This window comes from Opisthorchis viverrini (assembly GCF_000715545.1).
Source record: "Opisthorchis viverrini unplaced genomic scaffold opera_v5_226, whole genome shotgun sequence".
Taxonomy (NCBI): domain Eukaryota; kingdom Metazoa; phylum Platyhelminthes; class Trematoda; order Opisthorchiida; family Opisthorchiidae; genus Opisthorchis; species Opisthorchis viverrini.
Genome location: NW_008751881.1, coordinates 806851 through 869277, shown reverse-complemented (window position 1 = coordinate 869277; position 62427 = coordinate 806851). Strand labels below are relative to the sequence as shown.

The window sequence follows — 62427 nt, the reverse complement described above, 5'->3', positions numbered from 1 at the left end:
CAGCTTTCAGATCAAGAAAAACAACCATTGCTGGTTGCTGGAAGCAGTGTCGCTGTTCCAGAATCTGTCGGAGGGTGAAGATGTGGTCGATGCAACCTCTTGCAAGACGGAACCCAGCTTGGTTTTCACGGATCTGTCTCTCTTTGTGTTCAGTCAACCTTCAAAGGATAAGGCCAGAGAGCACCTTCGATGCCACAGCTAACAGGCTCTCCAAATGCTTCCGTACATAAAGTGGTGTCCGTGAGTTCCGCCCACTCTATCCATTCTCGCTTAATTTCATGATCGACGAGATAATGAGACGAACGCTGGAAGGTCTTCGAAACCCCAGTGTCCAAATGGCCTGACAAAAACCTTGTCGATCTGGAATTTTCAGACAATATCGTCCTCGTTTTTGAAGAGGAAGCGAGGGCGCAGGGTTTTTTGGATGAACTGACCAAACTTATCCCGTCGTTTGGTATGCACTTTGCACCCACAAAGTATAAGGTCATGGTTGTTTTGCGAACAGTGCTGTTTTCGGTGCCCAAATTGGTGTGGTGAAAGCAGAGAGGTGGCCAATACTTGATCTGACAGAGGGGTTTGCCTTTCAGAATTGGAACCGCGTGATCCCCACTGCACCTGGCTGGAGGCGCTGCAAGATATAACTGCTAATTGATGTCAATGGCGTTCGTGGTGTAAGTTTCTATCCAGGTCACCTGGATGAGTGTCTGGAGGTGTAGGTCCCATTCACTTTCATTTTTCTTCACGTTAAGGGCTTCAAGTGAATCATATTTACACGGCTTCCAAGCACCGTTGTTGAACACTGGTGTGGTGAAGGTGATGCTGACGAAGCACCCCCGCATTTTGGATAACATTGAAGTTGGACTAATGGTGATGTAAGATGACGCCTTTTCCGCCAATCTAATGTCAACTGTTCCTGAACCTTCGGCTTCCTGGTTTGACGCCAACCGCCACCTTTGAGGTTTTTGAGTGGATACGTTCAAACCCAGTGACCCTACATTCAGACATACTTAGATGTGGGACACAGGAATAGTCTAATGGCACAGGGTAACACAGCGACCCCACTCCAAATTTCGCAACACAGTAGATGTGTTTTGAGCCGCATAGGGTCCTGGTTTATAAAGGTGTTCCGGCTGTTTTGCCCAATGTGTGGCTGCCAACCACCAGATCGTTGATTTTGCCGATTTTTAGGATCGACTTTTTAAATTTGTGTCTCATTGGGCAGTAGGACCGCTGCTCCCACCTTTCTATCCTCACACTCTTGGGCTACGCACTGTACACCGAGGGTGGTATATATACAGGTTAGTGACACTTCATGCCCTGTCACCTTCTTTGGCCTTAAGTTACCGTTAAGTAAGATTATTATTTTTTGAGCGACCGGCCGGTTCTTCTGCACTAGTCGTCTATCATGTTCTTACTGACTGTGGCAATCTATCCGTTCGTATATTTGAATAGTTTTAGACAGAAAGACGAGTATCGCTCTACCAGACGTTACGTCTTGAAACTTTTTAATCGGGATCAGTATGTTGTATAGGTGTGTAAAATGAACACTAGCTTTTGAATGGAATCGACGCCCCGTTATTCTCGTTGATACCTTTATCCATTGTCTTCTTCCTCGGCGTATCGGTATGGTTGTCAATTTGTCGTTTGTGGTTTTCAGGTCGTCCTACGAAATGCTGTCATCAGGAGGACTTATTCTTTTATGTTTGTTTTAGCCTGTGACTTCAATCGACCCATTCCAGCAAGAACATGCGAAAACTTTTCTTACATACCTTTCGTCGATATGCTGCAACACTTGCGGAATTTAACCAGTGTGCCCCTCGTACTTCAATCACTGCTCACACTGAACAACTGAGAAATATGTCGTCTGTGCTGCACAAATTCGTTTCGTATCCGGTGGGAGATTTCGACCGTTTCATCAGCCCCTTTCTCAAAACCGAATTGGTCGAGGAGTTGGCCACATTTGGGGATTATTCGCTTCTCTTACGTCGACCTAGTTTAAGTATAGTGAAGGATTTACTGCGTATTCGCGAGCTTCAAACGCAGCCGTCGGGTGACACTTCGGTTTCAGGTGATCTCAACCTTCAGAGTCACGCGGTTCCTCGGTTTGTTACCTACGGACAACCGGGGACTGGTATTTCGGTGACCTTGGCGCAAATTTCACACTTTGCTGCTACAAATAATTGGCTCGTCTTTCCCTTTCCGGATGCTGAGAGATGGCTGTATCGATGTGTTGATTTGACTCCCAGCAACGAATATCACCAGGATCAGCATAAGCCGAATTTAGTCGGTGATGCTTTTGATTACCCTAGTAGATCAGCTAACTGGCTCCAAGGTTTTGTGAAGATGAATGAAGGTTTCCTCGAAAAGGTAGGACTTCTGTCGACACGAACATTACTTAGCTGTTGGTTGTTGTATCACAGACGTTTCGTCACCAATCATGTTGAGTGGTTTCGAGTGGGTAACTTCCTCTTCTGCATGTGCTTTTGAATTACCTACACTGTATCTAATGGCTCCGGCATGGTTTGTCGCGAGGTGGTTTTCGCGCAACTTAATTGTTTAACGTGGAGTCTGAGTTGCTGTGTGGTCTTAGTTATTTGCATCTGATTGGTTCATTTGATTGTTTAATGTCCTATTCCTCCGTTGTTATTGGTCAATACCCTTCTTGCTTGTCGTACGGTTTCCCTCTACTCGATTGGTTGTATGAATAACCTGATTTTAGTAGTTTTTTTCATTTTAAGAGAGCTATGGAAGCGGATAAAACATTCCACCAGTAGATTTAAAAAATTCAGTACACAATGAAGAACAATTTTTGGAAAAAAAACTAAGGAACGTGAAGATCGAGGAAGTTGAGCTGCTGGTGTCTTTCGACGTAACTCCATTGTTCACATCCGTTGATTTAAATGCGGCATGGATGACGGCTGCTGAAGTTTGAACAGTCGGGAAACCCAAAGGCGAGCGCGTGTGAGGGGAGAAATCTACGAACCGGTGCGCTTGGCAGCGGCTAACTGCAAATCGAAGTATATGTGAGATAGACGCACACGGATCAGGTTTTGAGCTACTTTAGCAACCATCCAAACTGCCACAAACGAAGTTGCGTTTGAACAGTCCTCCAGCGGATCGAGACGGAATGTCATAACATCAAAACCAGACTACCTTGTCGGCACGCTTCCGTATATAAAAGAATCGCTGAGATGACCGCAATACGTTTGCGACAACATGGAATAACACTCGCCTCCAAGCTTCTAAAAATAGGATCAGGTTTGAGCTACTTTAGCAACCATCCAAACTGCCACAAACGAAGTTGCGTTTGAACAGTACTCCAGCGGATCGAGACGGAATGTCATAACATCAAAACCAGACTACCTTGTCGGCACGCTTCCGTATATAAAAGAATCGCTGAGATGACCGCAATACGTTTGCGACAACATGGAATAACAATCGCCTCCAAGCTTCTAAAAATATTCAAGAGAACCCTGCAGAAATCAAAAGGAAGAGTGGATGCGATCTACAAAATTTATTGTAGCGACTGGGGTAAACACTGTGTTGTTCAGGTTAGGAGAAAATTTGTCACCACAATACGTGAACACAATTCTGCCAGCACAAGGCATAACTCAATATCACCTGTTTCAGTTCGCAATAACAGAAGAGGTCATTAGTCCGATTTGGACAATGTCCAAATACTTGCTGATGTAAGGGCAAAATGGAGACGGGCGCTTAATACTTCGCGGAGTAGTCAATCAATAAGTAGCTCAACGTCGACCGAGGTTATCAGCCACTAAGAACAAAAGAACTGCAAATCCATTGGACTCTAAACCACCTGAGGAGTAAAAATCTAACAATAAGCAGCAAACCGATCAGTTGGGACATAAAACTAAGAAAAATAACAGGTTATCTAATCAACCAATTGAGCTGAAGGAAGCTGCACCACAACGCAGGAAACGAACGGACCGGTTGGAACGGGGTAACAGAAACTTCGAATTGAAGACATTGGATCAATCAACTAGATGCAGAGTAATAAGACTACGTCGCAACTCAGATTCCAAGTTGACTAATCAGACTATCCGAAAACCATCTGGGGATCAGCCAATAATAATAATAAGTACTCAGGAACTCGAGATGGCTCAATGGTCAAGGCCTGAACTTACCGTGGTTCCAACAAACCCAGCAACCCGACTGCTGCTGTCTAGGCTTGAGCAACGTAGCAGTATCTCATCCCTCATGCTTCGCTCAGGTGGCGTAACTGCTAGGCCCCGGAAGGACGTTACATCTAACCGACTGTTATTATCTTTTCTTATTGGATACTCTTTAGAAAGCACATAAGCACATGCAGGAGGTGAAGAATTTAGCCATTAAATCCTGAACTGACGCTGTGACCTCGATTGGTGACGAAGCGTTTGAAATCCAACTACCTTTCTCGACGAATACACTAACAACCAACCATCGCCCCCCGAGCTACCTATATTTTCACATTTCCAACGAATATTTCTTTTTATTGGTTCAAGTATAAACCTCTAACGACGCGAGATGTTCACTGGACACGTGTGGATTCAACACCAGCTGGCACCCCATGGGCTGAACTCATCAAATTCTGTATCGCAAGGACAAAGTATTCCACTGACTGCATCGGGATTCTTCTGCGTGAGGTGAGTGCACAGTTTGCTGGAATGCATACAGTGTTGTATCTCTTGGTATTTGGAATACTTTTTCCATGGTTAGCTAGGGTCCGATTCCGTTTCGCGATACCAAAGCCACTCTCACTCAATTATTATCTTGAGTTTCATTTTTCAACCTGAATTTCTGCAGCTAGTTTCATTGATAATTTCTAACCCGTTGTGAGGTGGCCAACTATTTTCCATCCATCATAAAGCCTCTCAATCCATACAGATAGGTCGGTTTCTGTTTTAAGGTGATTATAGTTAATGTACTCCATGTTCAATTCGTTCGAGTTGTTGGCCACTGGACAGAAGTCTTTCCTCCTGAGAATCGGACGTTTCTGATCCTCTAGCTAACTGTTCATTGTCAAGACAAACGTGAGTGCGCCGTGCCCATTCATTTCGAGGAACTGAAGATAACCAATTCAGTAGTTTTGATGAGTTGACAACAGAATCGCATTTTTAGGCTTCATTTGTTCACCCAGGTTAGAAGAAATCCACTCTTGCATGAGTGCGTAGCTTATCAGAGTTCGGATACTCAAGAGAGCATAATTTCTTTTGGTGAAGGTTTCGTCCTGTAAGTGAAGCCGGTCTATGCTGAAAAGCCGAGGAGCACGACGAATACACTAACAACCAACCATCGCCCCCCGAGCTACCTATATTTTAACATTTCCAACGAATATTTCTTTTTATTGGTTCAAGTATAAGCCTCTAACGACGCGAGATGTTCACTGGACACGTGTGGATTCAACACCAGCTGGCACCCCATGGGCTGAACTCATCAAATTCTGTATCGCAAGGACAAAGTATTCCACTGACTGCATCGGGATTCTTCTGCGTGAGGTGAGTGCACAGTTTGCTGGAATGCATACAGTGTTGTATCTCTTGGTATTTGGAATACTTTTTCCATGGTTAGCTAGGGTCCGATTCCGTTTCGCGATACCAAAGCCACTCTCACTCAATTATTATCTTGGGTTTCATTTTTCAACCTGAATTTCTGCAGCTAGTTTCATTGATAATTTCTAACCCGTTGTGAGGTGGCCAACTATTTTCCATCCATCATAAAGCCTCTCAATCCATACAGATAGGTCGGTTTCTGTTTTAAGGTGATTATAGTTAATGTACTCCATGTTCAATTCGTTCGAGTTGTTGGCCACTGGACAGAAGTCTTTCCTCCTGAGAATCGGACGTTTCTGATCCTCTAGCTAACTGTTCATTGTCAAGACAAACGTGAGTGCGCCGTGCCCATTCATTTCGAGGAACTGAAGATAACCAATTCAGTAGTTTTGATGAGTTGACATCAGAATCGCATTCTCAGGCTTCATTTGTTCACCCAGGTTAGAAGAAATTCACTCTTGCGTGAGTGCGTAGCTTATCAGAGTTCGGATACTCAAGAGAGCACAATTTCTTTTGGTGAAGATTTCGTCCTGTAAGTGAAGCCGGTCTATGCTGAAAAGCCGAGGAGCACTGGACAGCTGTTTCATCCTTACTAGGGACCGTCAGCAGCGTGCCCACGAAAATCCACAGTCTCGAAGCCGTGCTACTAGTTTGAACTTTTCTAAACTTTTAAGCATAAATTAACTTCACTTCCTGGACGAAATCTCCACCAAAATTCCAAGATCTTCTCACAATAACAGAATCATATCTCTCGAGCTTGAGGTCGATATGAATGGTGGTGTTTGTCACATGGTACTCGGCCATGATATTTGGTTTCGGAACTGTCATAATGTGGCAGGTGGAAAGTGAAATCAAATGATTTGTAAGACCTCTGAAAGTCACTTAAAGTGGTGAAAAAAGGTTTGGGAAGATTTCAGTGGGGAAAAACGATGATAGGTTGAGTTTCGGTCAAACTGAACCGCCTTGCTCTTCTTTTTCTAAATTTGTGTTTCTATCCTGTCTGCAGTCTTGGACAACCATCGCCTCGTGTTATGACCATCCTTACTTCCTGTGTTAATTCGTCTTCAGTAATTCGCTTTTTCGATCTGTCACGTCCACATTCCGCAACACTTCGGAAGTTGACTACATTTAGTTGCAATTACGTATGGTTTAACAGACGCCGACATTCAAGCCAATTGCATTCTTAGTCTTTGACAGTGGCTTAGTCCACTTCCGTTAGTCACCTGAGATGGTCCCACTTAGTTGATCAGGGGCCTCAACTGGGGTGTTACATTTCTGCTCGCTGTGGAGTCTGTAGGAGATACGTATATCCCATATCGAAAGAGATGTCGGAAACTCACTGGAACTGTTAGGTGATGCCGGCGACGATCAGTGAATACTGCTTTTGGCATTCTTTGTTTATTTATGCTTTTCCGATTGGTCTTTCATATACATGCATTAAGTTCTCTTCACTAATTTTAGTAAGACAAGGAAATGAAAGTAACGTGAATTATGCCATTTCGCTTGCTTTACTACCCTTGCTTAAATTCTGTGCGCCAATCTGTCGTCCTGTGACAACCTAAATCGTCTTCTATTTTAATTTGCTGAACGCGCAGTTATTGGATGGTTTAAGCGATGTCTGCTGAATACTCGGACAGTGGTCCCTCTAGTCTTGTCCTGACGTATCTTCATTACTGCCCCGGTTTTATTTTTTTAGCGTGAATTTTGGCTGCTTTTCAGCGTTATCATGATTTATTCGAGCGTTGTGTTTTTGTGTCTTAACATATTCAAATGTCTTGCCTGTTCAAGCTCAGACGGGAGAACGTAAATGAATTCACTTTATTTTACTGGAGTGTTGCTTCTTATATTACAATTTGTGCACAAATGAAATAAGATGGTTTTATTAAACACTAAATCGCGTTTTCCAACTCACCAAGTTAAGTTATTTTGTGCATTGTCCAACTTCGTCTCAGGTCGCATAATTGACGTCGACACGAGTTGAGGATCTACCATTCACGATCCCCCTTTGCAAAGTCATGGTCAGATTGTGGAAAGCTTAGCTATTGAGACTCACTTGAACCTATCAGGCGCGTATACAGAGGTCGAGATGGCTCAGTGGTTAGAGAGCGAATTTACTTACCGGAAGGTCCGTGGTTCGGACCCCACCTGTGCATCTGTACTTCCCCTGTCTAGGCTTGGGCAACCTGGCAGTATCCCAGACCTCGTGCTTCCTTCTGGTGGCGTGGCTGCTAGACACCGAAAGGGTGCTACAGCTGAACGTACTACTACTACTACTACACTATCATTTATTTGTGAAGAGCATGGTCACAAACATAAAAAGTGAGTGCAAGCGATGAATGCGAAAGGGTAACAGGAGAATATGGGAGAAAAGAGGGAAACGTCTCATTCGAGATCATGCCAAGGGCAGTGCCAGTCTGATGAGGTGAATCCCAAAGTATGTAAAGATATTTGTATGGGAACACGCGTCTAAAGACCAACAACCAAAGAAAGGACAGACAATGGTGAATGCTCTTCCAGGCGCAGTGTGCGCTACGACTTTGGTAACCCGTTCGTATTCCTCTCATGTTTCAGTGGACGTGTTACTCTCGGATGAGTGTGACCATAGTGTGTCATAGAACTTCACAAAGATCGTTTAGCTGACATGATCTTCATCGTAGTTAGTGACACGGTTGATGCTTTACTACCATAAAACTAGGCCATAATCAGCAGTGGATGGAAAGAGAAGAGATTATGGATTACTGTAAAAACCTCTGTCTCTAGAGACTAGGGCCTAGAGCAAGGTACTTTCCAAAACAGTTGAAACAAACACTTCGGAGCATCGCGTTGGGCCAACACGCCATCAGTTGAAAAGTAATTAATCGTTCAGCTGTAATACCGAGGACTGGAGATACTGTCAGGTCTCTCAAGCCTAAACAGGGACACTCAAGATGCTGAGGTTGGGTTCGCACACCGTCCTTCTGGTCAGTAGGTTTGCGCCCTACCTATTAAGCTATCTCGAATTCCACCAGCTAAATTGACCTAGAATCCTTCACGAACTTCGCCTAACACGATTCCAGCACAGTGACAAACAAGAGTTAGCTGCAGCCGCCAAAATAAGTAAACTTACCAATGATCTGGAAATTCTTTCTCTGGAGTTTCAAAGGTCAGTGAGAAACTCTGAGGTTTGGTGTTGGGCTTTGAAGTTTCATGGCATATGCCGAAACAGGGGGCCAGTTACGGTACTCTATTTAGAATATTTTATTTGGACACATGGTTGTCAACCAACGTCCGCATAACTCAGGTTTACTTATTTTTCCCTAGATGTGATTTCAACACCTAGATTTATGGTATCAATATTAAGTTGAAAAAGTTGAGGAAGTCAACCCTGTTAAACCCTACTGGTTGTGGGCAAGCTTTTGTGTACCTCGTTGTAACTTGTAGCACGACCGGAATCATAAAAACCCCGTACGTTCATGCCAGAATTTCCAGCTAGTCCAGTTACAATCGGAAGATTGCGGTAGAGCAGTTTCACTCTTTGTTTCTGAAGTGACTACAAAACGGACAAGCTAGGAGTTTCTTTATCATGGCAAATCGTGAAGTTCAACCAGACAAATGTGAACTTACTGTAACCCCCAGAATTGTATATAGACTGACTATCTTTCGAAAGCAGTAAACCTCGTTACTATTCTTCGGTGTGAACTTGGACGCCTGCCGTGAACTGACCGTTAAACAATACGGGCTTGGGATTCAGTTGTTCTAGTTGGTTGTGGTTGTTCCTGTTTGTGCTCACATCACTGAACGTATAAATATCCGGCCCCTGTTTTTTTAGATGCGTTCCCTGTGTTCCCAGCCAGACGGACCACCTTGTCTAGTCATAATCGATGGCGTGAATTTTCTTTGGTGCCGTGGGACATTGTTGAAGGATAAGGCATTACAGTGCCGGGTCACTGTGGACCGCCTTGCAATTGTACACCACCTACGACGTGCTCTTCAAGCTGATTGGCGACATGGAGCGATTTTGACATCACTGAATATCAGAGCTGCCTGGCCAACGGATCGAGAGAAATACACCCCTGGGTACGCTCAATTGCCCGTTTCTCCACTTTCTCAGTTTTCTCATGATGTATCCTATTATTCATGCTCATTAGCCATCATTCGTCTCCGATGTTATGCACCTGCGTAGATCCATATATCAATACTCTCATCTTCTGAAGAATGGTTTTATCACCCAAATTACCACACTCTTGTAATATAGATGGGCCTCTCTGAGTGGGTAGTGGGAGTGGACCTTTGGTTTCGTAAACGGTACAAAAGTAATGGGAACATCGAATCAGTACTGTAAAACTGTGCTAACTAGTTATGAGGAGGAGGATCTATATCAAGTAGATGCACTGTATGGGTAACGGTGGTGAGGCTGTGTCTCACGAAACCGTCTATATTGTCATGCTCTGTAAGCCATGTACTGTAATGTAGATAATAGACTTCAACACTAGAGTTTGATTGAGCGGCTGGGGAACGGAGTCACATTGCTCGCCATCGCCTCTTTCCAGATAGGGCACAAATGTTAGATGTACCGAGTTTCATGATCCAGCCAACCTGACACTGCCAAACAATGATGAGATTCATGGAACTGTTAAAAGCTTGGGTTGGACACCATGATTATGTAGCAAGAGGACGTAGTTTGTACAAAATAGGCTTCTTGTCTTCCTTCATTATTCGATATCCAGACTGATCAGTCGCGTCGCATGCTTTCTTGGATGCCTAGGAGACCTTTGATTCACAAGTGATACGTGTGCTATTATTCTTGGCTTGTTTACGGTCCTCACCCAGGGTCTTCTGTAGGTTTGTGAATTTGAATGTGAACTTCACATTTTGGAATGGCAATGTTCTGTTCATCAAACATTTGTTAGTTCTGTTTTTCCTGATTCTAGTAACTCTAAGATCCCAGACGTTCAGTGGCCATCACACTAGATCACTTACCATGCTCAGGCCTATTCCATATGTAGGGCCCATCATAACACTATCGATTTGTCTGTGATTGGATTACAACATATGCAATAACTAAAACGTCTTGTTTTTTGTTTTCAGATATTTGCTTGGGAAAGATGGCTTTGAATACATGGACCCATTTATTCCCGTCCCGGTAGAGAACTACACTTCAACCGAAGTCGATGCATGTCTACGATTCTACGCTGAAAACCACTGGCTTACCAATCCTGCGGCTCATACACCGGCCGGCCGTGCAGAAATAGTATTTCTCGCTGACAGCAATCCGTTGGAACTAGGTCGGGTGGTTGCTGAGTGGTGATCACGGTTCTATCTTAGAACCGATTCAGCTTGAATTCTGTACATAGTAATATACTTTCAGTTCAGACTAATTGCGTTCTCTCCTCTCTTGTGGTATTTGAACATCTTAATTCATCAGAGTATGAATTTACTCTCCAGATTTGCCTCCGTTGCATTGTGGGATAATTCAGTGGACCTAGGCTGTTGGATATGCCATCTTTAGACTAAATACCGCTCGCGGAAGAAAAATAACTCCAATGCGGCGCTCCTTTTGTTGTGCTGCAAGATGTTGATAGGTTACACACATTTGAACTCCTGGAGAAAATTCCGGTGACCACTCGGACTATCTTTTTTCTGCTGGAAAACGTTAGTTGTTGGGACTGGCATGCTTAGAAGTTTTGACGACGAACAAATTCAGCTGAAGATCATTTTATTGGTTTGCGCTTGTCTACTTTGCGATGTAACCGCTACCATCATCCGCGTGATTTATGAGACCATGTATCCGTCTTGTGAAGTGACCACAGCTCGGCTTTTTCCAGGTTGGTGGTAAGTTTATTCTTTCTTGGGTCCCTCCGTCAATTATATTTTGCTGCGATCGTGAACTTTTGGATTCAGTTTAGATAGGAAGAACGCCACATGTGGGACAACTTGAAATCGGTCAGTTGAGCCGAAAACCTTTTCTTGGCTTGGCAGCCAAGGGACAACCGAACCCTGTTGCTTCAGCGTAGTTTGTCCTGAAAAATCCGTGAAATTAGTTTTTGAAACATTAAAAATTTGTGCGCACTGTCCGTGTGGTAAATGATCGGTGGATTCTTCCACATTCACTTCCAGCCTATCGATAGACATGCTGGATACTTTGTTGTTCGTTAACTCTAGTTGGCCATTCTTAAATTTTAGCAACAGCTCGTGGAGAACTGGGATTTCTCCGTCTAGGTGTTTTTGTGTCATCAGCTAACCTCAGCGAAATTGATAAGTCGTGACTGTTGTCTGCTGAGAAATAAAGCATCCTCACAAATCGCTTGAGGAGCCAGTGGAGTTGCTACTGCCTATTGTATATACTATGATTGAAGGGTGAATGGCATTATGTCCTGTCTAAGTGCGAGTGTATCGCACTACTGAACAACCGGGTCGTAGGTTTATGGGATGTGCATTACCGATACTTTCCAACCTGAACACGCAGTTGTTTTTTGCTGTCTGGTTGCCCAGTGTAGACCGGTTTCACCTGCAAGGTGGCAGTTAATCCGTTCATCGAGCTTGGTTTTGCGTTGCAAGCATTTCGTCACTATAGACAGTGCGTGATTTAGTCAATAGTCCTTGCACCTCTACTTGCGTTTAAACAGTATTTAAAGTGCATTTAATATTTTTGGCGTGATTGGTTGTTTGGGGATCGGTTACTACGTGATTTGACTTGGCTGTTTGGAGTTTTTATTGCGTTTTGGTCCAATTTTGCGGGTCTTGATCGGTTCATAAAGTACCGTGCTCTTTTCTGCAATCTCCATATTTCTTGCTAGGTCCAGTGATTTATCGGTTTGCATTCGGTTCGTATGTGCGTTTCAGTGCTCTTGGTTTTATCCGCTACATGTCGTGTTCTCCTAATGCCTTCTGTTGGGCTTGTACTTTTTTGAGCCTGGGTGTTCCGGCATTCATTGTTCCTAAGGGGTTCGTAAATCTCTGTTACAGTTTCCAGAATCATGACAGTCTGTTCTTGCTCTTTTAGGGATTTTAGTTTGCACGTTGATTGACCTTTTCAACGCCGTCTATTTTCTCGGGGAGGTGGAAACAAATTTTTTGCCCACAGGAAGATGAATACTAGCGTACCCAATTTGGATCCATATAGACGTGATTTTAGTAAAGTATTTGAACGCTCCTACTTAATGGTCCTCACTAAGCGCGAGCGTTTTGACCATATCTGTTGCCTTTAATTCCGTCCTTGTAGATGTTCCTTTCTGAACGGAAACAGCTGTACGCAAACTCTGCAATGGAATTCATCGCTTGAAAGACATCCGCTGACTGTGTGATGTCCGTGAAGCTCTCTGTGATTCCATAGATATGGGCATGTTGGTGGTCCTTTCTCTAAGGAAGTGAGGTCAGCTGTAGAATCCGACCGCCCATAATTGACCGTGATCCTTGACGGAAAATCGAATGCTGTTGAAGTACAACTAAAACCTGCCAAGAGCCCGATGTGACTCGAAACAGATTTGCAATGGGCAGTAGTATTTGGAACGAGAGAGCTATGCTTCATTCCTTGCCTTCTTGGACTAGGCTACTCACCTCCAATCCATTGGATCAGACTATTCTATCCTTCGCTCTGGGCAGGGTCATCCAAGAAAACTTACTACCCCCGCCTTACGCCTTACACACAGAACTTCAATCAAGGCAGCTAGGCAGTATCATTCCCCTTACAGTTCTTTGTCCCTTCATAAATTATTTCTGCTCTGCAAGCTACTGTGCCTTATCCAGCCGGCTGCTCATTTGTTAAGCCAAAATAACGCCCTACTTATCTCACGAGATGTTGAATTGTAGTTCTTCGCGATCGTACTCTGTCGTACTTGCAGATAGGCAAACTCGTTCGGTCCTGATGTTCTGTTCCTATTCTGTGTCTACGAAACGCATACCTGACGTGTGGCTGGACATGCCTCTTAAAGTATCCTGAACGCGCTCAGCCTTTTCACATTTTATTCCCGGGCATGTGACAATCCTAAGCCGATGGCTGGTGTTATATTTGGCTCCAGGATGGCACTCAGCCCTCGTGCTGAACGCGCTTCGTTAGACTAGGTTTTACTGTTCCGTCGTCTCTACGCCAAATTCGACAAAAACCGGTGCCTGTTTGTAGTGTCAGCGTATTGTTCGATAGACTGCAGCTGTGACGCTGGAAAGAACACTCCTTAGTAATATCTAATCGGAACAAGTAGTCAAGCAATAGGCAACTGCATTGCTGTGTCTGTAGGTGATATGAACTGCCAACTTGGTCTTCAGACTTCCGTCTTTGCGGCTGATTCGGGTCGAGTCCCGCGGCGCTCATTGTGTAATCTGGCGGTGTTTTCCCTGAAATCGTCTAGTGATCCTGCCTGTTTGTAAAATGTATGTGTAATAACGTTATCTGGAAAGCAAAGCCTGCATAATCGTATTAACCTTGGCTTCATGTTGGACTAGACCTCGAATAAAGAAAGCAGTTGGAAACAGCTCAGGCGCTTCAGAATGGTTTTTTTATTAGGATAGACTAATGCACTCAATCAGAGGCTACTAGAAGATGATGCGTGTGTTTCCAATCAGGGAGGGGATTAATTCGAGTACTAAGGTCGCAGGCTGATTGCGTGGCTGTATGTTATCCCCTGGCTAATTAAAATACAGGAATTGATTGGGCCACAGAATGCAATGTACTTCAGCCAAATGTTTTTGAGGTTCTGTTGGTTACGACTTCTGAGGTATTGGCCGTTTTTACTATATCTTCCCCAATGGTAGCTTCAATCTAACCTCTAAGATAACGGTGAATCCTGTTGGTGTTCAGTGTCAGTACTGCACTATCAACAGCTTTTAAAGCATCTTTTTTCAGTCAGAAAAGCATACATTTAAACCAGGTTCTCATCTTGCGATCGATAAAGCAAGTCGAGAGAAGAAATAAATGTCCTGTTGTGGAATTTCGCGAAAAGAATCGTTTTAGATTTACGCAGTGGTTCCTCTCGGGAACTCATTTCGAATAATGTTCACGCTTGTTAGAGAAAACACGTCATATCGGTCACCACTAAATAAACGAAAGATACTCCTATATGAATATCAGAAGTTGGTAATTTTTCATCGTCTGATCCCCAGCAGGGACTGATTCTTCTACAACGTCTGGGAAAGCCAACGCTCTCCATCCTAGGATACGATGGTAGAACATGCATAAACAAGCAGCAGTTTGTGAAGCTATAGACCTGACGTTTCACAAACCTGGTTGGTCACATGAGTCGTCTGTATTTTAGCAAAACCTGAGACGTACGTAGATGTTGCTTGGTGTAATCGTCCCAGTAAACGTTAAGCGAACTTAGTCCTATGGTGAACGCCGAAGCTATATTGACCAGACTCTGGATAACTTTGGAAAGGCACTTGACGGACTAATTGTTTTCAGGATCTCGTCCTCGGTTCAATGCTCATCTAATGGCCACATAAGATGAAAAATTAGACTTACTTTTCACTATTTTAACTGTGTAGCCATTCGACAAGTGTTATCATGAGAGCGAGACCCCGAAAATAATTCATACGAACTTTCCTTTTCCCTGAATATCACTCAAATGGCTGAGACTGGTATAGATAGTCTTATCTGAATAGTGCACAGCCAATGGGAATCGGTGAGATACTAATGAGGAAATTCAAAAATATATGAGGATAAGTATGGGCCTAGAAAACCTCTTCTTTATGCGACATCTTTTCTCGCACAAAAGTTTTGACACATTCCAATAAGGGAGAAAGCTCGTTTGTGACCCCCAATACGATAAAATCAGAATTAACCGTAGAGCATTTCCGTATTCACCGGTTATAGGTGTATTAACAAAGAGTGCTGTTCTCACGGTTAAAAATAGATAGGCGACCGGAGGGTTATTTTGGACTGTCAGACGAACTGGATGATTACTCAAGCTACCAATGATTACTGAGGTCCTGTTAATGTAAAGGCTTTTGTAGATCGCCCTTGAGTTGACTCAAACAAAATAACTGACCGTGCAGATTTTAAAGAAATCCTTGGAGTGAAGGCTCTGTTTAATCTCACTAAAGTGGACTTGGGATCTTCTCTAGCTGTCCCGTTCATTGTTGACCTCTAGTAAGCAAAGCAGTGGGATCAGGAGCTGCTATCCCTTGGATGCAATATTCATAGCAGAATAGCCGAGCGAAACGAACTTTTGCTATTTCACTAGTCTGAAGTCCAGTTGATGATATGCTGCTGATTACACAGTGTACAACGCGGAAACAAGGCATTTACATCTGTAAAAGCCCTGGGAGTTTTCCCTGTTCATCAGTGACAGCAGAATTATTTTAAGCCTTTGAATAGGAAAGAACAGGTGTGCCAATGATCGGTACGGCAGTGGCAGTCAATTTTAATTCATCCAATGGGCTCAAATCTAGGTCACTAGAATATTAATACACCCGTTTCTTCAGTTGGCCGAGTATTGGTCGCTTTCCTCGCTTTGACCATTGAGAATATATCGAAATATTGTTAGCTCGGGTGCGTCAGTTTGTTGTAGATCAAGTGGCTGTTGATCTGTATGCCGGGCTTGGTAGTTTGCCTGCAGACATTCTCTCACGATCAGACCGATAGCTACCTGACCTACAACCAATCACTGTTTTTATTGGATCGACTTATTCACAATTGCCTGCTCGATCGCACCTGTTTAATCACGCGGATTGGTCCCAGCCAATCTGATGGTGGACGATCGTGGCGCCCGAATTTTAATTTCAGTGATGGCTGCAGTCTTCGATACGTTGGTATTGACGCGAAGACAATTTTTTAGATTCATCATCAAAATATCCCACTCGGAACGAATCGACCACTCTGTTGCGTTCCGCGCTAAACTTTTCGTTTTCCCGCAATGTCGATTTGGGTAGTTTGTTTAAGACGCTATAGGTTATTGCTTTCCTGTGCCGGTTCTTACTTTCTATTTCTTATTCATATATGTTTGTTCATGGGTCAGTTTTTCACGGTTCTCTGTCCCCTCTCGTGTTAAGATAGTTTGAAAACGATTAGAATTTTCATAAGAGAAACTACTCATAAGGTAGCTGAGAACCCTTCGACAACCCAAGACCGGTTTTGCCCCTGTTGGGATGTCCAAGAGCTTTCAGCAAACTGAGTGGTTTCCTTTATGAAAATACGCTGCGATATCTCGAATATCGTACCAACTGGCCTTCGTGCAGCACATTCATTTGAAGAATACCATACACGGGAGATTCAGTTGAGTCTCCGTTGAAAACCCAGTTACTATGAAAATGAGTGTATTTGTCACAATTAGTCTTATTAAACGGGTACAGTACGCGCGACAAGTACACTCGTTTGCAAATCAATTTGGTTTTCACGGGAAACTCGAGTGAATCCCTCGTGTATAATGTTATTCAACTGGACCTGCACGAGGGTGAGTAGAATTTTCGTAATCAGTTCAATTTAGGGGACTGCGCCTACCTGATGAGCCCCAATAAGGGTAAAACCGATCGTGAGCTGTCGACGAGTTTTCAGCAGCCTTGTGGTTAGTTCCCATTAGGGTACCGTACTGCTTCTCAATCAAGATTTCACGAAACAAGCAGATTTGGTCACGTTAAACACGTCGTGTTTCATGAAAATGTTATTACTGTGTATAGCCATATCACCATGCTACGGAAAAGTTGGTTTTACACCACATGGACAGGTACACTGGGTTTTTGAAATGTGGATTTTTTTAAAATAAAAGATGCTATATGACCCTCGAAACACAGTAACCTTATTTTAGCATTGGCATGCCTGATATGGTCTCCAAATTTACTGGAGTCCTTATCAGTAAGAATATCTATATAACGCTTTAATAGCAGAATGTGAGAAATGGAGCCAGAGTTCTTTGCCACAACTTTCTACTGCACTAGTTGTCTAAACCCTTGATCCATCAAGGCGATTTGAGCAGGAGCATTCCGTCTCGTTGAACGACATCAGATACTCCAGCAGTGGTGCAATTTCTTAAAACATCTTGGAAGTATCCATGTCAGTAGCACTGTGCCCTTTAGGATTTCTGACTCTCAAACCATCTTTTCTCAGTGCTTCCTTCAGTTTATTCTCCCAGTTTTTCATCTCCGCAACCGAAGGTTTTTCGATTCCAGTAAGCTCCCTTAGACTGTAATCAAAGTAACACACTTCATCAGTAATGCACTGGTAAGCTCAGTGACAATGTGTACAGAACTGTCGTCTGATCACCCCCACCGAGTTAACTGATTGGAGGTTAGCTAACGTCACAAAATGCCATTGTCGTGGCAATCAGACCAATCATGTCAGGCGTCCTTCAGCTTGTTCTCATGGACCGCTGTGCGCACTCAGTCTGACACGGTGCGGTTACATACTGTCTGTGCTAGACAGCCGTTATCGTGCGAAGCTTACTTCACTATCTGATGTTTTTATCGTGGTTATACTCAAAGTTTAACATCGCTTGCTTCTGTGTTTCTTGTTCGACGACACTGGCTATGACCGGCTACATATTATACTAGGGATAACGCTCCCTGTTCATGATCCAATTTCCCGCCCAGTATCCTCTTTTGTATCTTTCTCTGTCCACCGTGGAATCGTCGTGCTTTTCCGGCCCTCATCATGTCTGTTGAATGTATGAATGTCTGTTCTGTGCGGACTAATTTATTATTATCTTTCTGGTGACTTGCTATGGATCATACCCGTCAAATGGGGACACATTCGTGTTTGTGACATTGTGTCACGAATTCATAGCAGGTAGGTGAGTAGGATCATTGAAGAGACTAGCACAAAGCAATCCGTTCATTTACTGAATCAGGCGGCGCCACACGTACCCAAACCTTGATATGTGGAAGGCCGCAAAGGCTTGCTGTCTAAATAGAAAATAAGGCTACGAGAGATTCCTGGACTAGCATAAGTAGGGAAAAGCTGGTGGTAGAGTGTTCAGAGTCTTCATAGGCCGCTTTAACAGTCCTGAATCCATGTTTTTTACGAAGGTTCGTTTCCTTGATTCTCCTCCGTCACTGTCCGTATTCTGGGCGGATAGAACGATTCCCATGAATAGGTAGCCAATCCTTGATCATTGGTTTGACTACAACTTCCACAAATGATGCTTCACCTCGTTTAATCTGACTTCTTGCTGGCTACATAGATAAGTGACGTAATATTCCAGCTGAAGGTGTGCCGATTTTCTTGTTTTACTAGTTGATCTGGTCAATGGATAACTCGTTCGGCTGCAGCACCCTTTCGGTGCCTAGCGGCCATGCCAAACGAAGGAGGCACGAGGGCTGAACACACGAAGGAGGCACGAGGGCTGATATACTTCCAGTTTGCCCAAGCCTAGGTCAGTCGAGAGGCAGAGGTCGGGTTCGAACCACGGACCTTCCGGTCAGTTAATTCGCGCTCTAACCACTTGGTCCATCTCGCCCACTCACGAATGAATCGCTTGATCCACTCTCACTCGTTCAGTCAGGTCGGTTCGTTGTGCACCTCTGTGAGGTGATATCATGGGGAGTGAAGGTCCAACACATAAGATACGATCAAACGTTACCGTCAACCATGATTCGTGACAAAACTAAAACCAGTGAGCCTTGCAACCAGAGTACATCTGAATCCAAAAGGCTGGCACATAAAACTAGACTGGTTAGGACAAAGCCGGTCCAATGCCACTCATCCACTTTAGACTCCACACAATAATGTAAGCAATTAGGGAAGCAAATGTGTTGCGAACAGTCAATAATTTTAGGTCCAAGATGCTCTTAATTGAGAAGCTCTTCCCAGTTTTTAAACCGACGAACTAGTGTATCGCGTGAAATTCGATGTTGTGGGGCATGTTTGATAATCAATATCATCATCACTGACAACACAAGATCAGCGTTTAAAACCAATGCGTCGCTACCACATAACGACAATTAATTTGGAAAAAACCTTACCACCAAACGAAGGAGGGATTTCTTAATAAGCTACTGCCTTGTTATCGTTTTCATACACATCTGCCGGGCCAAATGGTGACAACTTATCTGTTTTCACCACTCTGAATTAGGTGCAGAAAACAGCACTTTTCGTTAGATGATTCGATGTAGACTAATTTGACCAAAACTCTGCTTGTGATGCTGGACGTTCTCCATCCGAGGTCCCTGTTGCAACATCGAAGCTCGTTTTCCAGTGGTTTCGTTCTTGCTCCATTTGCACCAGTTAATATGAGTTATGGTCCTGAGACAACGACTATCGAGGACTTGAAGATGCCTCATTTCCGGTGATCACAGAGGCTATGTCTTAAAAGGGTATGACAAGACAGGTAGCCGGGTACAGCCGTCCTGTGAGATTCAGAGATATGACTAAATTGGGCAACATGGTCTGAGCCGTAGTGTTCCATGAATCGATCTCACCTATCACACTGCATCTGGGGATTGTACAACTTCTGAGACGCGCAAAACGGTTCACAGCCTCGACTGCCTCTTGCGTTCAAGGACTGCTTGACCTTACACCTTGTGGTTTTCGTCGCCTACACCAGGATTTTGAAGACCTAGTGTTAATCTCATTATCTCGTCGATCACGAAACTGAGTTGGGCTGGAGTTGGTAATGTGTTGAAATATTGATAGCTCGGGTCAGTTTATTGGTTGTTGATCTGTTCGCCGAGTTTGGCAATTGGCTTGCAAGCCAAGCTCAGCGATCAGATCAGCAGCCACCTGATCAACAACCAATCGGCTGGAATTAGTGGGCATGCTTCCCGGATTTGAAATTTTACAGCAGTGTTTTTGGGATCTCCCAATACACTTTCATGTACGCCAGTCTGAGAGTGCATACTTCTGGGATTTTGCTTGCTGGATTAGTTTCTTGAGAGGAGCAGATGGATCAACGAAGATTAAACATACCTTGATATTTCTTGAGCACATGGACTGAAGCTTGCCTATACATGTGACGTTATTCTAGGAAAGAGGCTCTTGGTGATTAGTTTGATGTTTGAACTTGCACCAAAAGGTCAGTATTTTCAGAAGACGCTCACTTGCTCAAAATGATGGGTTTCCTTTCGTACATCATTTTACCCTTCACTGCTTTGTCACATCGCTTACAGTCATTGAACGAAATAAGGCCTTATAGGAAGTTTGCCACAATTTTTGTACTCTACAGTCCAATCTCAACGCCTTAGCATTTCATTCCTTTTGAATAATGCTGTCTTATGTCATTTCAGCTTGCATGGAAGTTTTATCATCCAAATCTTACCAAGGCCTGCACAGTCACCATACATTTCTGCTTCATGAGTTCCGTTGCTGCGGCAACAGCACGCAGCGGTGCTTTGCACCGCCTTCGCCAGTGGCTCGAGAACACTAAGGTCCGTTTGAGGCCGGTTGAAATGGGACAGAATTTCGGCGCAAACTTCGTTAGCAGTGATCCAGCAACAGGAATGGCTTTGGTTTCTTTTCAGGAAACCAGCACAGATGAGCTGAATGGGATCATTTTGAGTGCTAAGTCAGCTCAGAGGCTTTGGTCATCAGTAACCCCACTGGAGCGCTCCAAGGTATGCGCTATTTCTTCTGCTCAACTCGTATTTTACTCATCACCCTATTTATGGTGACTGTGCAACTGGTCGATTGTTTTCCTAGATGTGGCACTACGCATGAGGTTGATGAATACCCTGGATAGTGCACTTCCGGTTTCATGCTCTTTCGGGACTATGAGACACACGCCTAGTCCCTTGATTCCCACTTATCACTCTTGAGCAGAAACAAACACTCATTCTAAAATTTAACTGAATCTGTCTTTGTGAGGAAGGTACGCTGAAAAGGAAACTAATTGCGAACAGCAGAAACTGACGGTCACTTTTTTAAAAACTGTTTAACTCTAGGGGCATTTGGTTGTTGCACAACGCAAGAAACTTTCTAAACCACACCAAATTCCGTTGGGTCTCACGGGTATTGTTTTTCTAGGGAAGTTATTGTGCACTAAATGTGTATAAAAGTACCATCTACTTTGACCGGTGTTGAGAAGCCTGCCCGACATTTTTTGCTGCGTTGCGCTGGTGTTCAACGAGAAATACAATCGATCTTACAATATCAAGCTTCATATCGCTGTCACAACGAGTAGAGGTAATTTTCCATAGAGTAAATAGACGAAAAGCCATTACATTCCTGTAAACGAGCTTCTAACGCCCCGAGTTGGCGTGCGGTTCCATTTTGAATGCTCCCTTTTCGGCTCCTTTCCTGTGCGACCGTCCAACTCGGGAATACGTACTACTCTAAAAACACTGTTATTCGTAATGCATTTGCTGGGCATACATCACAGTGTGTCCTCTAGACAGGTGGATGGACAACGATTTGGTGTTGGGAAACACACTTTCACTTGTGCCGCGTCGACATTGCAGTGAAAACCCACTCACTAATTTCTGTTTCCGTAGCCTTTTCTGATCGTGTGTCACCGTTTCCCCGCCGCTAAACCAGACCCGCTATATATAGCCATATTCAGACAATGAGCGCTCGATGCACCATTCCGTTCCAAGACTGCTTTTGTAGTGCTCTTTTTAGTTTACAACCTCCGGTTGTATTAGAGGAGGACTGTACAGTTGTGTTAGATGGGAACGCGTTATAGGGTACTTCTTGGTCAGAGAACTCCCTCATTCTATCTGTTCAAAATAATCCTGGTTTGGTTTTTTGTTGTCTTCTAACAACCCAACTTCTTCACAGCCTTTCGGTGTTCATATAAGAGTTCCATCCTTGTTGCTTTTCCTCCGTCAACCATGGATTCTCAAAAAATGTGCCAACTTACCAATCTCCATACGCTAGTAAGTAGCTGCAATTGCTTTAAATGATGACTCAAAGACACTACTGGTAGAAGAGCTTGCAAATTTTTCGATGCTGGTGGGAACAATCCGATGCCATTAAAAAGAAGCGATATTAGATTGAATATCCATCCACTGGATGATGGACTGGTATTAGATTGTTACGATACAGTAAGTGACTTTCAAGATCCAAAGTCTTGTGGACATGCAAGTGCCTACCACACTTTTCGTGGTGTTTCTTCCGTCGGTGAACCCCCCACCCCCTGTCTTTTTTTAGGTTCTGCATAACGTGGCAACACTGGTTCGGTCGGAAGCTGAATGGTTGGCCGAATTGGAAGTATTGGATACCGGGAAGCCTATATGGGAGGCACGAGCTGATGTGGATGCGTGTGCAGACTCCATCGACCTATTCGCTGGCTTTATCCCGACTTTGTCAGGATCACATGTTCCGGTGCCACCGAACCCTGGCAGGTTGGTTTCGGTTGATTTTAAGTCTTGTTTACCAATCTGTTCACAAGGTTACTTCTGTTAAGGTGTATCCTCGCTGTTTCGGACGTCGTCTTTCTCCCCTTTGGATCCTCTTTCTATGGTCTTTCCGGCGCATTATGCGAGGGTCTTCTGTTCATGGTATGCTAGGAACTCTTTTGGTGCTTCTTTAACCGCCTAACCCGAACCATAACCTACAGGGTTTACAATTTCGTAATTTCAATATTCCTTTGATAACTTATGCACAGAAATGCGCTGTTCCGATAAATTTCATCAACCACAGCTGTAAATATGCAGCCTCATTTTGAACTGAATCTCATCACAGAGTCTCCACCCATTGGCTTTCGAGGGGACCATTCAAAGTTAGTCTCAGCTAGGATTACCGGAAATAGAACCATGTCCTTGGCTGCTAAGGACGCACGGTACAGGTGACGATTATCATGCTTGGATGGTATCTTGCATCACTTTAGTTTATGTTAGTCAGTCGACGCGGGTGATCATTTAGGATAGTAAATGGACCTGCCAGTGGGACGTAGCACTTTCATGGACTCAGAGTAAAGCTGATAACTTTCCTCGGCTGAGGGAACACTCTCTTGGCTTTGTCAATAGGGTCCGTCAGACCTTAGGACGGGGGAACAGGTGATAGGTGAAAGCTCCTCTTCGCAGTAGGTCCCCGTTTAAGTTCGTCTGTTTCCATTGATAATCCTTTCTTGCTAGACCTGCTCATCTCAACGTCACGAATATGGGGTCCATTCTTGATTAATTCGAGACAGTCGTACCTTCTTTGGGCATTCCTTCACAGACTTAGCCGTCTGGCTGAGTGAAGCTGAACTCGTCTGACTGAGTGTTTTTTTCATCCTCCCAGCTTCTATTCACACGGAGGGAACCGTTTGGAGTGTGCGCTGGTATTGGAGCATGGAACTTCCCATTTCAGGTGAGAACTATTTTTTGTCTTTTAGGGTTACAGGTCTCTGATACATAACGTCTGTCTATCGAGCAAGAAAGGGTTGCTCATTTCAGCTTGAAATATTCATTTTTTGAGCAGAATTGTAGTCCTCTGAAAAATTATGCCATCCCTCGACTACTGTCGTTGATAATACCTGATGGCCGCTCGAGTTTGAGCCATACAATAACAAGTCTGGTTGTAAACAACCTACAAACAAGCCAGTGGTTGTGACATTAATTTCCATGGACCTCATAAACTTGCAGGTGCAACAATATTGTGTCTAGTGAAATGCACTCATTTGCAAACAAATTTGTTTTGTGGGGAGACTCACTTGGAACCCAGCTGAATCGCTCGGGAACTGCGGTGACCTTATGAGCCCCCAAAAAGGCGAAACCGGCCGTGGACCATCGAGGAATTTTCAGCAACCTAATTAGTAGTGTATTGCGTCCATGCAAGCATCGCACTATCTCGAATATCGTACGAACTGAAGCATGAGGTGGCCTGGTGCGTCACATACAGTTGCTTAGAAACAGCATGAGCGAGAGATTCGACTGGGTTCCGGGTGGGTTTCTCATGAAAGCAATTTTGTTTGCAAATGTGTGTTTCGCTGATTTCGTGTAATTTGGTTTCGTGTAGGACATAAGGTGGACGGGGACTGCGCCTACCTAATGAGTCACAAGAAAGCCGAAACCGGTCGTGAGCTGTCGAAGAAGTTTCAGCAACTGTGTGGGTAGTTTCCTTCAGACGAGATTACCACTTGCCTAAGGGGAGAGATGGCTCATTGGTTAGAGCACAGATTTACTAACCGGAAGGCCATGGTTCAAACCTGACTTCTGCCTCTCGACTTTCCTGTCTAGGTTTGGGCAACCCTGGAGTATCCCAGCACTTGTGCTCCCTTCTGATGGCATGGAAGTTGGGCACCGAAAGGGTTTTGCAGCCGGACGATTTTTTTACTACTTTTCTTACATCAAGGAATGTTCTATGCAATTGACCTAATGTTTGTGCGAACTTTACAGATCGATTCTCTATCATCACAGTAGCTCTTCCTGCAAACGGAAGGCTGTTGGGTCCAGTCGGACTCTTGGAACAACTTCTGAGTCTTGTTTTTAGCTTTTCAATATGCTCAAGTTTACGTCCCCTAGGTTCAACCATCCAGTTCAACCTTGCTAACGACACATATCGACACTATGCATCGAGCTCATAGAAAGCTGACACAAACGGTTTTTTTGTGGTTCTTCACCTGGTTATCCTTATGACAAAATGCGACCGAGTCCTTCAGTTTTGTATATTCAATGGACAGTGGTATATTTCCACATCAGCACTACTTCAGACTTTCTGTATTTGCCATCAAACACTGATAAAAGCAACGTAGAAATGACATTCCCTTGACAAAGATCTACTGGAATTAATCACAGGCGTTATTTTCAGCACATCTCACGATTTTTGGTAGGACAGAAACATTTGCTGGCCGCGTCTTTTACGTTTGCTGAGCTCCATCTACAGGGGGAAGTGTGTTCGAAATATAAATAGGCGATAGAGTTGGCAAACTACAATCGTCAGTCTCTATAAGGGTTCATTTCTAGGGGGTTCACCCGTTGTGGTCAGATATCGAAACCATTAATTTTTTTACTTGGTAGTATTTTCCGATATTACTGACAGCGTGTGCAAGAGATGTCAGGTTGACATATTTACCGCTCAATTTTACGTTGCTTTACTTCAGATGGCTGTTTGGAAGTCAGCGCCTGCAATTGCTGCAGGAAATGCCATGGTTTTCAAGCCCTCTCCCCTTACTCCACTGACCGCTTCTCGCTTGGTCGAACTGTATGTCAAGGGTGGTTGCCCTGAACATCTTTTCTCCGTGGTTCTTGGCGGGAATGAAGTTGGGCAGAAATTGGTCAATCATCCTTTTGTTGCAAAGGTCTCTTTCACTGGTATGTTCTGTTCTTCTTGTCTCAGAAGAACCCTCATTTTTTGCCAGGCAATCATATGTATCCTGCAGTTGGTAATAATCACAGGGGGTAAAATCAATGGAGAACTTAGGAGGCTAGTTTTTAAGCATACACTGAAGTGGAGAAATTTATTTGAGACCTTAAAACCCAAGTAACTGGAACAGTTGTCGGTTGAGCTTCGTTATGTGCGGGCATGGTTCGTTGTTTGTTTTTGGCATGCATCCGTACCCCATTTCTCCTTAGCAATCATTTCGTTTCCTACAAGTGCCTGTGTTTCACCCGCATTTTTCTATAGACATACCAACCGCTGGTAATATTTTTCTTTCATAAGTAGGCATCCAGGTTCACTGATAGGGCTCGAGTGTTCCTCATTTTGAACGGAACATCAACAAGATTCACAGAATGACTCCTCTAATCCAACTTAGCAATGAAACCTAGCAACGCAATCTCAAATAAAGGATTCACAGTATTTGTATCAGTGCTTTACCGTGCGAAATGCCTGATATTTCTAATAGAATAACTTTAGGTATTACTACATCATCTTGCCGGGTTGAAAGTAATCTTGCCACTCAAAAACACGTTTTGGAGACTTTATTAAACTGCCCTTTTTGGCATCCGTACTCTCAGTTTGTATAAGAACTTATGTTACTTTAAGCTATTGATCAAGCTTGTTTCGGCCCGACTGCGTTTGTGAAATAATTTCCACGCTTTCTGCTCAGATTAAGCTCAATGAAGCCGAAAGCATAAACAAGACAGGTGAAATAAAACAGACTACTTCCCCAATACTCAGTAGTGACAATGTCCGTGCAAGTCTCTTATATGCTTCCGGTGTCTCGTGCACACAGCTGTTCCTCATTTCAATTGAAATCTGCTCCATAATTTACATAGGGGATGTTCCAACAGCCTCAAGTTGTAAAACCCGGGATTTCTTTTGTGGCCAGCAATGCCTTTGGTGCATCACTCATGAAAACAGTGGGAAGGTTACCCGTACATCTTCGCAGTTTTAGAATAAGACCTGTCAAGCGTTCCCATTTGTGTATTGGTTGGTGTTTCACGCAAAAGCGTTTCCTTAGATATAGCACAGCTGAATGCAGTAATGATATGCTGTAAATGATGTGATCTAAAATGCGCTGGAGAAACAAGACTAGCTCGGTTCCTCCAGTGACGGCAATAGCAGTTGTGAACCGAGAATTCGAAGGTTCGATTGTACTTGATCACAACAACCAATACATACATTCAAGCAGATGTGTCGGCTAGTAATTCATGGACTATCGACTGTGTGAATTCTTTATCTCGATAATGCTTTGATAGAAGTGTTAAAAACACCTGTTTACGGTGCACTTTTCGTAGTTTCGGTAGGATTGAATCATCTATTTCTTACCGACTCTTTTAACCACACGGCGCCAACTTTGTTCGGCCCGTCCTTGCCGGGAATATAGCTACTCCAAAAAAGGAAATCGATGGCGCATGCAGTTTCCGGCCAGATTATTATGCTTCTGTCTTTGTTTTCATTCTGTTAGTGTGTGATTTACAGTTTACTGGATTCCTTGTTTCGATACCAACTTTTAAGGTAGTGTTGCCGGTGGACGTGCTGTTCTGTCGTCTGCAGCGCACCGTATCATTCCGGGTACCGTCGAACTCGGAGGCAAATCTGCATTGATCATCATGCCCGATGCGGATTTGGACGAGGCGGTGAATGGGACGTTAATGGCAAACTTTTACTCTCAGGGTCAAGTATGCTCAAACGCTGCCCGAGTATATGTTCATAAGTGAGTTCCCAATGTTCGTCAGGCATATGACCGGAATTGAAGCATCCACTAAGGAATTTTAGCTTTCTAGTGCGTTTTGATCCCGGTAATAGCGCTTGTGTCCACAATGCTTTCCCGAAGCAGCTATGTGTACAATGGGACTTCTGTAATTCCCGCGGCACGGCCCGGGGGCGAGATGGCTCAGCGGAAGGTTCGTTGTTTGAACCCGACCTCAGCCTCTCGATTCCCCTGTCCTAGGCCTCGGCAACCTAGCAGTATTCCAGCCCTCGTACTTCCTTTGGGTGGAATGGCAGTTAGGATGTTACAGCTGAGCTAGTATGCCTGCCATTCTGCTAATAACGAGCCTGATGGGAAACGATTGATTTAGATCATAAAACCAAGTGCCTACTAATTACTAAAAATGCATCACACTATAACGTTCACTTCCATCTTTTAGTTTTAAGAGAAATGTGCTATTTTTCGTAACTTTGAAATAAATTTGCCTCAGTTGTTGCTACTAAAAAGGAGGGAACTAATTCGATACAGTTTATAACAAGATTTTGATGCGAACAACCACAAACGGCTACTACAGTGGAGAGAGATTTCACCTTGCCTTCTTTGATCATTTCAAACGCGTTTGAGATATTAGGATATATCTAAAGTCCTCTGCACCGATTAGTTCACCTGACGTATGTATGTGACTCAGGTTGCTAAAAATGGAGCCTTGTTTGTAGCGTGAAAATATCTGAGAATGTTGATGGAGATTTCGCCCTGTCAGTGAAGCCAGTCTATACTGAACAACTGTTTCATTCTCGTCGCAATCATCAGTAGCGCGCACCTCACGAAACTTCAGAGACTCTCGAACTCGCGACCTCCCGGTTAGCAGTTAGAACCCTAAGCCGTTCGGCCACCAATGCCTGGTCAGCGTTGTGATTAAGTCGCTCTTTGACCGGACATAGAGCCCCCTCACTCTTCATTCATGAGATCCACATCACGTGATCACGCTTGTTTACTGATTCCTCGAACAATGGCTTTTCAGATGGAGGTTTTGCCCTTTTTTCCCTGAGCAACCTCTATATTGGTGACAGTGCAAGGAGGTTTCGGAGTTTTAACGGAGGTTTCATCCTGTAGGCGAAGCCAATTTATGCCCAAAGACCGAGAAGCAATGTACAGCTGGTTTGGTGTTCAAACCGGGATGTCGCAGATTCGAGACTCTGGGTTTCCGTGAGATGAACACTGTTGATGATTGCCAGTGAGGAGAAAACAACTGTACAGTGCTTCTCGGTTTTGCTGGCAGGAAGCAGCCTTCATTGAAAATGATGTCTCCCATGCAAACTCTATGGGTGTTGCTTTCTGCTTGAAGATCTCACCATCGTTAAAGCGACTGGAAACCACCTGCCGATTTTTCTGCCAGTAAGCTCTTTTACAGTGTAGACGGATGCTAAAGATCACTTACTGCAGTGTTCGGATTTACTCAAACATCGGTGGTCAGCGTACCAAATGAGTTTTGGCGTTAAAAAATCTTATCTCTTTGTTCTTCACCAGCCTTACACCTGTTTCCATGTGAGTGGAGGTGCATCAAATTCTAACTGTACTAAGGCTTCAACAGGCTTCTCAAGTTGAGGATTTCTAGGACCATTAGGCAACCTACTCCTGTCAAACTGTATGGTCCAGCTTGTTTTATTGTTTCTGTCTGTTCATTCTCGCCATCCAGTACCTAGAAGTTCCATCCCTAGAAGAAGTTGCTGTAGTAACCTTTCGACCTTATCTTTAATTAACCATCGAACAGGTAAACAACTTTGAGGATCCATCTTACTGACATTTTTGCATCTTCCATATCTATAGAACTATTTTGAAGGAATTCCAAGCGAAGTTGTTATCTGCAGTAGATTCTCTCCGTGTTGATGACCCCTTCTGTCCATCCACGTCAATGGGTGCAATGATCACGGCGGAGCACAAGGAAAAGGTTCAGAAATACATTCAGAGTGCCATTGCTGAGGGTGCCACGCTCCTGACTGATGATAAACCAGCCATGTTCCCACCCGATTCACCGCTTATCTCGGGACACTTTCTAAGACCGTGTGTATTGACAAACTGTCGCGATGACATGACTGCTGTCAAAGAGGAAATATTCGGGCCAGTTTTGACACTTTTGACGTTTGAGAGTGAGGACGAAGTCATCCAGAGAGTAAACAACAGGTTTGTTCATCTATTTTTACGCGTGATTAACCATTGTGTATTTTAGTGAACTCGGTCTGGCAGGTGGAGTGTTCACTCAAAACCTGAGCACAGCACATAGGATTGCAGCACTGCTAGAATGTGGATCAGTTTACGTGAACAGCTACAACGTATATCCACCTGGGATTCCTTTTGGTGGATACAAACAGTCTGGGTTTGGCAGAGAAAATAGTCTGGATACACTCCATAGTTATACACAGCTAAAGGCTGTGTATGTGGAAGGCGGCAAGTTACCTCATCCGTTTCCCAGATAGCCACCAAATTACAAGTGATGATTCGGCTATGATCGAGAAATACCCGCGTCACTTTATCAACTATGATCTGCGATTCCTTCGGAACGCTATATTCGGATTATTGAAATTATGATTTTTGTAAATCTTTCATTGTCCTTTTTTTAAAAAAAATTGGTCCTAGATCCCGGAACGTTCGTCCATCCAGATCCGCTGGCAAAATGTGTGTTTATCATATCAAACACCAATACATGAAAAGCTCATCACAATGAAAAAAATCGAATCATTCCAACTTGGCTGTTTGTTCTCTTTGGTACATCTTATCGGGTAACCGAGTTTTCCCGAAAAATAATGCATGTTCAAGGTAAAGATGTGGTCATCTATCGAGAATTGAGATTCATCGGGTGGACCTAGGTGAGTTGGACATGGGACGCTTTGGTTAACTTTTTCTAGGCTGTAACCACCGAACCACACATCCGCCTGAGTCTTCGCAGCTGGCTATACGCCAGTAGTCTGGTTATTGTCAGAATTAGTCATCAGCTGGTTGAATCAAGGAATCCCAATTCAAGCCGACGCATTCCTTTATGTTGGCCATGTGAACTGAGATTAAGTAACTATCGTATTGGTAGCATTGAACTTGAAACCTATTCCTGTGATTTTGACTACTCTGCTGTTGATACCTTACGACTGAAACTATCTGACTAGATACTGGGAATAGCTTTCTAAGTCCATTGTGAAGAAGTTGGGCGGCTCCTCAACCTCTATGTATCAAGCTTTCTGGGACAAATCAAAGTACATGTGAAAAGGTACAATGCAATTGATAAATTGTGTAATTGCAAGCATCCGGGTACATGGGAAACGATTACCGGTGCAGCGGAACATGGTAGCTAGGTATAGCTCTATTTTTCCAAAGCATACCCTCATTACTTCTTCAGTGGATATAGGGACCAGTTTAGAATCGCTTGCAATATTCCTTGAATGGTAGGCTACCATAGATAGTGACTCTATCATACTTGCGGGCTTGTTAGAGGGAGAAACGATGGGGACGGAAATCAGTACGGGATATCAACTGCAGAGTAAAATCACCCCTTAACGGGGCGAAATTCCAAACTGTAAGGACTTGCGAGCGGCCTTCTTACAGATAAGTGGTTTTGTGGAAGTCTAACGCTTGCCTCGATATCTCTTGTAGTTGGCTCCCTTACGGAATAATAATAGAACATAACACCACTAACTTGCAACAGAATCTAAAGGCTCGTAGTGCAAGGTGAAATGATGGTTGCACTTGCGATGTCGGATGTCGGGTTTCACACACCGGATGTGTGCCACATAATTTTTAATGCCGGTCAGTTCATGAGTTAATGGACCTGAGCGAACACAGACGATAACGGATGGATACTCGGATATGGAATATTCATGTTTGCGGTGGGACAAGCCAGGTTTTCTTGAAATTTTTGTCAGATCGCTAACACTGCTATCTTAATGACACTATTAATAACGCGCATGCTGAATTGGCAGTGGTATTCCAGAGGCGAGTGAGACACTCCTGACCATGGTGATGCCAGTTGAGCCCCAGCGTTCCCGGTGTGGTGTTAATGTTAACGCTGATGGTAACCAGCTTATGACAGCTTACGCATAGCTAGCCAAGATGCCTGGATGCGGTTGCAGTCTGGTGTACGAACTGGGAGATCGTTAGCACTACTTATCCAGTCTCAGTGGCAACCTATGAAGTTTGCTAAATCACATATAGTCCTACCTAATTTTTTCGCTGACCTCGTTTAAGCGACTGGAGCATGAACACCGAAATCATTATTTTGATAAAAGCACCAAGTAAGCCTTCGTCGGGATGCAGTCTATCCGATCCTCTCAATGAACCTATCCGTGTATTTACGTGTTTAGCTGTTTGTCATTTTTCGGACCATCATCGCCGCTGTGCCTTGAGAGCAGCTGTAGTCTGCCTTGTGTTCATCTTCAAAATCAAGCTTTTCTATCACCCATTTTAATAACAAAAGTACTGACCGTTCAGCTGTGGTACCCTTTCGGTGCATAGCTGTTGTACAACCTGAGCGGAGCAGTAGAGCTGGAATACTGTCAGATTGCCAATGCCTAGACAAGAGCGTTTGAACTGCCAGATTGTTCATGAACAATTGGCTTTCTGATCAGTAGCTCCGCACCTTAACGACTGACCTATCTCAAGCTGGCTACCTGCCGTTCTCCCGAGACCTACACAACTTTCAGAAAAAAACGTAACGTGTACGTAGCTGTCTTTTAGCGATCCATCGAAAGGCTCCCAGGAATCCATGCGCTGCATGAATGTCTCATGAAACCTTCACCACAGATCAGCTTGGCGATCGTATCATCCGGATCGAAAATGATATATGTACTGTTGTTAGTCTCGACAACTATCACGTAAACGTTCTTCCTGAAAGTGATCTACATGCTTTGTTAGGTTCTAAAAGCTCATAAAGGCTATAAGCAGAGTATGGAAAACTTCAGGGGTTTAACTGGCGCATTCAATTTATTTTGTCTTCAAAGTACCCTAGAAGTGTTTCAGATAATGAAAGAGCAGCCAACAGCGGAAGACTATTAATTGGGTACCACAGTCTTGGAAGCGTTTACACACATGGGAAATGATCTTGCTGGTGAACTCCAAAGCTGAGTGTACAGCTCTCATCGCTAGAAATGAAACTGCTAAAACTAACAATACTTAGTCATGTCGCCTGCAGCAAATAAGCGCTCTTGCTCCACTGATATTTGAAGCCGTTCTCCCGACTGAGACAAAAGGTTTCTGCGAATCCCAGTATCTCCTCTAACGATAACGACATACTAGGAATCCACTGATTTGTTGACTTCGGGTGTATACGGACTTCTTATGGAAGACCCTCAGTGAATATTCTGAGGCTGTTTCTTGAATTATTTTAAGCACATGTATGTGGTTGAACGTTTTGGAAACCTAATGAATTCTAAGCAGATCCATCGCATACGCAGCAGTCGACACAGAGAGAACGTATTTCTTTTACTACATACGACTATTCATATTCATTGTAAGTTGACCTCTCCATAGTACAGTATAAAAGCCCATCTGATTCGTTGCCACTCGGTATATCAATAGTCACTTTCAGTGGTCACGGTACTTCAGATAAGCTACAGTGTGACTATGTTCTTCGGGTGCAATCGCTTACAGTGCTGCTCAGCAAGATCACTGTGTGGCAGCTATTCACCGTTCAAATGACGTAGAGCACAATAATCTCGTTTAGTACACTCACCTGCTTTATTAATCGATTTGAGCAATCTTCTGTTGAGGTTTGCATGGGACGAAATTTACTGAGAGATATCTCCACAAACTTTTAAAGATCCAAGCGACACAAATCAGGGTTGTAAGCCTAGTTGAAATTCATAATGCATGGGGCTGAATTAACTTGATCTGTTCATGTATTTGAACAAAAAGTATGGATAAAACGCAGCCGTTTGGATGAAGCTTGGAAGAGCCTTTCGAAAACAAGTCCACCCTTATTGTGCCTAGTTTATGATAACCTGAAAAAGAAGAAAAAGTAACACCGTTAGCTTTCGTTCCTTGTCCGTACTGATTGCTCCTACAAACATTCCACTGCAGTGCATTCTAAAGAGGATTCACTCATGGAACCAACTTCGAAATGACTACAATCCATTTTCGGTGACCTGTGATGACAGTTCAAATTTTTCTGCATGCATCTTGGTCCTGTTATTGGAGTTTATCTACTCTGGAAAGCTAATAATCAGCGTATAAACGTTTTATCTTTGTTTGGAATAATCACCGGTGAGTTTCTGACGAAAACCCCGCGAGATATTGATTGTTTACTGTGGAAGAATAACAGACACAGTTCTCAACAAGTCACGAAACTGCATTTGAGAGGTGGTCAACGAAACACCGCTCAACACCACGTCACGTTGGCTGAATCTGCGCGGTTGGAGCGTGTGATACTGTAGCTCGCCCATATTCACCTCACACAGGAGCTCTCTGCTCCAAACCTCCATTGAGATTCCTGAGGTTCGTCGTTCCTGGTCTCCACTAAAGTAAAGACAGTTGCACAGCACATCCCCGGTTATCGGGATTATCGAATCGGCCCTGCTTCAAATGGCCGAATGTAAAATCACTACCTCGTCTTTGATCAACCACCTTGCAAGTTTAGCATGATATTTGAGTCAAGCTGACACAAATCCTCTTTAGGCAATACGACTCTGAGGTCAAAAATCATAAATACTAGGTGTCCACGTGAGTTCCTGCAACTTAGTCACAGAAATGATTCCAACGAATCCAAAAGCATTCCACCATAGAATACTTTTCAAAGTAAAAATTACCCGAAACACAACAGCAAATAGTCTATGAGGACCATCTATCTCAAACGGCAGAATGACACCTGACACCTGACCTAAACATTAAATCATAAGTGAACGAATTTATCACACTCTGGTTCAGCAAGACTCAATGCCGACAACGGAGTAAATAGAATCATATTGGTTAGGAGGTCGTGCTGAAACGCTTCAAGCATTTTGACTTGGTGAACGAAATTGTCTGGAGAAAGCAGACAGTGCCGTCTCAAGGTCTTATATTACGTTATCGTCTGCGAACAATATTCGCTAGCGCAATGCGCTTTTGAAAGGAGCTGCTCAGGACCATCTTTGAATAAGCTGAAGAATGGCAAATACATCTCTCGAAAAAGTTGTAGGACCGACCATGATTTTCATGATATCCCCGGTCCAAGTCGATTGAAGGGGACGATGTTCGGTCGTTAAGTCAGGAATTTGGTCGAAAGCCCATAAGTCAGTCAGTTACCAACCGAACAATATGTGTATAATGGAACGGATGAAAGTAACTGTTGCAAAACTCTGAGATCATTGTTGTCTTGGGCGGTTGAAAGGCCCATCCATGCCACTCTGACCAGGCTTGTGGTAAAGTAGAAGAAAAAACGGATGTCGGAATTAGTACCGGTGAATTATAACATATAACTTCAGTAATGTCCTGTAAGTCACTTAACTGCCAACGCAAATAACAGTCGATATAGCGAACGACAACAACAACAGATCAATAGTGCAACGCTAGTCGAGACGAATGGTTGTGTCACGAGCATCCGTTAGAGTGGTGTTTTTGTTCATTACATCAAAGGCAACAGCAGAATCAATTGCTTTGGGAATCGCCATTCCAAATCCTTTCGTACTTTGTTCAAGCGTGGGATTTTGAATTACTGCTACATTGGTTGGAGTGAACGGATACTGAGTAGCTGAATGTAAACAATCTGGCAGACCCAGTTAGCCCCGTGATTTCGCCAAGCTCACTCTGAGGCTTCTGTGAGCTTGAAAGCCATTCTGTTGGCCTGATGAGCTAGAATTTCCCCGCTTTGTCTTTTGCTTTCTCCAAATGTGTCTGGTGAGGGGAGCGTTAGCAACTTCCACACGCGGTTTATAGTGGTGCTATGGATTTTGGTGAAGTGCAGTTCGTCACCATGACAACTTGACAGGCAAACATGATTGCGCAAAAACTTATGGGTCTAAGTAGCACACGGACCGATGCAAAACTGAATGAAAAAAGCTGTAGTCAATGTCCTTACTCGCCATTTCAACAGGATGTTGACATTAAAGAAAGCCAATAGGAGGGGATTCGAAAATGAAGATTCACCGGTCCATTCTAATAAGTTAGCAGATGTGACCAAGTTAAGGAACGCACTTAGTAACACACTAAGCGTTTGGTGAACTCAAATCAGAGCAATCCATATCTTGGTGGGCGGATTAAACTGGTCGGTTTGTTCTGCGTTTAAGATACCTCAGAATAAAAACAGCTCTGTGTTTAAGCGCGGATACATGCAACAGAGATCAAGAGGAACTGAGAATCATGCTGATTGGGAAATGTAGTATTTGCAATGAGAAAAAAATCGGATATGCATCGTCCGGTCTACTCGAGGTGTCACCAACACGACATCAAGCAAATACAACGGATTTTTAGCGACTGATTCTATTTAACTAAGTCTGTGGTGGTTTCGAAGGAAAATCGGCAGTAGTGGACAGAAAGTACACAACAGATTCGTACTTAACTGTCCTCTTTCGATAACTGGCTGTACGACCTTTCAACATGACAATGCTTCCATGCAGTCTACTTGTCTCGGATGGATGGCTGGAAATCGAGGCTTGAACCCCATCAAACATTCGGGGTAGTGATGGTCGAAATCCTCGACACAACCAAAGAAATGAGGGCAAAAACACAAAGGAGAGTACTTCCCGACTAACTTGATGCCGACTATTCTGAAACAGCACGTTTGGTGATCAACAATGAAACAACATTTTGTGTGACATAGTCAGTTTTGCGCTCAAATTATTTTGTTTTCGACAGCCTTTCACAACATGCCATAGAGGGTCATCTTACCATAATCACGGCCATTAAATCACAAAGCCCTGAACGTTGTCCAAAGCAATCTACACATAGGCGGGGTGATTTTAATTTGACAGGAATTTATGCAAAATAATGGGTGGCTCAACGGTAAACCGAGGGTTGCAATGAGTCAACGGATATGAATATTATTTTGCGAGTGTTATTTTTGTGGCATATCTCACCTGTGGTTCGAAAACACTCTACTTTACACTTAAGTAGGAAGCTTCTGTGCCACTGTTAGTGATTTTTCAAGGTAGTTAAATGACCGCTTGAAACTAGAATGAAAGTATATTTCCGGACACAGTATTTTGCTACCTTGCAGTTTCTTACGTGTGAACGAAGAAGCTGGCATTCAAAAGACTCTGTTCGAATTTATTCGATAAATTTTCAGTACCACCTTAACGCTGTTACTCTAACGGCGAGGATTCGTTGATGACCATTGAAAATATGATATCGATTACGCATGCACAAAACTTACCACGTCTCCTACATCTCCAAGGTACCCAAAAGTCCTTGCTGAAAATGTTCCAAAAACAGACGAATGTATTTTACTTTTTGCAACAGAAGTTAGTAAGCGAGCACTGATCATTTGGTCAAATGTTGTCTTGATTCGCTAAGCTGACCTTGTCACAAATCACCCCTGGATGATAGGAAGCCATAACAATTTCATAGGTGCGTATGTTTTTTACCTGTACTCTATACCTTAAAGAACTTATCATGGGAAAATAAATTGATCCACGTCTACGAGTACCGACTTTGTGGACTGGGATTTTTTACCTGTACTCTATACCTTAAAGAACTTATCATGGGAAAATAAATTGATCCACGTCTACGAGTACCGACTTATGTGGACTGGAAACTCACCCGCTATCAAACAGCTATCAAGATACTCACCTGTCTCATAATTTGCATTGCACAGGGATGTTCGGCAGCAAATACGCCGTGCATAACCTATCACTTCATACGGCCAACAGAAGGCACTGCATGACTGATAAACTCTTCTCCCTAATCCCACGATGAACAGTTCCTCAAACTGAAAGGACAATAACAGCGATACTAATGAGGGTTTAACATGTTGGGCAGTTGGAAATAAGAATATCTAAACATCGTGAACGTGTTTGGATCTCGGTGTGTTTTTTACAACAACCCCCTGTGTTCTCTTCTCTGGTCTGCTTAAATCTTCCAGATCAGTGCCCATTTTGTCGCCGCTTTTGCAATGCTTACTAGACCCCAGAATTTACCCCGCAAGCATCCTGGGCCATCACAATGCGTCAAACAGAATACCAAGACATTGAACTGCACCACATGTAAAAAAAACCATTCTGTCAACTAACCGCGCAGTACCGACAGTTACTTTCGGTGCGTTGAACCAGTTGTCCAGTTGCGAGGCTAAAATCAGTATGATAGCATACCAGAGTCTGTCTCACGGCTGTAACAAATAAAAAGAACTTATTTAGCCTCTGTTCACTGTTGAAGTAACTTTTCGATTCGAAGGAATAGTTTCTGTGTTATGGATGAAAAAAGAGATTAAAAATGTGAAATTGTCCTTTACCGCGAAGACTAACCGATTGCGGTGCTCACGAAAACAAGTAGGAAAAATTGAACTGGGGCAGTCATTTTACGAGTGCCACGGTCCTTCGTATGTCAGCTGTCTAGAGTTTTTATATGTGTGTGCAGATAATACTGATTGATTTGTTCGAGCGTGATCGAAATCAATAAATCGACTACTAGTTCAACCTAGTCTGGATCGAGAAGCAGTACAATGACTTTCAAGACACTCCTGAGGTTGTTCCTCGTTGAAATTCAATCACAGTAGCACTTGATTTAGAAAACCGGTATCGTTAGTTTCTTCTGTAGCAGTCTCCCAATATGTCCTCAAGTTTGACGCCACTGGTGAGTCTTTAATCGAGTGGGCAAACGTGTTTCACCCATTTGAAATACATCACTTGATTCCACCTACGTTTCAGATACCACACATAAATGCTCAATGAAAAAAGAACAGAGGAAAAGAGCAAGATTTTTCGGATGAACTGGCTAATGAATGGCTCCTGTGGATGCACAATTGTCAGTCATCTAACGCAGTTAGATTTGGGACTCGTCTTACTGACTAAAACTACTGGGACTGGAAAAATATCGACTTCACCATCCTCTGATAGTCAGAAACGTTCGACTTATTTCAACTTATTGCTCCTTACTTCGTTTTAAGGGCGAATTTGTTCAAACTGATGCCACAGTCCCTCTCCAGATGGAGGGTCAGTCAGTATGTTTATGCGATACGACGATCCAAGGCTCCATCGGTACGTGGGAAATGGAACTGGGAATAGTTCGTAACGCAGAATACAGTGTCGCGGTCTTCTCATTACCAAATTATCTCACGTGCAGAACAAACGCTTACACGAAACTTCAAAATCTTCTGGTGATCTGGAACTGTCGCGATAGAGATTCGACTCGACACTCAACGAAACACGGACAGAATTCACTGGTGAAATCATGCTTGAGAAATACCCTTTGATCTTATTTTCATTCGAATCAGTCTCAGTAATTTAACAAACTGACGAGTTGTTAAGCTGGAATGTTCTCATCAAGCTCGAAAGTTTGGAGAATGCCAAAACGAATAATGAGGAACTTTAAACCAGGTATATACGGAAGACAATGGATAAAAACTCATCTTCTATACATTTTCTTGCTCAGTAAACTTACAAAAAAGCAATTTTCGTTGTGGGTGGAGGTTGTGGGATACGTGTTGTTCATTTTCATATCTCGTCTGAAAAGTTGTCCTCCTGTCCTGGTATTCTGGTGTGGACTTACGAAGACAGGAGTACGAATAATCAAACAAGAGCAATGTAAATATGAAGAAAAATATTATTCTCAACGGTAAAATTGTTAGTATAAGTCCTGTAGGATTTCGGAAGTAAGCTTTTAGATTAAGCTTAATTAGATTTGACAGCTTACTCACAAGAATAAAGGTATGTCCGCTCATTGACGTAGCAAACTGAGCAACAATTCCCATGGGAGGATAATCCTTCTCAAAATCGGACACTGGAAAGAGTTGAATTTTCGCAACAGTCTGACATTAAGGTGAGATGTGTATTATTTGAACCTATTATCATGGCTCAATGATGTAGTCGATAAAATCCACTTAACAAATTTGTCTATCAGTTGACGTTCAACCAGAAACAGCTAAGTTGGTAAGGGTTATAGTACTGGACTTCAAAGAGATTTTCATATTTTCTATAACACTTTCATGTGAGTCTTTAAGTGGCTCATGAGTGACGTCATGCAGATGTCGTTTCAAAGCGCCCCGTCCGCAATGCCTATAAGAATTCGTTGACTTACAGGAACCACAGGACTGTGGATTGGCTGGTTTCAAGTGGTCATGCTAGGTGGTTAACCCTAGGATTCTGCTTCTTTTTACTAAACACAGCGTTCAATACAGGCCAGTATTAGGGTGAGCGGTACTTGTGCTTACTGTTTGACTTAGGACTACAGACTTTATTTGAGGACTCAAAAGTCCTTTGTGCAAAGCCCCGGATGCTGGAAACCACGCATACCTATCTGACGTCTCGTCAGGATCACAGTGCGCGGCCATGTCAAAGCATAACATAAGCTCTCTTTGTACAACGGTGTACGAGCAGAAGTCTTATAAATTCACATGGACACCTGCTCATCGTTAACAGTGCACGCGAAACTTGCGTGCGGGAGCTTCCTTAGAATCACTGGCTAATGTCCCCCAATGATCAACACCAGCTTATGAACAGTTTACTTATATTACGTCAGTAGCTTAAAAATCAGGTCTCAATTTTGGAAACGAAGAGTGAATTAGCATTTGGAAATGATGTTTTCCGGGAGAAGAAGAAGCTATGAAACCTAAGTTCACTTGACCCTTGGTTGAGACTGTTTGTTTGTAGCCTCTTGTTTGTAGCAAAGTGCGCTTGATGCGATTCTTACAGTAGAACGAAAATCTTTGGTACTTTTCTCTCTGGCCATAAGAATCGTGTAGGAAATTTCAGACCCGTTGGTGGAAATTAAAAACCGATGCCCTTTCATGAGTTTTGAAGCACGACCATACGTGGAGGAGCTGTATCATGCTTTAGAAATGCGTGGATAGTCGGTTCATCGTGCTTGAGAGATTCATTGAACCCCCATTTAATTATAAAAGAATTTTTATACTTTTCAATCAATTGGAAAAGGTTTGGAACCGATTGAGAAGTCATCTTTTCAGAAGAGCTTGATGACAATCGGTAGTTTTTATTTGGGCAACGTTTCGCTTTTGACACAAAAGCTTCATCAGGCCAAGTGAACAGGTCACCAAATTGGCCAGGTTATAAGACAGACGGGGAACCAATCAGTAAGTCCTCTTCACACTAGATCAGTGTTGAGTGTCAATTAACAGCTCTTGTCGTCTAGCGTGGGTGTCAAAATCTTGAATTGGTGGGTTGGAGGAGTTCCAAATTAATTCCGATCGCTTTTCGTTCCTTAATCTTCCACTTCAGAGTGCTTCACTTGATGATTCACCCCGGGGACCACTGGTAGATCCTTGGTAGATCTTTTCTAACATGGTGCATTATGAAACTTGCATTTCATGTCGTGTATGGGCCAAAAGTAAATAATATTTATGAAAATATTAAAGATTTGTTCTCACTGAAAAAGCTATTACTTTTCAGCCCTTTGAGAGGGAAAGTAGCACCAGGGTGTCCTGAAGGAAGACGAAGACATTCGTCTGGTGCGTTTTCAGAGCTCTACATTACCGCGGATTTTGTCTTCAGACAGTTAAGCTATTACCATCCAAAGAGGGAGGCTGAGTCTCGTATGCAGCTACGTCTATGTGACCGAGTACTCCGGTAATCTTGTACAACAAGTACAAACCAGTAAGAAATAAAAGCCCCTTTGTTTTGCTGAACAAAACACAAAAGCGTTTCAAACACAAGTTTTCATGGCAATCTCGAATACAGCACAGGGAACTTGGATTTCGCGCGTTGCGTTGGATGTATTCTGTTGTATATTTTTGCGTGAGTGCGGCAGAGGACCTTCAGACAGGAAAAGCATCGGGATACTGAACACAAGCCAACTGTCGAAGGTGGGTCAACTATATGGTCAACTCAGTCGGTTCCCATCCGCTGGTAGCAACTGGTTCAGTAAACTGCCAGAGCTCATACTTTCTGGACCCCTGTGTGATATGGAGCGCTGCCACGGCGCTGTCACGTAATCCAATTTTGAGTTAATGACGGGTTATCAGTGAAATCGTTGTCCATTGTGCTTGTCGGCCAGAATGTTTTTTATCCGGACTTAGTGAGATGGATGCTTCACACGTTGCTGTTTTCAGGATAAGATGCCTTCGGTGTGTACTGAAGTTGTAGAAATTTGACTGCAGATTTTGGCATTCAGTCCCCGTTGAAAAATTAATACAGGTTCGGCACCCTGGTAGGACCACTAGACAACTGAGATTAAATACTGCTCCACAAGCTCACTAATTTCAACTCCTTTTATTTTCAAAATCTGGAAAGCGTTCTTTGACGACCAAATGGATGAGAAATTTTCAGCTAAGCGTGCCGCGCTTCTTTGCAGATTCTGGTGAGTTCTCGTTTGAATGAAGCGATCGCTCTAAATAATCAAGTTAAGTTTCGATGTTCTTAAAGGCGACGAACAACAACAACAATGGATCACACCGACTGTGATACATCCAAGCGGTGGATACGTTCAATTCTCCCCAAACTAATTACAACTTGCAGATAGAACATCTTTGAACTGCCGTTCAATATTCCTTTCCAATAAATGTGTTGGTCAGCCTATTGTGAACTGGACGCGCAGTGTACTCAGGTCAGAATTCCCCAGAGAGATGTGATGTAACTGTGACCCATCAAAAAGATGCCGTTTCGCAAGTACCGTAATTCGGCAAGTGCGCACGAAAGTAATTTGCCGACCTCAAGAACCCGTGAAGTAAGTCTATCATACACGTTCACATATTTGTGAACGTGAAGTGACTTGCATCAGAAAACACAGTCACTGTCGTCAATTAAACACCAATTTCAGCAAAAGAAATTAGACATGCAACATGCTTGAACATGGAGCCACTCTGTTGTGTATGAGAAATGAATGTTGTGTCAAGTGCTTACCTTAACAATATATTTAACAACAATGGTTTTTTCAGATGCATCATTTTTCAGTCTGACCCTAACAGTTTACGTTTGATACGAGTGCCTTCATAATTCCTTGCTCCTAGAAAATAGAACGGTCCAAGTAGGGTGTTTGGAATGAACGGCCTTGATATATATGTTTTTAATCCTCTCTGAAGGTCGGTGATTTGCAAATCCATACTTTAGCTACAGAGCCGAAAAATCACAGCACTTGGTTGACATGAATTAACACCGGACAGTTCCGAGAAATTCATCTGGAAAATAACCCAGCTTGTAAAAATACTGCTTGGAAATTCTGACGCAATTCCAAAAATATTTACAAATACCTCCAATGTGGGGCTTTTCTTTTTGAGGTTACCGGTTTGGATGACCTTATAATCAAGAATGACGGCAAAATGAAACATTTATTCTAATAGCCTTAGATGTTATGTATCTAGATCACAGAAAATATTCCACTTGCGAACTCTTTTCAACCAAAGTTTGCGTTTTCCAGATTGAATTTGTGGCCTTCTTGGTCCTCGTGTATGGATATCAAGGACAGGGGGTCATGTCTCCTGACTGCCGCGTTGTGTTCCTTCATTCGTGTGCATGGTCTCCGCCCAGTTTTTCCGACGTAGAACTTGTTGCAGTTGAGTTGGTACATCAAATTGTTCTTCTTGATTTTGTCTCGGTTGTCCTTGGATTAGTTTTCACAAGCCGGGACTCGAAAGGACAAAGGTCACTCCAGCATCGACCAGATTACGACAGCAGAGGATGCCAAGCTCAAAAGTCACGTAGGCATCGGCGAATGGACACAGGACAACAGAGCGACCGAACTACTAATCACGATCAAAGGTCATCCTCTGCTGGTAGCGCGAATATTAACACACGCGTAACACTACTCAACACACAACCACTAACTCACCGATGCGCACCACTACGCTCCCCAGTAATGCACCGATGATGTCACCTCGATTAATGATGAAACGTTTGCAATCAAATTACCCAACTCAGCAAACACGCCAACGACCAAAGTTCTACTTTTATGTTCAATTACCATACGCTGCTTCATGATTATTCGCTCTGTTCAACCCAACCGCTTCTTTCCAGTGTTCGGATCAGATTGCCAGGATGCAAAGATGTGCCAAAGACAGCCGTAAAACAGCGGCACACGTTGTAACTTTAGGAGAATCTGATCACTTCCCACGACAGTCCATTCAGACATAAGTGTGAGGTATAACGCGTGCCGGTTGAAATACACCGACTACGAAATCAACACTTTGATTGAAACCTATGCTATCACCCATCTGGTCCCCAAAGATGTGACGACTATAATCGTCTAATGATCATCTGAATGTCTCAGCTATTAGGCCGAAATGGCTTGAAAGACTGGGCTTTATGGCATTGAGAGCCTGATTGACTGATCCACTGGCACTCGGTTTTTGGCCTCGCCAAGGCAATTAACTGGCTCACATAATTCCGACTGACAAAAGTATTGGTTGACTAACCGTTCAACGAATACGTGTGGTATTCGACGATCTAGGGCCGAAACATTTAGTTTATATGTGTTCTGTTCTTCACTGTGGCCCCTGCCTCTTCTCAGAAGAGTTCGATAGATTCAAATTTTATTTCCAAGCCCGCACAGTACAAACGAACGGGCTCTAACTCATGGAGGAACACTGTAGCTGTTCAAGAAGTTTTCGACGAGAGTTCAGCTTCTAAGTTACGAGGAGTTTCCACCCACTCTGGAGACTATTGAATGAGATACACCATTCTTGTATTACACACGGAAGACCCTCAAGAAATAGAGAAGTAATTGATTATCTGTTTCTAGTCCAAGTAACTGATACCTGTATTTAATCAAAGTATGCATCTTGCGACGGGCATCCTTCGAAGTACTTCCTCGTAACCTTACACAACCCCACTAACTCTACCATTGATCGTCTCCTGATGTAATGCTTCAATATTCCGATATTTTGCACGCCACTCTTGGCCACCACTGTAAATTTTCTCTATCATGAGCAGCCACAACTTTCAAGGTGAATGCTGTACGAACCAGTGTGTGATTTGATCTAAGACCGATGACTTCGTCCGTTTAACTAGAAACTAAGCTTACTTAAGATGCCCGTTTATCACCGTTCCAAAGTGTGTAAGCCATAAAATGGACCTGTAATTCAAAAACTTTTTTCTACACTGTCTCATCATGACCGTAGTTTAGGCTGAACCTATTCCGCCATGAAACCTGTTTGCCATTGGCTCATGCTTCCGGACGGTTACGAGTGAGGTCGGATATATCATGCAGAATTTTCAACAGAAACACAAGTAGACAGTGAATTTTTCCAATAGGTCTCTTTTCGGTTAGTTTCGAACTACCCTCATCTGAGTCCTGGTCACAAAATACGTTTGAGAATAATACCAGTAGAATATTTGGGGTTTACCAGTTTATCAACGTCGGGAACATTGCAAGAAACTTACAGACACTGTAGTAATCGAGTTGAACCCGTGAGCTTGTGTTCACTAGGGACCAGAATAATGGGTTAGATAGAACAAAGAATTGAACTTCAAACCACCTTTTTGAAGTAAGTTGAGGTAAATTGTGTCTATCCCAACCTCAGAATTTCACGAATCTATATCCATGTATTCATGTTTTCGAGGAATCTTTATCAACGATGTCTGCATGATTTCGGTGGTACTATCCTTATGCCATATTGTCGGATTTTCCCTCGTCCGCTTTAGAGTTTCACAAGGATACATTGCTGAGAAATAGCAAACTCGTGCCTTAATCACTTGAGCAAGGTCTACCTTGCGTTCTTCAACATTTTTAAATTTGCAACGAACTCTATCCTTGGTGTACATTTTCTTGCTAAATGTTTCAGAGAGTTAACTTTTTCAGGTGGGTGTCCAAAATTTGATTTATTTTCTCTCTTTTACGATCAAACAGTAGGCTGCGTTACAGTCAAGGGAGTTTCCGTCAGTGGATATTACGACGAGATTTCTGATCGGAAGCAAACGAAGTATGGACAGATGTCATAAGTGAACTATATGCTCATCACACATTCATGCACATTCAATGAAAAATATCGATGCCTATGATCTACTAATGCCCTGTAAGTTTGAAGTTCACAGGAATATGCTTCAGCTGAGAGCCTGCTGAGGATTCACAAGGTACATTTGAAGCAAAACAGAATTTAGTGACGCTATGAGATTACCACGTTCACCTAACGTTTACAAGCTATCCCTGTCAGTCCTGCTCCTGCACTGGTCGCATCACCTTCCATCACATCAGCCAACTCCGGTTCTTTAGTCAACAGAACAGATGGTGGTTCTATGATATCAATAAAAAAATTGAGAGCCCAAAAGTCAAAACTGGAAATCGTATGCAACTTTAGCACTTCGTAGATCATACTTGAAATCATCAATGGCTTTATCTAGCAGTGGCATCTGCTTATTGCTGTTAGCCTCCCTCGTGGATAATCTGCACGATGTGACAATGATCACTGATAGATAGAGGTGGCGAAATCATCGCCAGTAGTGTCATATCAAATCTCCCCCAGCAAACTTTGACCAAGTTTTCAGGTGCCACCAGACTTTTTCTGTATGGTGGAAAGAGATGGTCAGCAAATGGTGCACTCGGTGACGAGATCGGTTCACTCCAGATATTGAAATATCTGAAGGTTAAGGGGATGTAGAATATGTCCTGAAAACTTCCAGCCCTTGGGAGAACAAACCTGATTATGGTGAGACATCCGGATGTAAATTCGCAGCCAGAGGATACAAAAATGAGAATGCCACTGCTTTTTGGAAGAATCACCACCTGAAGCACATCTACAGTGTGCACGTTATGGTTGGTCTCATAGAAGTATCTATTCCGTGGGACTCTCGTTATACTAATACATAAGTTTGGCCATAGTTTGAGGGATACTTTTGTGGTAATTTCGTACCTACCGAAGATGAATCTGGCACTTATAGAAACGGCTTTCCTAATTTGGCCTTTGAGTGAAAATAGAGGACTAATCTGACAAGGACTAGCGTGCTATTCCAATGCAAAGTCATCCATTAAGTTTTGTTAAATGTTTCACACAGCTGATATGATACGCCATTTTCAACTTGTACGGTATTATTCAGCCACGTTCGCCAATGAGGAACAACAGAGACATTCATCTTCCGGTAAAGAAGACTATAATTTCGCGGTATTTTTTATTTTTTATGGACAATGTGGGCAGCACCTAGAAGTTATCCTCTTTTACTGGTTTTATCATAGCCAATCAATGACGAATTGAGTTTGAAGCAGGAAACACTAACTACACACCCATTGCATTATTCTCAGGTTAATTTTAACATGAAAGCCGAATCTGCAATCATTGTGGAGTGCAAGGCCGTCAATCTCATGCAAGAAAAAGAAAATAGGATGAGTCATCGTCTGGTGTCTTTATACTCGTTTCATATTCAATGCAATTCTGTTGGCTGGTTGGTTGCAAGCATCAAAATTGAGTAGAACATGTAAACACCGGTTTCTAATTAGTGCTGCTCCGGGACCTCCATCGAGTCATCGTACACCGTGATTCATCTAGCATACTGTGTTTTAAAGCCGTCATGCGAATGTCTGTGTTGATTTTTGAAGAAACGACCAATATGTTGCTTATATGAACAGCTATTACAAGGAGGAGCCCCGGTTTCTGGTACGGGCCAATATTGTAAGCGTGAGGGAATTTCTCTAGAAGATATATGGACGAAGAAGCGGACCTGGTCCTAATGACTCAGCTGTTGTTTCTTTTAAGAAATCAAACAAATGAAGGTAAATAAATCCATCCTTGAACCAGTATTGTTAGGCAGCTTTTAGAAGGTTGACAGCCATCATTCGAACCTCAGTCAGGGAACTAGTGCTCTGAATGAGAGTACCATTCATTGTGAATAGCACCCTGATGAATTTCGCCTAGTCTCCTTTGTTTCTGTCAAAACCATGTTTACACAACTGAGGGCCTTGAGCCGGGCTTTCTTTGGCAGCGTTTTGCACAATGCCTCGGTACCAACTGTCTGCATTTCCTGCTTAAGAAACGGCCGTAGCTTGATTGCCCCAGTTTGTCTTTCTTACTGTTGAATATACCACTTCGTTTTGAATCAAACCTTTGCTTAACTGCTGGATGATTTTACACATACATCTGTGCATAATCTCCGAATCTCGACGAAAATGCTTCTCAATTTCGCATTGGACAGCAGGAAGTTTTTTCGTTCTGTATTGACAGGTTATGTCAGCGAAGTCAACTTCAAATTGTCAACGTCAAATGTGGTCTTTTCATGAGCCGGTTTGAGCGCTATCCCAGTCAATTGTCATGGGAATCACCCGAATATTTTCCGATCCGGTGCTCGTGGCTTTCGTGCCATCGTAATTATTTACTGCAAAAAATGTCAACTACATTCTGGATTTTTCCAACCCAAAAGCCAGTTCACATAGGCGCAACTGTCCCACAAAGTTACTGAACTAAAGAAAGCCACCTTCGTAGCCTCTTTCATCGAGTCACTATCATCGACCAAGAACGTCTCTCACTCTGTGCCACAATCCTTTAATTTATTGGCTGCCTCATTCAGTGGAGGGTTTTTGGCGCATAACTTATCCTTTTCACCGAAAACAATAATATTTTTCACAGAGCCAATCACTGCTTGGACTGGAAACACCTTCGTGTAATTCAGATGTGGCAGATAGCTAGTGAACGACGCATATAAAAACGCAATTCATTAGACTGAAAAGTGTAATAACGACCAGGAAAACGAACACGGTCCGTCCAAGAAAATTACTAGCCATTTCTGGAAAATCAATCACAGCCTATATCTTCTATCTGGGTTTAATGCATCAACTATTGGGTTTGATTCTTTTTTGCAACCGTAACAAAAAGGGCTCTTTTCTCCTCTAACGTTTCAAATATCGTGAAATAATCCGATCTTTATATGTAAGAGTTGCAGCTTTCCCTAGTTCGACGGCACCTTGCACTCGATCACTGAGACAGCTTGTCAGCTATATATTCCGGGAACTCTACTCAGCGTTGAGTGTTCTTTGAAATCTCATCCCAATTCTAGTTGCAGGAAATTACTTGCGATTGGCTGGAACTCGGGTTTCATGCTAAATGCCATCCGACTACCTCCAGTTAAGCGATTCTGAGGATCAGTAATAAAGCTGCACTACGCGATATTTTGTTTCATTAGTTGACGAATCTGAGTCTCCTCAGTATAAATATAGCACCGAGAACACGATGCTTGATGCTGTTTTTTCAGCTTGTTTTGTTGGTTGGTTGGATGAGGTTGCCTTCCCTACCAGTTCTGTTGAAGCGGTTCTTTAAAGGTTTGTGTAGCTTTTCTTCTTTGTTTTGAAACCACAGTTTTTCCCGTTTTTCTAAGTTTTATTTCTCTTGTTCCTTTTGTTCTAACATGCCCCACTGTAGTTTGTTCTGTAATCACTGAATTCATGTCTAAGCGATCCTTCAATTGATCATATGGGTTTGATGTTGTTAAGTAGACTAACCTCGGCGATCAGAACCACTTCATAAATACATCCATCGTGAGGGGTTGGCACATCGGAGTTCTTCGCCGAGCCTCAAAAAGATTTTAGCCGACAGTTTCCTTTTTCAACTGCCCTGCTCACTTAACCTCACAGTGAGCATGCCATCCAAGCTTGACTGTCTTGGCTAAAAGGTGACCAATGACCAGCGGTCAAGCTATCGTAAGTGACAGTTGATTTTTACTGAAAGGCTTAAAATAGTCAGTTATTTTCTAGTCACTTTCCGCTATGAATCAGCCAGAACCATTCGTTATCCCTCATTTCCGACCTTTGTACCGTAATTCATTAGATTCGTAATCTTAAGACTGCTCACCAATTTGGTGAATTCGAGTGCCTAATAAACACTTCCATATGAGTCATTCGATCTCAAGTTATCCCCTCTCTCCCCCTTAGTGTTATCATCCGCTCCATTCCCGTTTACAGCGAGTACTCATCATTTTGAACCCCCCGGATCACCATATACACTGGATCCTCCTGAATGTTGGTCCTTGGAAAGTCGCCACCTTCAACGCGATCAAGCGTTGCTCAACCCGATCTACCACTACTTGTTTCTACAACAAACTCGTGTGAAAACTTTGAACCTTGCAGATATTGCATATTCTCGCAGAACACGGTCCATTCGTGTTTTTTTGGGTTTATATCCTCACATATACACCCACCAAATCGATGTGACTTGAGACCGGTCTTGTGCACTTTCATCGCTAACTTTCAAGGTTACATGAATATCTGGAGTGATTCTTCAGCTTTAGAAATTTTCTTAACTTGGTGTACACACCAAGTAATTTTGCGGCGAATTTATACCTATAAGCATTTTTACAGCATGTTGCATCGTTGCTACTCATAAAATCAACGAAATTTGCCGTCATATTTCCCGCCGGAAAGAAAAGACCGGCGAGAATTGATACTACAGAGGTTATCGTGGAAGGAGGCACATTTAGGGAGCACACCCAACCCCATCAGCAAAAGCCTCGTTCGCTGACTCTAAGGCGGCATCGAAACCGGTACCTTGTATTTGATATTTAACCCTACTTAGCTGAATGAGTTTGACATTGAAGTGGTCCACTAGTTTCCGAGAATTACACTCATTCGCAAATAAATTTGGTTTTCACGAGAGACTCAACTGAATCTCTCGTTTATGCTATTCTATAACTGAATGTGCTGCACACAGGCCGCCTCATGATTCAGTTGGCACGATGTTCGAGATATCGCATTATATTTTCATAGAGGAAACTGCTCACAAAGTTGCTGAAAACTCTCCGACAGCTCACGACCGGTTTCGCCCTTCGTGGGCTTAGTCACGTAGACGCAGTCCCCGAGTTCCCGTCAACCTTATGTTCCACTTGAACCCAAATTGAACTGTTTTCGAGGACTGCACTCATTTGCAAATCAGCTTGGTTTTTACGAGAGACTAAACTGAATCTCTCGTCCAATTTGGGTTCAAGTAGAACATAAAGTTGACGGAAACTCGGGGACTGCGCTTACCTAATGAGCCCCAAGAATTGCGAAAGCGGTCGTGGGCTGTCGAAGAGATTTCACCAACCTTGTGAGTAGTTTCCATTATGGTTCACTAGTTCATTGAAAGCACGACCAAACTGAACGCTTTGTTCCTGCTAATTATTTGGCAGTGGCAGTCCACCTGTATTTCACCACATTTGAAAAGCACTCTCTTTTGCGTTTACTAACTTACGTTTTCAGGCTGAAGTACGCTAAAGTGCTCTCCTGTTGTTCCACGTATAGCTTTGTGCAAAACTGTTTCATATGGAGAAGCACCGTATGCGAACGAAATTCAGTTCAATATGAAGCACATGTTGGAGATTAAAAGAGAGGATGAAATTCTGATGATTCGAAGTTTTCCGGGAAAACATTTTTTCACGCTTCCATGAATGTTGCGAAGACTGGACGGTGCAACCGGACTCAAGGAACATGTAATTCAGCAGTCATTTTGTGCAGTCATTCATTCCTTAAAAATGTCATAGATCTCGACGTGCTTTGTGTCCTTCTATTTCCTGATCTGTGAATATGGTTAACCATTTTGTATGAATCATTACCTTTCTATGGCCATCCACTATCAAACTCCAGGAAAAAGAAGTTCTCACAGAAGCACTTTATGAAGGCTTGTGTGTGCGAGATGAGTTAAAGCGACACAGTTGTGATTATTGCTTACCTATCATCAGACATGTTGTTTTTTCAATTTCCATGCTTCTATAGAGGGAAAGAATTATGCCTTTTTCCACTAAAATGAGACAGATTCTACTTGATCCATCTACAGTTTTTCCAATTCGATTGGTCAGTCAAGCCACCCTGTCTACTGACTTCGAATTGCATGAATCTCTATTCGTGCTCTCACCCTAATCCCGTCAAGCTTTGTTCACACGAGCCACTTCTGTTGACCCTGTCCAAGCTGACTTTGTAAGCATCGACTGTAGTACCAGTAGAGCACTCACTCCGACCTGCTTTTCATGTGCATGCAATTGAGTTTTATGCTTCCATTAAGTCAGAATGTAGCCGGCCCCATCAGTGACACCGTAAAAAACAACATATTTAGTCGGATAGCAATAAAATGTAATCCAATCCGTGATCATGCACTGTCGTTTTATAAACTGAGTAGTGTTCATCTTCCACTCGCAACAACTCCCACCTGCATCATCATTGCACACAGAGACAGCTGATTGTGACATAAACAGACAGGAGAGAACCTATCACAGTTGTGACTTTTGACGAATCTGAACTACGGACGGTGAACAGGGACAATTGCAAGCCCGTATAAACTCTCAAAGTGGTAAATCAAGTCGGCGAATCGCGATCGCCCCCAAAAGTTGCTAAATTCCCAGCCTTGGCTATTCTTCTTTTTTCCTCAAGCACTCAGTGAATCGGTTGAAGCACTTCTGATGCTCCAATCCGGTGTGTGGATTCAGTGTTGATCCTGTGTTACAGATAGAATAAGACTGGAGAGCTTATGTGAAGTTTATTACTGCTTACCGACTCCCAATGTTATTAGCTCCTTCTCGGTCAAGAATTTACCGCCTGTGGCATCCAATCCTCGGCTTTCCACCACCTGTATAATGGTTTACTCTCTATGGAATGTCGTAACAATTTACATTATATTTAAATGATGCTGAATAGTTAGGCCGCCCATTTGGTGGGAGTACATGAATCTTTTGGAGTCCTTTACAAAATAAGCTGTTAAACCAGTGTACAGCTGTGTTCTACTCATCATGATGCTACATTCATTATCGTCCAGCATGTGAGCTCAGTGGCTAGCTAACATCAGACTGACTTGCATAAACTTGCATTAACTTACGAAGAAGGTGGCATTTGTGCATGCAAGACCAAGTGTGCACGCGTATACGCTGACGTTCAATCACCGATAGGCTCAATTTTAGATGTAAACAAGTTAAGCTAGCTCATACAGTAGAGCAAATCAGCCTGATCAACAGTTCCAGGGTCAGATACGACGCTGATGAAGCTGTTGTTAAGGCGCGAGCGCAGAGTGAGGGCAACATTTGCAGCTATCAATGATGAGGTGCAACAAGACAAGTTGTCATCGCTTTTTAAATGGGAACGGGCACTGACGACTAATTCACCCAGGGAACCACATTTTACTTTCTTTGAGCAATCTCTAGGAGGCATATGTAGTCTACCTTCACCCTGAGCCTCCACTGCACTGAGTGCACTCAGTGAATCAACTGTTCCATTCACTGTCGCTAGTTTATGCATGTCATGTTACCTTGGACAACTACTCTGTCATGACAACCTACCCAACGCTTTGCAATCGCACAAATTATTCTTTGGATAAGAAGCACAACATATTTACTGACGCAACAGGCCCCGAAAGATCACCACTCTTTACACTGACTTTAAGGAACTAATTCTCGTGCCAGATATAGACAACATGGATTTTAGCCTCCAACTGGAATTAGTTAACTGTCTGTTAACTTCCTAATATTTTCAAGAGTTTGACCTCCCTGACGAATTTCTCTCGAGAACCAACTAAATCTTACAAACACATTCAAGGCCTTCATTGCCACGGTTTTTTATCTCAAATGGTCTGAGACTGACCAAAACATTATTTCTGAAAATTGCGTTTGCTAGCTAAAACCGACTTTTGAATCACTAGATTCTGAGCCTAACTAAACGGTTTTAAAGCCATTCATGGCGTGAGAGATAGACCGTCTCTTTAAACATGTACCGACCTCATGATCTTATTGGAATCTGGTCGCTCTTTGGATGCGATCACTGGATTCGTTCAAAGTCGGGTTGTTGGATGTGGATTATTATCCAAGGTTCGCCTAGCAGCAGAGGTGGTGCAGCCTTATCCAAGAATATAATAGTAACTGGTAATTATAGACAGTTTCAAGACTGTATGATAGTTATGGGTTACATTTGTGCTGCTGTTATGCACCTGGTACTGCCAGGTTTGTCGAACTCCTCGCATCCAGTCTTAGGCGGGATTCCACACCGATTCCGCTTTACCGAGAAGCCTATCCCGCACAAGTTGGTCAAAAGTTCGGACCTTTTGGCGGTCAGGCATCAATGCGGGCCCTGATTGGTCGAAACCTTGGACCCAACAGCCAATCATGGCTCAGCATTCGCCGGCTACCAACGTTGCACCCAGAAGCCGTCAGAAATTCCAGGATGTTGTCGTGGCATACAAAATATACACGACGTGCTGTACAAGTGCTCTTGACCTGGTTTCGGGCGTTATTATACGTTGTGCACCTTCGATAGTGAAGGCTAGCTCGAAAGACCCAAATTAAGAACTAAGCTGAAAAATATCCTTATTCCACACAGAAAGTCATATGTCAGATCCAATCTAGCTATGAGGAGGCAAACAGCTGAAAGTGGAATGGAGAGATTTCATTGCGTCTGCAGTGCGGCAAATCCATTGTATTCTTCCAACTCCTATTATTCGGCGTTCAAAACTGCGGAGATACGCGGAGAGACTACATGAATTACTGAACTGAGACTTAGACGGTAAAGGCTTGCCGTTGATAAACGTCACTCACCTGCTTTGCAATAAGCCTCGTGGTGATTTGCTTATGCAGATTCTTTGGAATATGATATGATACCCATCTTTAATGAAGGCACTGGACCTGGATCTGGGGATCGTCGCATGCTCTACCATCTACTCTAGGCGTCTGTGAGATGTTTCTTCATAACTGTTAGATGTGTTGATCAACAGTTCTAATGTATACGGTGGTAAATGTTCAGCCGCATAAACACGACTATTAATTGAATCTAGACATCTGATCAACAGATAACCACACACCATAGCGTGCTGTTTCATGCCCTTTATCATTCTTTCCCCTTGGATCCATGTAGCTGGGCAAACTTGGTCTAGAGGTCGCTAAACTCAGGTGACACCTAACTTAGGTATGTGGCTTGACTGAAGTCACTGACGATCAATCGACTGTACTGTGCTGTAAGGTAAGTACAAAATATGATGCTCTGTGTTGTGCTTCAAAGCATGACTGTAATCGGTATTGAGTAGGTTTCTACGCATCAGACGATTCTGCATCCCTACACCGGGCTTTCGTAAACGACCCTGAGTTTTCGGCAGTCTTATTGGGTGATGTAAAGCGCGCTGTCAGAATATGTTGCCATCCAACTGACCACGCTTCCCTCTGCAGAGGATCCTTTCTCAACAGAGGATATTAATAGAAACTCTTGCGTGTGTGGAACCTTTCGGAAGATTTGTATCGACAGACAAGTGGTTCACAAGGCATCATAAAACTAATCATATTTCGTGTAAATATTAATTCTTCAGTTATACGTTTCCAGTTCTCTGTGTGGCAATAAACTTTGTCCATTCTGCAATGACATTGCATCGACAGCCTGAATTCAGACTAGACAATGTGGAAAACCTTCCAATAGACTCTACCCACTGACTTCGTTTCTGACGTCTTAATTCAGCGCAAGAGCAAGCATGCTGCCACTGTGAGCAGTCGGCTACATTCGAGGGAAAAGTGGAGTGTCTCCTCTGCGCAAAATGTTTCGAACGTGAGGGAAATTTATGTCAGGAAGGCATCTATGACTGTCTGCGTTTAAAGCTGGTAGAGAGCCCAAGTCGATGTCCACATATAGTAACAACGCAGATGCGTCGTTAACAAAGCTTGTCGATAAATGAAGCTTACTGAGGTTGCCCCCCAATGTGAAACGATAGATCACGAACACTTTCTCAGAGGAATACTGCATGCCAACGAGTGAATCTCCAGCTTACAAAACGAGGATATGGCTCTGAACTCAAGTTCAAGGCATTTGAAGTATAAAGTGTTTTGGGTGGACCCCATATACTGTAGAGAGCTTATATAGTAATCCTTTTAAATACGTGCTTTCTACCCCTTCTTAGAAAGTTTTATTTAATGATACCGGTCAACTTCACCTCCAAATTGTCCTAGATATCAGTCCTAGTTTAGGGGCAACACATTCTCATCGGTTCTTCACTGAACTAGCAGTGCAGCTAGCTGATAAAAAAATTTCAGACGTTAGGTGATTTTAAGCCAAATCCGGCAGTCGATTATAAAAAAACAGCAAGGAATCATGTTTTATCTGTATTGTACGAAATAGGACGATAATTTCAGTTTTGGACAACACTTTTACTAGTTTTGTTCAAAGATTTTTCTGAAATGTGGAACGTGAAATGATCATGAATGAAGTTTACACATAATTGCTGGAAAACAGACTATATGGTCTAGGGTTAGAGCGCACAAATTCGTCTCAGAATCAGCGTTGCCTTAATACATTTCAAAGAATGTCTCTGAATTTAACCTCACCAGCCTCAGATAATGACCATGAGAAAGGTTGAAAATCTTTTCTCATCTGGAGACCTTCTGCTTTTCTTTAACAGCGATCATGCCCAGTTTCTGCCGGAAAAGAAAATTGTTACAAAGCTGCTCCCCTGTTTTGTTTCCAAGCTCATCACTCTTAAGGCAATTACCATGAGTAAGTTGTGAAACCCACACAATCTACCCCCTGGCACGGAATAAATAAGCCTTCCTTGTTCCTCCATGAGAATAGAAGAGTAAATGGTTACAATATAGACATAAGTTTTACAAATTTGGCATTAATTTGCGATACTTCTAATGAGCATTTTAGAGGATCTTTTTGATATCACCATATTACACTATGAGCCTTCCTTTCAGTGTAACTAATTTATGAGTACCTCTATGTCTAGAGTTCCATCAATTCTGGATACTCGTAAAAGCATGAGCAAAAAAGAGCAAAAAACTTATAGCGAGTATGTTATCCTTAAAAGGAAACGACGTTAGCACTCACTTCTAGATACCGTTCACCAAGTTGTCCGTCCTTTGCTAAAATGAAAGTAAGCATACATCAACGATGAGCTAGCTAATCTGAAGTATGATATTTAGTTTCCAAATTAATATAAATTTAGTTTACACACTCATACTAAACTCGCCTGTAGTGTAATCATAATTGCAGAGTGAAACAGTGCAACACACACGGCGTCCCTGATCAGTAACTGAGTATGGTGCGCATGTTTCACCACAAGTCCTGTTGGTCAACACAACCTTTGCACCTTCCAGTTGCTGCTGAAGCTGAAAAAGACAGGACAGAAGTAGAGTACCGTCAAAATGTTCCAGCATCTTTCGTATACAATCACATGTGTGTGCGGCAACGGGCAGTGTCGAATAACATGAGAAACTTCTCAAATGAAATAAATATGAAGAAAACAATAAAACGCGGATAAATGCAAATGCTAAGCAGTTTGGTGCCATAAACTTTCAATACGCACGAAATATCTAGCGTACTCCGCAAAACGTGCAGTTCTCTTGAGTTATCAACGCCTGGTTTCCATTTTCGGGTCCGTTCGGGTTAATGTAACAAGTGATGTTCTGAGCTGAAAATCAAATGGAATATATCTGATTCTAATTGAACCCTGAATCTGAAGGTCATTTTCATCTTACAGAATAGTGGGCAACCAAAGTTATGACATTTTTAATCTGTACCTTACCCAAAAATGTACACAACTCTGAAGATTACACAAGTCATCACTCTGAGTAGCTCACCTGCAACCAATGCAAAAGCGAACGTTAAGATAAATATACCAACGTTGGTCATGATATTCTGAGTTTTAACTCACTACTTGACAATTTATTCAATGTGGCGCGCTGTGGTGCGAGCGGTCCAACATGGTCCTTGGGGGAGGGGAATTTGATTGGTCTGTATTGTGCTAGCTTCTAATTGGTTTGCTACATTTGACTGCATGTGTAGGTAAGTAAACCAGCTGGTCGGATGATGGCTTGAATGACAGTGATCAAGTTCGTTTGTCTCGAAATGAGTCCACTGAAAGCAGAATAACTCTTATGAGTACCAACAAGCTGGTATCTAAGGTTTTGCTGACACCAAGTATGCCTTGGCCTATCCCTGAGTCTCAACACCTAGGTTCCTTGACGAACTATGTTAACACAATTTACATACTCATGCTAGATGATGACAAGAAAGAGAGTGTTACCTAGAACACTGGAATAATTAGGTTTAGTGACTGAGCAGATGGATGTCTGACGACATCTGGACAGTCATGGTTCATATATCAGCATTGATTCCCTTACCTCACATGCAATCGAGGTGTTACAACCATACTTATGAAAGATATCTTCGATTTTAAATCTGTTCTGCTAAAGGAACCAGCCTGAAGTGATAACTTGTGAAGATGGATTTGCGAAGGATAATACAGCCAGGATTAAACGGAGTGCTGCGTCTTGCTGGCTCTGACTGTCATGAATATCGTGCGTGTCACGGGTGTGTACAAAATGTGGACACCCAATCGAGTCCAGTGTTTTTTGTCGGCTTACCCTACCACAGAGTTACGGTTAAAGCCACCTGAAAAATCAACCCAAGCTTCGGAATTGTGTTCATAGTTCGACGGCATCCATCTCGACATCGCTGGTCACTTGGGTAACCCGTAGAGCTAGGTAAGTGATGTTAGATGCGATTTTCGCTTAGCTCGCAGCTAAGCACAACCAACCAGACACCCTCCACTCCATGTAAACGCAAGATGATATAAACAGGAACAAGTGGATTAATGGAAGTGAGGAGCCCTAAAGCCATCGATGTGCCCAGCTGATGGCCAATAGTCGCGAAGTTAGATGGTAAGAACAAGAAGCTGGAAATTCACAGTGCATGCAAAACGTGTTAGGGCGTCCGAACCAACCATAAGACGCACCGATATATATCCATGGCTATTAAATGTTGGTCAGTAATCGGTTTGGTATGGGTAATCGTTTTCAATTCTATCATAAGCTTAGAATAGTGGAATGCGTCTTCCAAGGAGCTATGTGTGGATCCTAATGGGAGAGGCCGTTAAACCTAGTGATGTCCGTCATGGGTAACTGTCGATCTACATTACTAATAAGTCAAAGTATGGCGGTCCGCAGTCAACCTTGGTGCGCGTTACTGTGATTTATACGATAATCGTCACGGAAGAATAATTCATTAACATCTCGCCCGCGCTAGTTCTCTAGTGACAGCAGACATTAAGCTCTACTGTGGACGTGCTGTGCACTAAACGTACAAAGCATACACACATGACATGCATAACTTTTCACACGTCACAGGCCACTAGACAAGGGACTGAGAAGCTTTTTGAGTTACAGCTCTGCTAATGATTGAATCTTGTTTAGTTGTTTCGGAAACAAGGGCTAAATCTGATGTCGGTGAATTCGGACAGTTTCCTTCAATATAGTTGCCGTACAGTCGTCAGTAGTGTCAATCAACAATCCACAGGACCTCAAATCCGGACAGCTTGGAAATGGCTGTGTGAGAATCAAATGTGCTTATTACATAGTACCAGGAAGGTCAGATGCCTGAAAGCAACCTCGGAACACCCGGAATCGACTGCTCCACCAAAAACTCAACAGGAAAGCCGGCAAGAACCCAGGCCAGTCAATCATTCAATCAATTCAGCAAAACATGATGAGTGTTCTTGCGCGCCACAGAAGCACGACCGAATGTGATCAGCGTTCAGGAAAACAGAGTTCGCCAAGATGCTCAACCTAGAAAGAGCAATGGTCATAATCTACCTTCTCAACGTAAAATTCTACTCATAAGGATGCTGAAAACTCTTTGGTAGCCCACGACCGGTTTCGTCTATTTTGGAGCTCATCAGGAAGACAGTCCCTGAGTTTTCCTCAAACTTGTATTAGTACCAACTGGAACATATGGCGTCCTGATGCAGCACATTCAGTTGAAGCGGAACATCATGATAAAACGATGCAGCTGGATACGAGCGAGTTTCTGGCCGAAATCAAGTTGATATGCAAATGATAGTAATTGTCACAGTTGTTTGGCGGAATACAAAGTCCAGCAATAAATCTACCGATTGTCACCAAACGTTTTCGAAAACAAAGTGTCTTTGTCCTTTTAAAGCATGCTTCCCGTCTGTTGGGTGAAAACAGCGTTAGACAAACTTGAATCAGCAGGAGGGCAAGGCCCTGTATTCGTTCACTCTGTGGTCAATCCGCATACATCCAATATTATGTCTTCAGCCGGAGCGATGCTCAAAATGATACCAGGAGTTTGCTGGGCCGGTAACCTGGTGATTATCACTTGGTGGGGACTCTAGCCGACAAGAAGCGTTAATTGGCACTGATCTGGTGAGATAATCTGAAGAGGACTGACTTACTGATTGGTCCCCTGTCTGCCTTATAACCTGGTCAATTTGGTGACCTGCTCACTTGGCCTGATGAAGCTTTCGTGTCAAAAGCGAAGCGTTGCCCAAAATAAAAACTACCGATTGTTTATCAAGCTTTTCTGAAACGATGCGCATCAAATACCTTGTCTGATATCATCACTAATATACATCTTAACTAGAATTCGCCTAAAGGTGGGTGAGTTATGGTCTCAGTTATCGCACATTTGAGAACCCCATAGACTTTTGTGGGAGTTGTAGAACTTTGGACTACATTTTGACCCGCTGAAACTATCAGACGGATCTAAACCCATCCGAGCAAAAATAAGGGCTGAAAGCTCATCTTGTCCGTAGTTTTATTTTGAAGTATTTTAGGATTGCTGAAATGCAGTAATCGTTCGCTTAATTTGGTTACCTAGCGATTTAAATTACCAGGACAGGAAAGTTACTGCTGACTCGAAATCCAGTAGATTGTTCTTGATAAGACCAAAGATTCGTACTGACGGTGAATTTGGAGCAGTCCAACGAGATTAGCAAGCAGAAGTCGTTGTACGATTGTGGTTGTTGAGACAGTTTAGCTTCCGATGAGTCAACGTCAGACCATGCAGTCTGGTCGCAGCCTTCATCAAAGGCCTTTTTTAACCTGTGTTGTTTGCAGTAGCTTAATCATTGTGCCTTCTGCTCATAACAAAACTCGATTGAGCTGATCGCTGAATCACTGAAATCGCATCTCTTTGTATCGACCACGCCCATTCACACATGTAGATCTGATATGCAGGTGTTGAGGGTATTGGTGCAGCATCTGGAATGAATGTCCAGTAGTTCCGAACAGTTCCAGCTTTATATGTATGTTAGTAATTGACGTAGTAGTTGGGATGGAACTATACTGTCCAACAGGTCCGTCCTCCAGATGACCATCGTCATGAGTAGGTGATGAAAGTCACTCAAACGACAGTGGACTCACCGACCGGTGTCAACAATGAAAAATCCAACATTTTGTGCGTCAGCCTGATTGGCCAGGTACATATTTTTAACATTAGGGTTTTGTTGAGTCCAATAGATTGGTTTTTCATGTTTTCAGCTGTAAAATCACAGATCAACGCTATCCCGGAATCCGTTGACCCAAGTCCGCTGAGCATAAATTGCCTAAGTTTCTGTTAAGTGACGTTCCGCATACCGTTGTAGGTTTCTGTGACATAATATGCTTTGTTTGTCTCTACGTCAGGGTATGCATTGCAGTTGTCAAGTCTCTCTTTAAACCGTATACCTGAATATTATCGGAGGCGGGAAATTTATCTTCTGCAATCAATACTTCGTAAATACTGTTAACTCATTTGTTTTCATGTATCCGACCTCACAACACCCCTATTTTATAGAGATGATCTGTTTAATCATCCTGCACCATGTGGTCTTTCGAGCACATCAAGTGTACTTCTTATACCTTCTCTGGTCCAAACGTGCGCGTGATAAAGTTCGGTGGAATCTTTTAAAACATACTGAAAGCAATCACTTTAGTTTTGCGGCAGTTACTCCTTGGATACATTCCCATCCCATGCAACTGTTCATCAGAAAACAGAAACTTCCTGACCAACCAACTCTCATTAAGAACAGTAAGGCAAGAGACAAAAAATAAATGAAAAACGCAGCAATGTATGCCTAGTCCTCAAATAATAGGTATCTGTCCAGTTATTTCGTAGATTGTGAGTTGTACATTTCAAGAAGACGAAGGACGCTAAAATCCTTAATTTATCGGATATAAACATGATGAGTTGGAACTGCGGTAAGACGCTAGGGTGGTTGGTCACTGTGCTTTGCCTCCGACTGACTGGATAACGAGAATACGTTATGGAACTCAAAGAGCTTTCTAGCTTATGGCGAATTTGACTGAATTAATTACCGGTCTACCTGCGGAGCATTGAGATCTCATATTGAGCATATGGGATGTAAGGGTTCAGGACATTCCTGCACACCCCAAGTGACTCACATCCACCGTTCATTTGGCTCATTCTAAGCAAGCCGGTACTGTTCAGTCAATTTAAGAAAAGGTTCTGCCTGAAAGAGTGGACTTCAAAATAATAAAACACCAAGACAGCGAAAAATCGCATCACATGTACTTTGAGACTCTTATTACAGTAGCTTGAATAATAAAAATAATACTCACCCTGAATGGCCTATGTAGACAGGTCAAGCTTTCTGATTCAGTTCTCATAGACTGCATGTTTCAGTTTCACTTATGCGTCGCCAGTCTGTAGCTACTGCAAATGGTGTTTGTTAAAACGCGGTTTTTTGGTTTCTTAAAAAGTGTTTGATCAGGTTAATTATTATTGGCCAGTTCCCTTTACGCTGCTCCCTGAACTTTTCCCGGATTCTCGGACAACTGAGTCAGCAGAGAATCTACCCATCAATGTGCAAAACCTGCCGAGCAACTTGGCATCTGAAACGGCGTACAGTACCCTTGTGGCCTTTTGCTACAGAGACTGGGGAGAAGAATGGTATTAGCTGTTATCGGCCGATTTAACAAACATCCGTGGTTGATTATCGTGACAGCTTTGAGAAGCCCCTCAGCTACTTTGTGGAGGCTTGTTTTAGGTCAAGTGGTGGAAGAACTGTATCACGGATTAGTGCAGACAATCAAGTTGGGTGAACAAACAGTTGCTGGCGCTCGCATCTGACAGAGCAGTCTGCGAGTAGTCACTAAACACTCAGTTGCACAAACCCTCAACTGCACACCACACTAAATTCCTTATAAAGAAGGGTGTCTTTTTCTGATGGGCTTTGAACATCCGGAACATAAATTCGTGCCAAAAGCACACGCCTACCATGCCTTGAATCTGCATGCAACAGACGATCTGTCTCAACTGTT

General features: G+C 43.0%; 2 protein-coding genes across 2 annotated transcripts; one reads left to right on the top strand and one right to left on the bottom strand.

Moving 5' to 3' along the window:
- Window positions 1–1713: 1713 nt before the first annotated feature.
- T265_08551 (hypothetical protein) lies at window positions 1714–30149 on the top strand (the record flags this gene model as incomplete). Its single annotated transcript, XM_009174388.1, has 10 exons — window positions 1714–2367; window positions 4503–4643; window positions 9358–9651; window positions 20676–21002; window positions 22537–22751; window positions 22793–22886; window positions 23611–23679; window positions 25412–25622; window positions 27211–27409; window positions 29234–30149. The coding sequence occupies 10 exons, from the start codon at window positions 1747–1749 to the stop codon at window positions 29631–29633; spliced, it is 2571 nt and encodes an 856-aa protein (XP_009172652.1).
- Window positions 30150–34929: 4780 nt separating this feature from the next.
- On the bottom strand, window positions 34930–37286 carry T265_14612 (hypothetical protein; the record flags this gene model as incomplete). The annotated part of the gene is made up of 2 exons (XM_009174396.1): window positions 34930–35111; window positions 37148–37286. Coding segments are annotated over 2 exons (321 nt in total), but the record flags the coding sequence as incomplete, so codon positions are not given.
- Window positions 37287–62427: the final 25141 nt, after the last annotated feature.